The sequence below is a fragment of the Ammospiza nelsoni genome, chromosome 7 (genome assembly GCF_027579445.1).
Source record: "Ammospiza nelsoni isolate bAmmNel1 chromosome 7, bAmmNel1.pri, whole genome shotgun sequence".
Taxonomy (NCBI): domain Eukaryota; kingdom Metazoa; phylum Chordata; class Aves; order Passeriformes; family Passerellidae; genus Ammospiza; species Ammospiza nelsoni.
In genome coordinates this window covers 31,048,556-31,119,344 of record NC_080639.1, presented here as the reverse complement: position 1 = coordinate 31,119,344, position 70,789 = coordinate 31,048,556, and the positions used below count along the sequence as shown (strand labels likewise).

At 48.1% G+C, this 70,789-nt stretch overlaps 2 protein-coding genes across 2 annotated transcripts; one reads left to right on the top strand and one right to left on the bottom strand.

Annotated features, from left to right (window-relative positions):
- Positions 1-7,903: 7,903 nt before the first annotated feature.
- Positions 7,904-9,672, bottom strand: C1QL2 (complement C1q like 2). Its single transcript, XM_059476221.1, has 2 exons — positions 9,034-9,672; positions 7,904-8,643 (listed from the first exon to the last, which is right to left on the bottom strand). Exons 1-2 carry the CDS (start codon positions 9,670-9,672, stop codon positions 8,464-8,466), a joined length of 819 nt encoding a protein of 272 aa, XP_059332204.1. The 3' UTR covers positions 7,904-8,463.
- A 28,215-nt stretch (positions 9,673-37,887) lies between these two features.
- STEAP3 (STEAP3 metalloreductase) lies at positions 37,888-61,971 on the top strand. Its single transcript, XM_059476411.1, has 5 exons — positions 37,888-38,033; positions 52,578-53,064; positions 53,528-54,055; positions 55,583-55,747; positions 61,545-61,971. The coding sequence occupies exons 2-5, from the start codon at positions 52,579-52,581 to the stop codon at positions 61,833-61,835; spliced, it is 1,470 nt and encodes a 489-aa protein (XP_059332394.1). The 5' UTR covers positions 37,888-38,033; position 52,578; the 3' UTR covers positions 61,836-61,971.
- Positions 61,972-70,789: the final 8,818 nt, after the last annotated feature.

Here is a 70,789-nt window from a genome sequence, read left to right as displayed (position 1 = left end):
TTGTCCAAACTTCCCTTTGACAGCACAATTGATGGATTTTTTTAGGCCAGAGGGGGGTGTTATATTCACCTCATCTGACCTTCTCAAGCAATTCAGGCTTCCGTATTTCAGCTGGAGATTTCCAGAAGTGAATCAAGTGATAAAAACATACAGATACCTCAAAAAATCCCTGCCTACCTGACAAGTTTGCTTTTCTATTGCTTGGAGTAAGTAGTTTGAGAAATCTAGTATGAAGAGCTAGCTCCATTTTTCAATTTAAAGTCTGCTGAAGTACAGAGGTTTCCGGTGGCTACAAGCTGGCATAAATTGATTCCCCAAACATCTTTCTTCCATGAAACAAACTGCTTCCCATTTAAGACCCATCTAGAAAGTAAAGCTTGGCAATCCTATTAGTCCACTAATAGAAAAGAAAAAGGAAAAGGACAGCTTGTGGTTAGGTAGGTAGTTAGTGCACTAACTCAGAAGAAAATTAGCTTGGACAAGCTATCAAGAATTCTGCTTTATCGTTGTGCCTGAAATCAAACATGCTGTCTTAGAAATCAGAGATAGCATCCTGTATATTGCTCATCTTCCATTCTCTAAAGCTGTCATGCAGCCTCTGCATACATGGGGATCAAATGCATCTACAATTGCTTCAGTTTTACCCTGCCTTTTTTTTTCTTTTATTTGCCTTTAGAAGGATGGCAGTGGGAAGAGGAAGAGCAAATCTGAATTGCAGTTATCAGAAAACACCAACCACAAATTAATTCAACAACTGTGTATTTGATTTGTGCTGTTCTGAACTAAAAGCACATCCATACCATGCTCTGCTCCAGAGGCTTCACATATCAATACAGAGGTGTATTGATTATGCCAAGACCAAATCGAGTAATTTCCTGAGAAATGAAAATAGCAATAGAAAAGATCACCACCACAAAACCCCAGCCCAAGATTAAGCTTAACCTGGCTCCTGCTTCACCAAAGCATGGGGATGATGGGAATCAGAGCAATCCCATGAAGAATATCTACTCTAACAACCATATCCCTTCTCTTGAGCCCTTTCAGCTTGAGAGCAGAGCTGTCACAAACCTGGGGATGCAAAGGAGTCTCAATGTTAGAAAAAACAGCAACAAAGCCTCATATAGGCAGCCCTCTCAGTTAAATATTCTGAGACTAAGAGCCAATCATTCCTTGCAGTGTCCTCCTGATTTTGCTGCTTTAGGGAAGGATGCTGAAAAATATTTGGGCAGAACTTATTCTGATGCTGGAAAAGGCAGTTCTAGGCAGAGAGTCACCGCAGGGTTCAGTGGTCAAGGACTCTTGCTCTGTCCTAGGATGCCAAAACAATGTTCCCCTGGAAGAGAGAAAGTGTTCCATCTCTCAGAAGCCTTCCTGTCCTGTCTCCCCTCTCATAGCTTCGAACAAACCTTGAGGAAAGATTATTTAGACTGCCCCATGCAAATTAAAGCTAAGGCAGCTTTTAAGAACTGCCTTGCTTTGATCCAAGTACAAATTTCCTTTACGATCTGTTTCTATTTGCATCAGTTTCAACCTTTTTTTTCAAGATCAGCTGGAACATCTTTCCCTTTTTTTTTTCCACTGTAATTCTGAAGGCAATATAAAGTGCAAACAGCCCTTGAGACACAGCGTATGCTCTGCAGAGACACATTTCTGTGTGGTCTTCCTACCCCCTGCACTGACAGCCAAGCTTTTGGAAGAACCTGGTGGAGCACTGTGACTCACCCAGCCTGTAAGAGTTTAACTGGGAGCACAGTGGGATCCTTACTATGCACAGCAGTGTCTTTTGGATGTTTCACAGGGTACCACGTCAATATGTAATAACACTGCATCGTGAATTATGGAGTTGCTGGAATCAATGGGATTTTGCATATTAATTGCAAACACACCCAAAAAGACAAAGGAATTTATTGGCTTAATTAGTGTTTCAGCTCTAATAGTATTCAGGCTTCGCTCTCACACAAATTGATAAATAGCAGGAGTGTTACTCCTCAAGGATGCTTTGCCTTTTGAGAGGGGAGGCTGAAGTTTACAATCTGAGCTCTCTCAGCTGCAGCGATGCCCTCAGCAGGGGCTTGGAGAAGCTGAGCTTCAAAGGTATTTGACACCACTCTTTCCTCAGCAGGTTGCTACACTTCAGCAAAAGGAGCTGTCCTGCCCTCTCGGGATGTTTTTTTCTGTAAAGCATTTGCATAGTGACACTTACTGGGCAGGACAAAAAAAATGGACTTGAACCATTTCCACCCCTAGGGTGCAAAAATTGAGATTCATCTTACATCCCCAAATGCTATTTAATCAGTTGCCACACTGGCAATCTGAGGGAACATACATGTAATGCACTTAAGGATTGATTCTGACTCCAGTGTGAAGAAAACTAAGTGTGAAAAGAATCAGATAAGTGCACCTGGAAGCAAACTTTGGCCCTTGGGCTCCCAAGCAGCACAGCCCCCATGAAAAATAACGGGGGAAGAATGGGAAGCAAATGTCAAGAATTCAACTGTATAGCAAAACAACACAGAGAGATCCACCTGGATGTGATCTCCATCACCCCCAGCATTCACATGCTGCAGCACAGCATGACTGACACAAAGCTTCAGGAACAGCATTACAATAATGAGGGAAGAGCAAGACACCACCTGAAAAGCAGCTTCCTCCCCAAGGACTTAAAACATTTTCTGCATTATCATACCACCGAAACTGCACCTTAGAGCTAAGATCCGACAAAGAATCATCATTCATAAAGCCTGGGCTCACATCTTCAAACAAGTTATTCTCCTGAGCATTCCTCCCCCCCATTCTCAGCAGCAGATCTCTCCTCTTTGGGATGGGGATCACAAGACAACACTTAAGTGATAAGCAATTTGTTGACAAAGAGAAATGTCACCAAGAAGACATTTCGGCTGCATTCAAGACTGGGGCTGGATACTTTTTTGTTTGTTTGTTTTTCTAGACATGATCTGGCAGCTGCAAGCAAAACGGAGAGCCAGGATCATATGAATGTGCCCTCGCTGGGAGGAGCACAGTCAAAGGCTGCAGGCAAGCCACGCTCTCAGTGTCACCGTGCTCACAGAGCACTGGAGGAAATAATCCTGCATTAATAGGGCAGCAGATCATACAGATCAAGCAGGCCTTTTCTGTTTCTACCCTAGTTCGTGCCAAAAAAACCCAAAATGGGAGCAAATGCACAGAGAGGGATATGTCGTAAGCCCCTGCAAAGAAAATCTACTCCCATTTATCAGGATATAGAGAGAACAGTTAATTCAGGCTATTTTATAATTGCAAGGGCACAATTTGTGGACATTTGGGACTTTTTCTGCAAGGAAACGGGATCATCACTCATAGCTCCTTCTGAATTTTGCTCTGCAAAACCTTGGGAGCTCCTGCTGAGCACTCTGTGCCAGGGGCCAGGACACAACAGTGGCTTGGCACCCTTCACATTTTCACCTGAAACCACCAGCTCTCAAGGCTTCAGCCTGAAATGCAGGGGGAAAGAAGGGGAATTCCAATGTATATCCAAGCCTAGAACACCAAGTCCTACCCCAGCCTCAGCCTGACACCCAGGAGGGAATGCCCCTGTGCCCCTGGCTGATCCAGGGAACAAGCCTTGCCCTTTGCTGGCCTCTTTGTAACTCACCATTGAGGCAATTAACAAACTGGCCCTAAACAGAGAGGAACCAGCAGCTCAGCCCCTTTATTCTTTAATGCCCCTACTGCAATGCCCCCACGACCTTCAAAAACAAAGCTCATTCAAGAGCAAGTGGGCTCAAGAAATAGTGAAGTATCTCTTGCACTGCTGCTGTGGCTCCTGCTCTGTGACCAAGGGATTCACTCCTGAACTGGCACGGGCTTGGTCCAGAGAAATGGGTCCCATGTGCATTTTACCTGCAGTTATAGACAAGCTGAACCTCTTTCTGCCATTAAATGTGAAACCAGCTGAGAGCAGGCTCTCACCCAAAACTGACAGGGTCTGCACACGGTAACAATTTACCTCTCTTGTCTGTAATTAATCTTCCAGGTCTCTGCACCATGTAGGCTTTCACAGTAAAAAGGACCAAACTTCTTGTAGTCTCAAAGTCAGTGAAGATTCAGTTAGTCTTTATTTTATTCTGACAGGCTTCTTTATCCCAGAGACAATACTAAGACACATGATTTTACCAGGATTTTTTTCCCACAGTTCATTCCAATCAAAAGAGGAAAAAAAATAGCATGTTACAAAAAAAAAGTATTTAGCACAGATTTAAAATATATTTATATACTATTTTGCCTCGATTGTCATAGACAATATATAATTAGCCTGTTGCATAAACAGAAAAAGAACACAAGTATCCACCAAAACCCATCCTCCATACTTTTTGAGTTCACAAATTAAACCTGTCCAGGCACTGAAGAAGGGAAGCAAAGAGATAAACAAGCTTTAAATCACCAAGAAAAATGCCCAGAGTGAGTTTCAAAAGCAGCAAGACAAAGACCAATGCATGGCTTAATGCATGTGTGTAAAGACAGGAGGCACAAAAAGCAACACTTTGCTTTTCTTACAGCAAAAGGGAAAAAGGAGAACCCAACACGGGACTGTTGTTGCTGCTGCAGGACAGGGAGCCCCACTGACCCAGGCCTGCTCCAAAAGGGAATGAACATCAAGGAGGAAATGTGCAAGCTGAGATCCTGGAAAGCACAGAGGCACCAGACTTGGCACAGGACACCCGACACCAGCTGCTCTCACAGCATGGACTCCTCAGCTCTGTACTCTGGCTGGAGAAAACAGCACCAGCAGCTCACCCCCTTCACCCTAGACAGAGCAGGATTTCCTCACCCACCTCCCTACAGACTTGCCAGGAATTTCCTAAACTAGTGAAGGTTAAGAAGAAAACAAGTGGCCAGCCACAAATCCACTCGCCTGCGGTAGAGCAGAGTAAGCTGAACACCTTCCTCCAGGGGACAGTCACAGACATGGGGGGCTGGCAACCCCTCAGGGCTCTCAGCAGCATCCCCATTTCCCCTCTCATGATGTTTGTGTGGTTCAACTCTCCCTGCTCACCTTTCCTCCAGGGATCTCTTCCATAGCCAGTGCTGACCAGGCACAGGGTAAGGGTTAAGGTTTCACATTGGTCACAAAGATCAAGGATTTGCTGGTGCAGTATCTAAGCTACTTTGACAGCATGAACACCTGTCTTTTTTTTTTTCTTAATTTAAGTTTTGTATTATGATTTTAACTTAAGCACATGGCTGGGCTCAGAAACAGAGAGCACTTTTTGTTTAAAACTCCAATATTTCACTCCTTCCTGGAGGCTTTCCCTATTCACATCACACCTGATCACATCCTAACTCTTAAAAGCACATTTGCTTAACTCATCAAGTAAATAACACCTCTGAGGGGTCAGACCTCCAGAGCAGACACTAGCTAATGTGTGAGATGCAGTATCATTTGGGAAAGCCAGTCCCAGGGACAGCTGAAACCAGCCCCTTGAGCACCCTTTAATCTTTCTCTTCCCACCCAAACCAGGGGACCGGGGTATCCCCCTCAGAAACAAGCTCTTCTCTTTGTGACATGAAACATGCAGAACCCACACACCATTCCCAAGGGCAGGGAGACTCACTCGAAGCCCAAGTGCAAGCCCAGAGGGTTCCAAGGCCACCTCAGGCTGTTTGCTGTTTGTGTGTGACCCTGCTGTCACCCACAGCCACTGGCAGCACAGGACCTCCGTCCCCATCCACAGCACTCCTCTGCTTTTCTGGATAACTGCACCACTGAGCAAAACTGAAGTTTTCCATCTCCCAATTGCTTCTCCCTGGGTTACTTCAGAAAAAATAAAAAACCACAACCCACACACTGAGCTCCCACCAGGATGATGGGGACAGAGGAGCCCTGTGCAAACAGATGCTGGGTGAGAGCCATCAGCCCCCCACAGAGGCAATCTCGGAAGACCCTGCAATGAGGAGAGGAAACAAAAAAGCCTGTGAGCAGCTGAGGGAGACACTCATTCTATTGATTGTGTAAACTGTCAGTGGAGGGGCGATGAGCAATTTTTTTTTGTTTCTGTCCTGGGGAATAATCCAGCCTGATAATTAGTACATAAGAGATAAGTGGAAAATGAGACATCTAGCGAGGGTGGTTCAAGCCTCCTCATGACATTGATAATGTGCAGATACATAGATCACTGTCGGGGCAAACTGCCACTGTGAGCCTGTGTCTTCCCATTGCCTCATCAATCCATCATCCGCTTAGCTACTGACACCTTGGCAGGCACACACCACCAGCCCTGCATTTGAATTGAGAGGACCAGGCTCCACCAGGGAATACAGATTTAAAAATCTAAGATTCAAATTTGTTTAAGTATTGTGAACAGCAATTCCCTTGCAAGGCATCTTCATTGCCCTTTTGCCAAGGGGGAACAGTTGGGTCTTTGTTAGAAGTACAAATTGCTTCTTAATGCAAAGGATAAAGCAGAGCCCAGGCACCTCCTTAGAATTCCTCCTGGCTCCTGCTAATGCTGCTGCATGTCAATTTTAATTTTTTGAAATTTAAACCAAGGGCTTTGTGTCTAAGCTCCATTTCATTGAAGGAGGGAGGAGGAATAGTCAAAAAGGATTACGGATCCGGTGGGAATTGAGGATCCATAGCAATTATGCTTCATTTGGATGGTCTCAGACACTGGATTTAATCATATTCTAAATAGTACAAATCGACAAGACATAAGAGATTGATAAGTGTCTAACACGTGTACCTGGTTATGAACTCTGCTTCCCTCAGCAGGGGATGTTTGAGGACAGGATGGAGGAATTGCCTTCTCCCTTTGACCCTCCCCTTCCAACCAAGGAGAAGACAAAACCCACTGAGGACTGGGTAGGAAACAGGAGTGACTATGAGAACTTGGTCATCATGGGGCTGCCCCAGAGTGGGGCTGGAACAAGTCCATCTGACTGTGGCTCCCTTTCCTCCTGCAAGGGCAAAGCTCCAGCCTGGGCAGAGCTGTTTCAGACCAGCCCCTGTCTCTCTGGTCTGTGAAACTGCACTAACACTGGCAAGGGCAGAGAGCTGATATGGAGGTAAGACTTTCAGGAGGGAAAAATGAAATGACAAGACAGTACAATGAAAGTAAGTGCTTTTGTAAATCAATTTACCTCTCCTAGCTTCAGCAGAGCAGTCCCAATTTACCCAAACTGAGGAGTTACCCACTGGGGTGATGATGACAAATGCACCTCCTCCACCAAAGGCTCAGAACCACGTGCACTACTGAGGCATACCAATGCACCACACCTGCGCATTTTGAAAAAAGACCAAGGGTGGCTGGGATTTACACAGGACCACTAGGAGAAAACCCTTCTAAATGGTCTGAATCCATCAGTCCTGAGCGAATTGTGTCACCCAGCCCTTCTCAGGCACTGCCCAGTCAGGTGTGGTTTCCAACCCATACACATACTGCAAGTGCCAGGGTTTAGACAAACTCTTGAGTTTAGCCACTCCGTCCCCTGCTGCCTTCTTAACATTTGTCATCATGTTACAGAAACATGGCTTTCCATAATAACTGATTATTCTCCTTTTCCTGTACTTTGCTAACCTCTGGATCAGGTTTTAACCCAGTAAATCTGTTTAGAGGATTCACTCCACACCCCCACTTTCACCTCTAGATAACTGTGTGCCTTCTTTTCACAAAACGGCATAACTGTGAAGCTTTTTTCCTCTCTCTCTACTTCTTCCCAGCCCCCTTGAACCACATTCAAGACCTAGGCAAGGAACCCCATCCTAACTTTAAATATGACTATAAACATAAGGGACTGAAGTGACCCCCTCCTTTACTCCCCACCCTCCTGTGGCACCACCACAGTGCTGCTTTGTAGCACTGGAAGAGAGAAAAAGCAAGAAGGCATTGTCTAAAAACATAATTTAATGTGGTATTTGGGTGGCTGTGGTCAGTGACCAAATTCTTTTGCAGACAGAAACAGGTTTGACGTTAATGACACCATCATTCACACGAGCATTGCATTGCACAGAAAGAAAAGTTTACACTTGACCCCATACAAAGCAGCAGAGGAAAAAACAGTTATGATCCAGTCCCACTTTGTGAATTGTCGATCTGAAAATTCATCATTGTCATTAATACTTATTGATGAAAAATTGCGACCTGTTCAAATCCCGTGTGACACAGTCCAAACTCTGGGCTCTTTCAAACCCTCCTGGAACCATTCAGAGTTTCAAGCTGCCAAGTTCCTCATGTGACACACGAAACACTCAGGCAGACAAAGGGAGAGTGGGGGTCAGAAGAAACGGGGGAGAGTAAGGAAGGGGTTCACTTTGTTTCATTTCTATTTCGTTTCCACAAGGGTGAAAATAAAAACATACAAACTGATAATGAAGCTAAATGACCTGCGGAGACAGTGGACACCAGCAGGAACAGCAGCACGATGGGGTATGGAATTGCCAAACAGCCCCATGTGCACCAGTGGCGGGGCCGTCGTGTCACTTGTGTGTTAATCGGGGTATAAAAGAAAGCCAGAGAAAGTGCTGTACTTATTGTTGTTGCCTCCGTGTGCTTTGCCTCCATCCAGCTTGACATACACTTCGTCGCCGGAGTCCAGGTGCAGCACCACGCTGTTGCTGGCATAGTCGTAGTTCTGGTCTGCGTCCTGGGCGATGGCACTGGCCCGCACCTGCCAACACAGCCGCTGGGCACATCAGCCCCGCTGCCCCTCCGAGTCATTCTGCAGCCTCCCCATCAGTCCTCCACGTACCTCTTTTCCGGCCCCTCCATCAGCCCCCCAGCCCGCACCATCCAGCCCCGAGTCCCTCTTTCCCAACCCCTCCACTACACTGTGTGTTCCCTCCCGCCTCTGTCCTCGCTTCTCCTTCTCCCCAGCCCGGCAGAAAAGTTTGCAAGCCGGGAGTTCGGATTTCTTCGCGGCTCTAGAGGTGCACCCCGCCCCGACGGCGCGCAGGATGCTCCCGCCGGCTCTGTTCCCGGGATTGGCGGCGGCCGGTGCCGCGCCCGCGGGACGGGGACGACCGGGGAACCCCGGGCGGGGAGGACGCGCGGAACCCACCTGGCCGTTCTTGCAGAGGTCGGCCCACATGCTGGTGCCGTCGCCGCCGCGCATGAGGATGTGGTAGGTGAAGAAGTAGATGCCGCGCACCTGGCAGGTGAACTTGCCGCTGGCCGGGTCGTAGTGGTTGCCCAGGTTGGTCACCACGTCGTCGAACTTGAGGACCTCGTAGCCCTCGTGGGGGCTCTTGAGCCCCACGTAGAAGGCGATGCGCGGCCCGCTGAAGGCGGCGCTCAGCCCGCCCGCCGCCTCGCCGCCCGCCGCCGCCCCGCCGCCGCTCCCGCCGCCGCCCGCGCCCGCCAGCGCCAGCCCGGGCAGCCCCGGCTTCCCCGCGTCGCCCCGCTCCCCCGGCGGGCCCCGCGGCCCCGGCGGGCCCGGCTCCCCGGGCGGCCCGCGGGGGCCCGGCTTGCCCGGCCGGCCCGGCTCCCCCTTGGGTCCCTGCACGAAGGGCGGCGGGGGGTTGGCGCCCAGGTCCTGCAGGGCCTCCACGGCGGCGGTGCTGCCGGGCCCGGGCGGCCGCCCGCCGCTGTACGGGTCGCAGATCATGCGGCAGGTGCCCATCATCTCGTAGTGGGCGCCGGTGTCGGCGGGCGCTTGCAGCAGCAGCAGGGGCACGGCGACCAGCAGCGCGACGGCCATGGCCAGGGCGAGCCCGGCGGCGGCCAGCAGCCGCCTCCTCCGCTGCCAGAGCCGGGCGGCGGCGGCGAGCAGGTCCTCCTTGCCGTGCGAGGCAATGGTGGCGCGGGGGGCCGGCCGCTCCCTGCGGGGGACGGCAAGAAGAGGCGGTGAGACCCCGCCGCCGGCGCCTCCCCGCCCGGCCCCCGCCTCAGCCCGCCCGCCGGCCGGCCGGCAGCCCCGCCATGCCGAGAGGCGCCCCGCTCCGCTCCGAGGGGACGCGGCGCCCCGAGAGCCCGGCGGGGCTGGGCGGGCGCGGGGGGCGTCGCCTCGGCGAGCGGGCGCCCGGCTCCAGCCCTCGGTCCCGCCCCGACGTGGGGGGCGCGGGCAGGGCGGACCCACCTGCGGGGGGCCGGGGCGGAGCCGCCCGGGGGGCTCCGGGGCGCCGCCGTCGTTGCGGTCCGCGGGGCGCCCGTCTGGCACCGCCCGCCCGCCCGCTCGCTCGCCGCTCCGAGCGCCGGTGGCGGCGCGGCCCCCGGGCGGGGCGGGCGGAGGGAGGGGAGGGGAGAGGCGGCGGGGCGTCCCGCGCGGCCCCGGGCGCTCCGGCTGCGGGGGGAGAGCGCGCCCGCGCCGCCGTCACCGGCGAATCGCTGCGGTGCCGCCCAAAGTGCCCCCGCTGAGACCCGGACGGTCGGGGACGCGTCGCGTTGTCCCGTTCACCTGCCGCCTGGAGCGCTTCCTCCCTGCATCTCTCCATCCCTTTGTCCCTCCATCCCCCTGCCCGCGGCGGGGCGGCCCCTGCGCGATGCCCGGGCGGCGGAGCCCCGGTGCCGCCGCGGTGAGCGCCCTGCCGGCGCCGACACGCACAGCTTAGTGTGGCAGGGGGCCGGGGACAGCCCCCCAGGTCACCTCAGAGCGTTCCCCGCGGCTTCCTCAGGCTCCCCGCGTCCTGCCTCGGCGGCCCAGAGACGAGCGGGACAGCATCGCGGGTGCATCTTGCTCCTCAACACATCCAGGTGTAACCAGGGTCCGCTACACCCGTCCAGGTTTTCCTAAGGCAGGCAGCGCTTGCCAAGTGAAAAGGGAGCCCTAGGAAGAAACGCCTTTAGCAGAGTTCAGGTTAGGTTACAGCACGGTGTTCTGTAGTTTCCCTGCGTAATGACGGGTCCAAATCAAGTGGGTTTTCCCCCGGGAAAACTGTGATTAATTGCCTGTGATTTTCCGAGTAAACGCCGGTAGCACAGCGGGAGCTCAGGCATCGCAAACTGCCTGCGGAGATCTCCCCTGGAGGGAAAGTTGGGATCTCACCCACGTGTCCCGGAGCGGCGGGTTCAGCACCCGCCTGGCAGGAAAGGAAAGGGCGATGCAGGGATTACACAGATTGCCTCGGGGCGACATCCCGGTGCCGCACGCTCTCCGGTGCCTTGGAAGGGTGGATTCCCAGCGGGCTCGCCGAGCTGAAGGCAGTGCGTTCGCTCTTACAGCTGCAGGTCAGGGAGCGAGCCGCCCAGTCTGATCCAACGCCTGCTGGAGCGGATGGCCTGGAGGCATCCTATGCAAATAGGGACATGCAGGCTTCTTCCAAGAACTGAGGAAATGCCCCAAAAGGACTTGGGACTCTTTTGATAGTTCTTCTTGAAATTTAAGGAGGGGACATCAAGATTTTTCTGTCTGGAGTGCAGCACTTCAGGACCAGATCTCATCTCAGTTACATTCCTGCGTGCATCCAGAATTTTTCTTGGAGTTATTCGGTCTTTGCTCTGCTGTTGCTGAGATCAGGGTTCAGCCTTGTCCTTTCAATTGTCTCTGATTATTTTCATCCACACTTATATACTTGAAGCTGGAAGGAAAATTAATTTTATAAATGAAAATCTTTCCCTGAGAATTGTATGGATAGTCAGATTAAAGTAACTATGTCTATTTCTTAGCACAACAGAGCTAAATGTTTTAAGAGACGAGATTGTGAGGAAGATGTAAGTCCTTTTCCTCTCCTCTGAATTATGAGTTGCACCCCACAGAGTTATTTTAAGCTCCCACACGTGTCTAAAGCCTTGTAAAATGATTTCTAATAGTTATTTCTGTTTCAGCTTTAGTATAATTTTCCATATATTAACTGTGCTAAATACAAATAAATTCACAAATAAATTACACTGGTTTGCTGCTCATCCCTACTTAAGCTTCTGTTAATTTCCCTTTTGTACTGGTATTTGTCACTCGCTCTGTTCTTCCCGTGTATGTGAATCCTTCCTATTCCCCCGGAGCTCCGCAAACCCCCCTAAAGTGGCTTTTTAATCTCCTGTTTTCCAAAGGCAGCAAGCCATGCCGTAGCTTTTCTAAACCTTTTCTGAATAATTAAGTTCTTGCATCGTTTGGGCTCTTTTGCAACGTCCCTGTTTGTACCAACTCACTTCTCTAATGAGGTGACCGGGACTGGGAACTTTATTCCAAGTACAGGCTCACCAGCCCTTTCTGCAAAGCCAGAATAATTTTATGTGATGGGGTCTTTTATTCCCATAGATCAACATGGACAGATGAAGAAGAAGAAGAAATATATTCCAACTTTCTGCAGGACAAAATTGGCACTGATCTTAATAAGGAGGGTTGAGCATTTGAACAAGTAGGAAGAAAAGATTACAGAGATATCAGAAGTTAGATTAGGTGTCAAATTCTAGCAATTTTGTTTGGGAATAATTTAATTACTCCTCTGTGATGTGGTGAGATGGACTGATCACCTAGTTAATCCCTCGTCAGATTGCTTGAAGGTAAACACAATGTGACTTTAATGTATAATTCCAGTAAGATCTATATTCCTGCAGACCTGGAGTTATTGCCTGGCTGGTGCAATGCATCCTGTGCCCCAAGACGCAGCACTTGTGATCCTTGAGGCAGCTGGTGCCATTTACTGAACCTACACAAGTAATTTGGAATATAGGCACAAAAAGGTACCTGGGAACACTTAGATTACAGTTTGGTACAGGCTGCTGCTGCACTGCTGGGAGCCTGCTTTCCATGTGCAATGGGATGGACCACAGCATACAAGGAGCAGGGAATTACCAAATCAGCTCCTGAGGCAGTGTCTGAGGCACTGCCAGCCCTGCAGGGAGGTATCTGTCTGCAACTGGGGTGACAAGCACCAGGGCCCCTCTTAGACTCAGGCACTTCACTTCTTCCAGAAAGTGAGTCAGGCTGGTGCTCCCGTGCTGGCTGCTGAGGGCTGGCAAGACTCAGGAGCCTCTGGGTGAGCCCAGAGAGGGATAAAGCACCCACAGGGCATCCCTGGTGAAACACAAAGGCTGTCAGACCTCGGCATTAGACATTGGCTGAACAGCAGCTTTGGTGATTGCTGGTGTTGGTAAAAGCTTGTGTGGATCTAACTTGAAACTTCTTTTTCAGATCTTGTAAGGACATGGGAACCTGACTGATCAGGGAAGCACTTGGCAGTTCAGACACAGTTCCCAAATTTGGACAAGCAAAGAACACAGACACTGCATTGAAGCTTCAAAATTTCAGGAGCACAAGAATTTCCATTCTTTAATTTCTGCTTCAAGGGACAGTCACCCACCCACCTCAGGGCTGGTAACCTTCAGGAGATGTGCTCCATCAGATCCACTTTCCACAGTCATCCCAGGGTGTCTGCTGGATTGGGCATCTCAAATATTGCAAGCACTTACATCCATACAAGGCAGTGGTGAGGACACCAGCCTGGGAGGTTGGATGTTTCTTCCAGTGTTTCCCCATTTACCAGATTTGGAACATGTTTTTAAAACTCTTTCCCATCTTCCAGGAGAGCAGTCTCAGAATTCCAGATGCTGCATGTTGTGAGTTGGATTTTCTCCAGCTTGTTCTCTAGGATCTATTCTGCTGTAAAATGCCCTCTCCCAAGAGACAGGAAGAAAACGATGAGTGAAGGAGCTCAGGGATGAGCTTTCAAACCATGCCTGTCACTGGGGCTGAGCCACCTTTCAGGACACAGGCAGTCTGTCCCTCTGGAGGCAAACACAGCACACTCCTGCAGCCCCAGCTGGCCTTCTCATTTCTCAGGGAGGTTGTCAGCAGGGTGACAAGGAGGAGATCTGGGTTCAGCTTGATTGGCTGCCTGAGAAATACCAACCTGTGTTCCCTAGAGAGCTACAGAAATCTTCCAGGATGCAGGATATCCAGGGAAGATGGGGAGAGCGCAAGAGAGCGCTGTATGCCCTTATGCTGAACCTGTTCTTCTTTGCATAAAAAGAATTAAAGATTCATTGGGCTATAAGAAGAAGACCAAAGGTGAGTATAATTTTTAGTTCAGAGGTGAAAGCACCTACCTGATCTGGAGTTTCAGTCTTCCTCCAGAAGCTGATTGTGCATTCCTGCCAGGAGGACACAATTCCTGTCCCTGAAAGAGCAGTCCCAGCTGCTGAACTAAAGGCCTCTCTGCACTTGCTCTCTTTTCTCTCAGAAGGTTTACTTTTCTTTTTTCACCTTCTCAGCTGCACATCCTTAGCACAAACTGAGCTCATGAACTCAAGCCTGTGGTTTGTTCCAAGTCCAGCCAGAGCTGGATTCAGACCCAGAGAGGAGGAGAAGGTTCCAGGCACAGGTGCAAGGTGACTCTTGTACACTTGAAGTTCTTGGAGACTGAAGGTAGGTGCCTCCTGAGTTAGGTGCTTCTAGGATTGGACTGGAGCTGAGAGAGCCTTTTGATTTCAATGCTGGATTTAGATATTAATATTCTGCTTTAGTTCCTTCTTTTAGCAACATTTTGGATTTGGCCATTAACTTGAAAATGTAAGAGCCATACTAGCTCAGATACCCTATTTAGCAAAAATGTCAAGATCAAAGTAAGTCTATGCTCATAGTTTCCTGGTATTTTCTCTTAATCTCCATCAATCCATGGCTTAAGGACTTTGTGAGCCATGGTAAAATACTTTTAAGAAGCTGAAATCAAGATTACTTTGAGTAAAGGCACAGTACCCTTAGATCAGTACCTCATCCATACCAGTGTGTAGCTTTGTTTTGCTGTCTTTTGTCCTAATTGATGGAAGTTATGGATGACATTACATTTTGATCCTCTGAAATGCTTCATTCATTGCCTTTATCACATCATGAGCTATTTCTCATTTCCAAAATTAGCTATGTGGAACTTGGTGTATTCAACAGCTAGTAAAACATAATACATATAGTCCTTATATTAAAATGTTCACATTTCTTGCTAAAAGCACATTCAGATCTGTTATTGTTCAGAATTCATGTACTATTCTTTTCATTCACAAAATATAAAATGTAATGACACTGATTATTTTTGCTTAATGGAGGGAGAAGTTTAGAAATGGTTAGGTTTATTGTACTAGCAGCCATCATTCCCCACAAAAATTGTGCACTTCTTTATGACCTATGCCAGGGTTTCCAACAGGACTTGTCTTAAGAGCACAAAGCTCCATTTACTCCCATTTGATGGACCCCATGAGTACATGAGGTCCTGCAGAGCAGCAGAAGCATTTTATGGCACAGAACAAGGAGGGGAGCTGGCTCTTATCTGACTGCAAGGCAGAGTTGCAGTAGCCCACAGGCACTTGAGCTGCTGTAGCAATGCATAAATTTCTGTCCATACAGCCAGAATCACCCCCCTGTAGCAGCTCAGTGTCCATTAGAGATCCAGCTCAAGGAGAAGCCTGCACACCATCCAAACAGACCCTGCAGCTGCCTGGGCTGTGCTGGGGGTATCGATCCCTGTGAACTGCTGCTATTTGCATTTTGCCACATCCACTTGCTGTGCAGGGAAGCTGGCTCTCCCTCTGTTGGTCAAATACCTTGGAGTGTTTACAGGAGAGCAGCTTACAAACCCCAGAGCTGCCTTCAGGGCACTGCTTGGAGAAATACCAAAAGGTGTGGAGAGGATCAGTGAGAGCCAAATGCCTTCATAGCCAAAATAGGTACTGTTCACCAAACTCAGAAGAAATCACCCTGTATTTTCTGGAAAAAATAATCAATCTGAGCAACTGAACCTTGCTTCCCACTTTTGCCCCACTGGGACTTTTGCCCTTGCCTTCTGTCACTGCAGGGTCACACCCTGAAGTTAATGCATCAAAGATTAGATGAATTCTGTGAGAACAGAGCAACCTCAGGCAATAACTAAAGCTGGTGCTGAAGATGCCTGGTCCCAGGATCCATGGCTGCTCCTGTGCCCAGGAAATTGTTAGGAACTGTATTAGGAGCAGCAGCTGATACCTGGCCCCAGCAGCCAAAGTGGTGGAAGAAACACCAAAGGAGCTCCAAGGTGTTTGGGAGCTCCCTGCTCTCAGAGCAGGACTTCAGGTGGATGTAGAGAAGGTTTAGAGAGAAACAAAACTGACCTGAAGAAACAGCAGGATATGAGCATCACCACCTGTCAAACATCAGCTTTGAATGATGTCTTGCTTAGAAACAGTAAATTAAAATGAAGCTTGCCCTTAACCAGCTGCATTCAGGTCACAGCAAGAGCAAGTTCAACTCTCCTTTCCTAATTCTCTGCTTCTCAGCATGTGCTTACAAACTGCTTGAGGAGAAACAGGTTGGCCCTAGATTTGTCTTGTTCAATTTGTCTCCTTAGATAACTAATGCTTTTCCAGTGCGACTGCTGCAATAACTCTGCACTATCTATACAAATAAGCATCTGCTTTTTTAATTGAGCGAGGGCCTTCCACACAAAATACAAATCATTAAGTCACAGTTAAGCATATATTTTTAACTGGACTTGGGAGGTCTAGTAGAAGGAAGAAATCCTCCCCTTGCCTTCTGAGTACAAGGTGTGCACTTGGCTAAGATGCTCAGCAAAGTGTGTGTGCATAAAACCAAACCCCTGGCAGGTTCTCCAGCTGAAAATCACCCATCTCTGCTCCAAGCTCTCTGAAATTCCCAGCAGGATTCAGCTCTCAAGTCTTCATGACTTCCTTCAGAGGAGTTAAGAGGCAGGCTGGAAAGTCAGAGTACTAAATTCAGTCCATTTAAACAGACCCTTTGTCTCAAATCAGCAAAATTTCCATACCCAACCATGAGGCTGAATATTTCCATTCCATGAAAGGAAAAATTGCTGCAGGGAATTGATGTGCATGGACAGCTGGTTTCACCAGGATGAAAGGCACACATTAAAAATGCTTTTGAAATGCATTTGGGCTTCCCTCGGGGAGTTTGCTAAACCTGCAGTCAGGTACCAGAAAGAATTTGTCTCCTTAAGGCGAAGACAAGATTAAAATTAGTAAGAAATAATAGCCAAAGCCACAGGTGGGACAGATGGCATTGAATGGACATCTGTTGGAATAACATTGAGCTACCATGGTAGACTTTTACCCTGCATCCCCCAAAATTAAATGTGCTCCTCTGCTAATCGAGTAGCGTGAAGAGGAAGATGTGTGGGTTGGAAAGCCAAAGCTCAGGACGGCAGGAATTGGCTTTACATCTCCATCAGCTGTAGGAAACACACAGAGAGGGGGGTGTAAAAGCTGGAGAGGGCATATGGAGGAGGTGGGGCAGGTACTTTGGCTCTGTGATGCTCTGCTCTGGTTTACTGGTGCCCACGAGAGGAGTCACTGCTGCTCTGAGGAGCTGTGAGGTCTGTGCAGAGAGAAGGTGCTTTGCTGCTCTCAGGTGAAGAGTTTGACTGCCACCTCTGGAGTAAGGGCAATTTGGGGAGTTGAGAGAGGAGGCAGAGAGCTGGAGCTTGACAAAGGTCAAGGAGAAGCAGTCCAGTGGCATGGATCAGCCAGGAAACCTCCTGTACCTCTGAGACACCCAGGGAATTAATAAACAGGCTAACTATGACAAGTTAGCCAAGCTGAAAGAGTAACTGTGAGAGAAAAACATAAATTTCTATAAAAAATGAAGCTTTAAATAAGCACCAAACCAAAGTAGGCAAGATGACTTTCTGAAATTAAAAAAGTTTGATTAAAACACAGTGAAATTTTCTCAAAACTATGTAGCCATGTATAATGTCTTCAATATAAACCCAATTAAAAGCATGACAATAGGATTTATTTAGAAACATCCTGACCTTTCTCGTATGACTCTTGTCCTGCCTTCTCGTTACTTGTCATTCTCAGTCACTGTATCTTGCTTAAATGAAAAGTGTAAGCTCTTCAGGGCATAGGGCTACATCTCTGGGCTTTCTCATCCGCTGTGTACAACAATGCATGCAGCAGGGACATCCTTAAAACTGTTAAACAGAGCACAAATAAAACATTTCGTCTCCGATTTTGCAACTTTACTGAATTTCTTCACAAGAAAACAAAAATACCCTCCAGTGTGGATATCAGTAAGAAGCTATTTGCTCACATTAGGAATACTTAGGGTAAGTAATCAAAATGGAAAAGCAGTGCTCTCCTTGGTAATGATGTTTATTGAATCACAGAGCAGCTCCTGGGGAAGGGCAGCAGAATCCCATGGCTTGGGATTTTGAGAGCGAGGTTGGGCAAAGCCAGAAACTGCACTGCAGGGCTCGGTGCCCCACTGGCAGGAAGACGAATGAGGAGCCCTAAGAGTCTTCTCTGTTTGTTCTTCTATGATCCTTATAAGAGAGATTGATGCTGACAGCATCCAGGTGGTGTGTCCGTGACTCAGCTGTCACGTCACTGCTTACGGCTGAGAGCCAGTGAGTCAAGGAATGAAAAACAGGTGGAAGGAGGAGGAGAGCCCTCCCCAAGTGCTCACCTCCAGCCATCTCTTCCTGAGCAAGCAGGGCCAACTGCAGGCCACAGGGACACAGGAGAAGGAGAGGCAGTGACAGAAGGAGCGGCTGGTCACCTCCCAACAAGGGCAGCAGGGTTGCAAACCCTTCTGCACATCTCACATCGTGTGGAATAAAAGCCTGGGGTGAGGTAATGGACTTCTGCAAGCCAGAAGTGCCCACCCTGTGTGGTAGGTCTGAAGCCCACTGACCCTTGTAACTGTGTTGTGTAGACAAAGCTGTAGATGTAGGAAATATTCAATCCATCTGTTTTAGTTCCTGCTAGACAGAAAAGGGAATACCACAGATGTCTGGCCATGTACTGTCATCAATACGAAGTTTACTGTTATGGATCTGATTCCATGTGACACCCAAAATTCTGCTCTGAGAATGAATCCTCAATGGTGACCTCAAACAGTGACAACAGACACTAATTTCTCTGCAAATCTAAGAATTCCTAGAATACTGAAACAAGCCACCTTGAAAGCAGACTCCTAGGTTCAGATAGCTTCTGGCACACTACTGTCTCTCTGGGTAGGTTCACAAAAGCAACCTGCCACATCTGAGATCTAAACCTGAATGTTTATTTCTTTTTTTTTTCTTGCATTGCCTTGATTGCAAGGTCAGCTTCTTGCAATTCCCAGTAGCAGAAGGTTAGTGGCATCTCCAGAAGGTGGGTTGGGTACTCCACCACTTTCTCTGCCTTTGGGTATGATCAATGTTTAACACATGGAAATCTCTCCAGGGATAGAAACATCTAAACCTCCTCAAGAAATCTGTTGCAATTCTTCATTATCTCTCCTATACACAAAAAAATTTTCATAAGCATCTGACCTTAATTTCTCTGCTGCAGTTTAAGCCTCCAATTCCTTGTCTTATCCACCATGGACAGAGAAAGCAGGTGATTCCTTCTCTTTCTGTATTTCATACACTTGACATAGTTGCCACCTTGCTTCCCTGGTCTGTCCACACTCCAAATGCTCAGTCTATTCCACATTTCTTCATCACTTTTTATTCCTAGAGTTCTGTCCATTCCCACTGCTCCCCTGGACTTTCTCTGATGGTTCACATCTTTTCTGATCTGAAAGACATTCTAGTCTACTCATGCAATTCATGATTTGCCACTATTTGAACTTCTCAGCCTCTCCTCCAGCCTGCCAGCTGTCACCATGTGCTTGTAAGTTTAATAAGTGTTCCCTATCCCATCATCAGTGCCTTTATTAGTGGTGTAAGTAGTACCAGACCCAGATGCATATGCTGGCTGTCACTTACCCCTGTATCACATGAGTGTTGTATGGTTTGGTAGCTGCCAGGAAGCTTGTGATGCATGGGCACCCTTTTGTGCAGAGTGCTGGGCAAAATCAGAAATGAAAGATGGATCCTGTCCCAAGAAATTAACAATTTAATTTTATTTTTTTTTATCCCAAAAGGATATGCCAACTCCTTCCTTATCACACTTTGCTTCTGGGGAAACGAGACCATTCATTCTGCACGCCCGTTTTATCACAAAATGAGATGACCACTTCTTTCTAGAAGTCCCAAAAAGGTAGTTATTACCAGCATTATCAAGAGCCTCATCTAAGGCTTGGTTTTAACTGCATTAAGCCTTGCTTAAGTCTAAAAGACTTTGTCTGCATCCCTCTTGCTGTCTGCTCACTCACCGCCTGCTCCACCTCGGATGCAAGTCAGGCAGCTCGTGGCTTTCAAACCTGACTGCTCCCAGTCTGAGTGACACATCTTATGGTGACACAACTGCTGCAGGGTCTGCAGGAATTGTCTGAAAGCCAAGAGCTCTGGCCAAAGGAAGGGAAAATGGCAAGGAGATAGTTATGTGAAATGAATGAGTAAAATGCATCAACTCCAAGGCTGCAAGGCAAAGTAACTGAGAACGTGGCATTTTGCACCACTCTGGTTGTGCAGAGTAAAACAACTTTCAGAAGTGCTAAATCATGGCACTCGTTGTGGCGAGCAATGAAACTTCATCTTATTTGATGGAGTTTTGATCTGCACAGGCCATTAGCAAGGTAAAGTATTCCAGCCAGAAAATCTGAATTTGCAAAGCACCTGTGACAGCAAAATGGGGGCTCTGCTGTTGCTTGTGGAGCTGAGGAGTTAGTAACAACTCCTGTTGTTTGTACGTGCAAAACATTTGGAATTAAGCACAGATCTGTGCTCTATTTAAGTGTACTTTTAATTGCTTTTGATTAGGATAAAGAGGATAATTTTCTTTTACAAATTCTCAGGATATTCAGAACGTCTAGAAATTAAAACAATTCTTTGCATCCCAGGTTATTAGTGTCAACTTCAACAGAGAAAAGGGAAGGAGAAGAGAAGGAGAAGGAGAAGGAGAAGGAGAAGGAGAAGGAGAAGGAGAAGGAGAAGGAGAAGGAGAAGGAGAAGGAGAAGGAGAAGGAGAAGGAGAAGGAGAAGGAGAAGGAGAAGGAGAAGAGGAGAGGAGAGGAGAGGAGAGGAGAGGAGAGGAGAGGAGAGGAGAGGAGAGGAGAGGAGAGGAGAGGAGAGGAGAGGAGAGGAGAGAGGAGAGGAGAGGAGAGGAGAGGAGAGGAGAGGAGAGGAGAGGAGAGGAGAGGAGAGGAGAGGAGAGAGAGGAGAGGAGAGGAGAGGAGAGGAGAGGAGAGGAGAGGAGAGGAGAGGAGAGGAGAGAAGAGAAGAGAAGAGAAGAGAAGAGAAGAGAAGAGAGAAGAGAAGAGAAGAGAAGAGAAGAGAAGAGAAGAAGAGAAGAGAAGAGAAGAGAAGAGAAGAGAAGAGAAGAGAAGAGAAGAGAAGAGAAGAGAAGAGAAGAGAAGAGAAGAGAAGAGAAGAGAAGAGAAGAGAAGAAGAGAAGAGAAGAAGAGAAGAGAAGAGAAGAGAAGAGAAGAGAAGAGAAGAGAAGAGAAGAGAAGAGAAGAGAAGAGAAGAGAAGAGAAGAGAAGAGAATGGGCTTATCCTCTTTATCATGGGATCACAGCAAGGATCTCATCTTTTATCATGGAAGAGCCTCACTACAGCCAGGGATGTAGCCCAGACAGGCTGGTTTTGCAGCCCTGAGGCTCCATACAGGATCTCTCCCCACCACACTGCCCAAGAAGATCCATGCTGATGGAATAGGGAAGCGGGCATGGATGCTAGTAATTTACTGAGAGTGCAGGAGGCTGCTTGTTTTAATATATGGCACATATGGCATGAATGTGTTAATGGAATTTATACTGTAAAAAAATTATGTCCACACAAAGTATGGAATTACTTGGGTAGGATTTATGCAACAGGCATAAAATCCAATGGAAACAGTCTAACCTTTCTGAGGCTTATTAAGTTTCCTTATTTATGGAAATGTCTTAATATATGCAAGGTGAATGCCAGAAAAAAAATACTATAGATTTAGTCAAAACCCAGCTCTTGTTATTTATAAACTTTCACAGCTCTATTCTGCTCTTGTTTACATCAGGAGTAAAATTATTTCAAGTCACTGGACCCAATCCCAAATCATCTACATGACTTTGTTGAATGGGCACCAGCTCTGTGGTGGTATCAGCTGACCCCAAAGTGAAGCTAAAAATGTAATTAAGGGCATTAAAAAAATTGCAGTTTTCCTACTTACCCTTGTTGTGTGTGTTACATTAAAAATACATCAAAGTAACAGTCTTTGCAGGGCTCCCTGAGGCCTCCCTGAGCCCCCCCCCCCCCAGGACAAGGATGGTTTTAGTTTTAACTCCTTGGTGAGCAGGATATTTATCCAGGTTACTAAAAAAGAAATGACACTTGAGTAACCACACTGTCTCTCCATCAATGGGTAAGGCCCAAGGTTCCTACAAGTGTATGAAAATCAGAGAGGCACAAATCAGTGCTCTGGTGAGAGGAGACAATGTCCCCAAGGGTTACACCACCTGTGGCAGGACAGGCCAACCAAGGAGGCCACTTTCAGCCACCAGGAGTGTCACACACAGGGGAGGAAGTGGATGGGGGGAGAAAAGTGTGCAAATCCACTGGAAAACAGGCTTCTGTTCTTCATCAGTCTACACATCTTACTCAGTGTATCTAAATCCTGCACAAATTTCCTCCTGTACTTTTCCACAGCTGTAGCACTGAAGCATCTTAATTTCTTACAGACACTAATGAATGCAACCTCAAAACACCCCCTGAGGTCAGCTGGGGCTATGAACTGGAGGTGACAATAAATGAGCTCCAGCAAACCTTGCTCTGGTGTTTCCAGCAGCACCTCAATCTGCTTCAACATCTCCCCAAGGTCACTGCTGCAAGGCTGGCAGAGAAGAGATGGGGCTGGCTGAACTGCCCCTGGCATCCCAGCCTGCATCCCAAGACCAGGCAAAACAGCACCAACCAAGGCTGGCATCTTGGAAAAGAAACTTGTGCATCAGCCCAAATCCCAGCGTGTAATGCTAATGCAGGAGGAAATCAGATGGCACCAGGCAGAAAGTCTCTGGCCTTTGGAGACCTTGCCCCTGGAAATGAGTTTGAAGTGAAGCACTGTGTCTTTTCCTCTGGTTTTTAAAAGCCAAGGGTTTTTAAATCATCCTGATAAGGAACTGTCCTAGTTCCATGGGTCAGGGAGAGTTCAGGATGGGGGCAGATCACAGGCAGAGGAATTGGAGTTCTTGAGCCCAGAATTTGCCACTCTGGATGAGGATGAGATAAATGCAGTGAATCCTGCTGGAGAACCAGCCCTGGAGGAGCCTGGTTCAGGCTTTGTCAGTGCTTCTGCCTCTCTCTGAGGTCTGTCACCTACACCAATCTAACCCCCATCTCTGATTTAACACCTTAAAACTGTCACCTACACCAATCTAACCCCCATCTCTGATTTAACACCTTAAAACTGTCACCTACACCAATCTAACCCCCATCTCTGATTTAACACCTTAAAACTGTCACCTACACCAATCTAACCCCCATCTCAAATTTAACACCTTAAAATTGTCACCTACACCAATCTAACCCTCATCTCTCATTTATTCTCAAGAATAACTATATTCTCTGAGCTGAAAATTTGCATTGACGCCTATAAGCAAATATAAAATTACCATGTTTGTACCAACTCCAGGCTGAAAAACTTCCATTGAAAGGGCTAATGTTTAGTAAAGTTATAAAACTTAATCTTATCATGTTTAAACATTTTAACTAGACATCACAGTCTGTATTACTTAAAACAAGGTAAAGTTAATTTCTACATCACTCTGTAGAAATCACAGAAAAATCTGAAAACAATGTTCAATTTCATTTATTCTTCACTCCACTGAAACTCCCTTTCAAATCAAATCAATGTTAGCTGAAAATAGTGCTTTGCCACAAAAAAGGCACATTCATATTTGTTCTGCTTCCACCATTTCAGTTCTACTTTTCACAATTATTTTGAATGACGCCTTGCAAATCCTACCTTGTCCTACAAAACTGCATCAGCATCTCCCATCTCTCTGAACTCGCCTGTTCTCCCTTTGCCATTATCCCATCAAACTCTGCAACACGGTCATCTCTGCCTCTTCTGTAATGCACACTGACCCAGAATAAACAGAGGGAAAATATTAGCAAATGTGATTCTTTTAACTGGGATCTTACATGTACTCTCTAAATGGTGTCTGATGCAGTGCATATGCAGATCTGACTTTGAAAGTGTCATTTAGGGAAAATCCCTGGAGGATTCTCATCCTCTCTGTCTGCCAGCACTGGCAGAATTTCACTACAAACACATTTAAACAAATGAGAGGGCAGGATGGCTTTTAAAATTTTCCCTTTCAGGACTTCTGCAAAAGCTGTGTTTGCCTGCTCAAACAGACATAAGAAAATGGAAAAGAAAGAAGGTGGAAAATGTAATAAGTGATTTGTCTGCTTACTAAGCAGTTTTTAATTGCTTGTGGATTGCAGCTGGCACGGTGGTACCAGCCCCTACACAGGGATGGAAGGGGCTTTTTTGCTGCAGATGCAACATTGCTGAGCCTGCAGAGCCAGCCATGAAATCCCCCCTCAATTCCTCTCCCCATTAGCTGCAAAATATGTAGAAGCAAAGGTGCTGAAAGGATATAGTGGGCTTTTCTTGTTGATCTGACAGAGCAGTTGGTGTACAACACAGTGTAAAATTGAAGTTCAGCTGTTACAAGGGATGTGAGATCAGGTCCTCACATCAAGTCCATCTTGTCCCTGTTGCTCTGCTCCCAGACCAATTTCAAGTCTTGCTCACTTGCTGACACCCAGGTGGAGTGTGGAGACCTCTTGGCTGGTTTCTAGTACCATCCTTGTTATTCACCACACAGAGTTTGAGACTTAGGCAGTGTTTGGCAGGACACAAGCCAAGGCAGGCACCTGCCTCAGTTAAGGCAGGGGACTGTGACACTGTGACAGTGTTCACAGGGGTTTTCAGGTGAGGGAAGAGACGAGAATGTTGACTCCGTGTTCAGAAGGCTTGATTATATTATTTTATGATATATATTACATTAAAACTATACTAAAAAGAATAGAAGAAAAGTTTCATCTCATAAGGTTAGCTAAGCTACAGAATAGAAAAGAATGAAAACAAAGGTCTGTGGCTCAGACAGAGAGAGAGCCAGCTCTGCCGTGACTGGTCATTAATTCCAAACATCCACACAAGACTAATCAGGATCCACCTGTTGCATTCCAGAGCAGCAGATAAACCATTGTTTACTTTTTGCTTCTGAGGCCTCTCAGCTTCTCAGAAGGAAAAATCCTAAGAAAGGATTTTTTCATAAAAAGATGTCTGCGACAGTGACACTTCATTGGCCACTTCAGTTCCATGAGGTCAGGCTCAGCCCCACAGTCAGGCAGACACAAGACAGAGCTGGGACAAAACTGACAGGAGGACCCTCAGGAGGAAAGGTCCAGAAGTTTATGGTCCAAATTGATGATATTTTTGCCTCCTGGCACACTGGCTGTCAGTGAGGGGACAGAGGGGCAAGGAGCACACAAAACGCTGCCGCAGGTGGGAGGGAGCTGGGCACAGGTAAACACAATCCACCAGCAGTGCTTGCAAGATGCCACAGAAAGACAGAATCCTGCTGTGGAGCCGGCACTGGAGAAGCTCTGCTGGACTTGAAGAGGGTTTTAAGCAAGCCACAGCCTGTATGGCTGCTCAGGAGAGCGTGACGTGTCCGAAGGCTGGCAGCAGCACCGGCCGCGCGTCACTCCCAACACGGAGCCGCTCCAGGCTCCCTCTGAGCGACAGCTCTGCACTGAGAGCTGGGCTGCACAGCCCTCCTCAACACAGACACAAAAACAGAAACAAAACACTTCACATTTGTCATTGCCTTTTCTTCTTCTCTGCCTTGAACTTTGCTGTAGCACAGCAATATCCTCTGGGGTCTCCTGATAAATCTCCCTGGGGAGCTGTGCCTCCCGTCCCACCCCATGTCCCCAGTGCAGGGATCCTGGCCCCAAATCCTCCTCTCCTTCTCCCTAGTGCCCATAAGAGTTGTCAGCCTTAAATAAATGCTGACTTAAATGTTTTAATCACCCTTAGGGAGTTCCTGCTCCGAGTTTTATTAATTCATTACAATTTGGGACTCTTTGCATATTACCATCAGCGCTGCCTTACGCAGTGGCCATCGGAGGTTGAACTTGTCACAGATGCATCCCAGTGGCATACCAGTAATCCTTTTCCAAGTTAATTGGCCTGAGTGTGCTGCACACACCATTGCATAAAACTCTGGTTTTACCTCTCTGGCAGGGTCAGCCAGAAGCTGGCTTTGCTCCCAGGCTGACATCCCCCTGCACAGCACAGAGCCCCCCAGCCCGTGTCAGACACCCCATCACAGTGCCACCAACCCAGCCAGCACAGCAGGCAGCCTGCAGGGCTGGGTATCAGCATGAGTGCACACAACTAAAAATAGTCCAGAAACAGTGAAACCAGGGCATCCACCTGGATACCAAGGAAGCGACCTTCCTCCCTCCAGGGATCACATGCAACCAGTGTCTCTGCAGAGTGAGAGAGAAAAGGAGGATCATTCAGAGCACCCACAACACTGCTGTGATCTAGGGGAACAGCTTTCTCAGTCACTTGTAGAGAGACTCAGACACCAAGCCTTTAAATCAGGTGCTTAGCATCACACAGCATGAATATTCTGTAGGGTTTTATTTCCTGTGTCCTCTGCTTTGTTATCCAGTAAATAATTTTACTATGTAGCTCATAATAAAGAAAAAAAGTTTTACACAAAAATAGAGCCAGAACACATCTTTACACATCTCAGGCTATACTGCATGATAAATTTGGTTGGCTGAGCCTTCACCTCCACCTACAGAGACCCCAAACTTACTGCTGGGTCTCCTGGGGTTTGACCAGAGGAACTGCATCCCAGCTGGGGTGGGCTGACAGGGTTGTCACTCCCCAGTGAGACTCTCCTGGTATTACATGTGCTGAATACCATACTTTGGCATCACACCTCCACTTCCTCAGCATCCCCAAACCCATATAGTGCCAGGCAAGCTGATTTAAGCCTTTAAGTGTCTGACTGAAATGTTTCCTCCTCCCTCCCTGGAGGAGGAGGCAGCTTTGCTCTCCATATAAAGGCACAAAGTGGTATATTTGAAACACACTAAAGCACATCTATAGGTGAACTGCATATCACCCTATAAACTGGGAATTAAAGATTCCTAAATTCTAACCCAATAGCAAAAAGACAGCAAATCCATGAAGAGATGCATCCTCTTTTCTGTTTCTGAATATATTATGGAAATTACCCCAGCTGTGTTTCCAGTGGTTTCAGCATGTACAGTGCTCATGCAAACACACAGAGATGGGCTCCCAAGAGCTCCAGGTGTCTGCAGAAGGACTGACTCCCCTGCCACTTGTCCAAGCAGCAGCATGGCCTGGTGAGTTTGCCACAGCCATGAAGGGAAGGAAAGAGCTGTACAACAGCCCTGGATAGGGCTGCATTGCATCCCTTCCATTCCAAGCCCATGAGACCTCAAGTGAATCCCCTGCTCCCTGTCCGTGCTGTGAGACCCAGCACAGGGAGCAGAGAGCTGTAAGGGCTGCTTCAGTCACTCCCTGCTCCTGATGCTCAGCCACGGGGATCCTGAGTGGCACAGGTTAATGGGCTGCCCACATTTCCCAATCCTCACGAGCAAACACTGCCAGGAATGATTACTAGCCCCTGACAAAGGTCATGCTCTATCCGGGCTCTACGCTCATTGCATCGGGATGTGTTTTCTTTACACTTGCATGGAGCTGCTGAAGCTCCATTATTTTCACGTATTTTATTTCTGACACAGCTTTTTTGTTGGTAATACCCAGTGCTGGGTGGAGGAGAGGAGAGGAGAGGAGAGGAGAGGAGAGGAGAGGAGAGGAGAGGAGAGGAGAGGAGAGGAGAGGAGAGGAGAGGAGAGGAGAGGAGAGGAGAGGAGAGGAGAGGAGAGGAGAGGAGAGGAGAGGAGAGGAGAGGAGAGGAGAGGAGAGGAGAGGAGAGGAGAGGAGAGGAGAGGAGAGGAGAGGAGAGGAGAGGAGAGGAGAGGAGAGGAGAGGAGAGGAGAGGAGAGGAGAGGAGAGGAGAGGAGAGGAGAGGAGAGGAGAGGAGAGGAGAGGAGAGGAGAGGAGAGGAGAGGAGAGGAGAGGAGAGGAGAGGAGAGGAGAGGAGAGGAGAGGAGAGGAGAGGAGAGGAGAGGAGAGGAGAGGAGAGGAGAGGAGAGGAGAGGAGAGGAGAGGAGAGGAGAGGAGAGGAGAGGAGAGGAGAGGAGAGGAGAGGAGAGGAGAGGAGAGGAGGAATGGGAATTAGTGTACTGAGTAGTTTCAGTTTGCAACAGGCAAGGCTTAATACAACCAGGAGGAAAAACAATCCTTCAAAATGGAAAGCAAAGTTGAAGGAATGAGTGTTTTTAAGCCTGTAAACCCCAATGCTGAAGTGCCAGCATATCCCAGGGACCAGGACTCATGCACCTCCACCTAACCTGCTGCTGACCTCACCTTTCCTATGATTATTTTTCCAGGAATCTCCATTTTGTCCCTTATCACTTTCCTCTAAGATTCTCCCTGTCCTTTGGTGCTATTTTTCCCTCCCCTGGCTGCAGGATGTGATGTTTTCCCTCTGCCTGCTCTCCAGCAGCAGCAGAGCTGTTTGTGTGGAGTGCTGGTGACATATTGTGGCTGGGCTGGTTAATCACACATATTCCCAAGAGCTATCAAAGCTGGTTGGATTGGAGCTCTGAGCTAACACAAAATACTCACACTGCCCCCCAAAATCTACTTAAGCCAGGGGGTTGTGGTTATTCACGTGCTCTGGGCTCAGCCCTTCTGCCTGCTGTGGTTTAGAGTTGAAGTCTGAAGGGTTTTACATCACTGATATATAACTACATACGTGCATCGACTATTATTTAACGCACAATCTTGACTTCAAAAATATTGTGATTTAAGCCTGAACTTGATGATATTTGCATATAAATATAGATCCTGGCTTTGTGTTTAAACTGTGTGTCACTGAACAGAGTGGTGGAGCCAGGCTCTTAGGCACTACAAGTAAGATAATTGTTTAACTGACATCATTACACTGATTTAAGGCAAGAGGAATTCCTGCATGCTAAAGCATATGCAAAAATTGCAAGCTACTTATTTATTAATTGTTATAAATTGCTCAAGCCTGCATTTATAAATTTTACAAACCCAGAGCCTAAATATACCTCATGTCAGCAGGTGGAGGGCAGTGACAGCACCTGCAAGTGCTTCCAGCAGATCATATTCAGGTTACAGAATGGTGGTAGCCAGAAAATATTCAAATCCTTCCTTGTGCCCTCATGCCAAATGACGTTTCAGAACTGAGACACTGAGTAATTTAAATACTGTCAGTTTATGCAGCATCTCCATTATCCTTTAATAGTATAGTTACTCTTTTCTCAGAAGAGAGTGGTGTCTAATCACGTCAGGATTTTCTTAAGTAATTCTGCCTCAGGGTAAAGAATATTTTTTATACAGCAGCAGTGGATCTATATGGCTTTAAGAGGCAGATTCTTCTAACACTCAAGGCCTGGCTTAGAGGAGGCTCCTGAACTGATTCTGTCAAGAAGTGTTTGCATTTTCTTCAGGGCAAGTTAGAAAAGGGAAAAAACCTAAATGCGTTTTGACATTTGTATTTGGAGTGTTATCTGTCAAATATGCCAGGACCAGATCACAAATTTCCTCAAGATTGTCGTGGCTCTCCCACCTATCAATAGCAATCTGGAGTTCACACAGGATGCAGGCAGAAAGGCACCCTGATAGAGTGCAATGACAGATTTCACATTAGGATGGAGGAGGAACAGGGAGCAGCCAACAGCATCTTAAAAACTGCACATGGGGCTTCCCAGTAAGTGAGGTCTGACAGGGCAGTTTGCAAAAAGCAGGGAGGAAACAGAAACCAGAAGGCTGCCCAGGGCCAGGGCTGTGCTACCTGGCATTGATCAGTGGCTGATCACCACATGAGTCCTCATCCCTTCTCATCCCTTGTGTTTTCTGATGCTCTGAGCAAAATTACTCTGTGGGAAGTCTTGACCTCTCACTTCCTATTTATATGTTATTCTGGAGCAACTCTTCCAGTCCCCTCTGTTCTGAAAGCAGCTCGGGGCATAGGGGCTATGCAGAGAAAGTCAAGCAATGCCACCAGGGCTGAGGGATGCTGAGGGATGCTGAGGGATGCTGAGGAGCAGAGAGGCCCCAGGATGGGCATCCCCACCTCCTTCAGAGCACAGTCCTGGGCAGGGCTGCAGCACTGGCCTGGGCACCTGCTCCAGCAGGACAAACAGCACTTATGCAGGACATCCAAGAGCAGCCTTGCATGTGCCCGTCCAACATCAGTGGCAGCAGAGGACAGATTTTACACTGCTTCACCTGTTCAGTCCTGCAGGTTATATGTGACAGTGGAGTGCATTTTTCCAGGGTTTGAGATGTTGCAATGCAGCATTGCAGGAGGCACCATGACCCCCTGTGCCATGTGATAGGAGCCTTTTGCATCTCCCTTCTCCCAAGGTTTCTGGGGAAGGTGCTCTACAAAGCACCAATTCTTAGAAGTAGTTGACGCCGAGCACCATCCTTTCCTTTCCTCCCATTTTCATTCCAATCTGGTCCCGGTTGTCCCTGTCCCCACAGCTTCTAACTGCACACAAACACTAAGTTTTTATAATTCCTCCTCTCCAATGGGCAAATATATTAATCACTGACTCTGTGAACAGGGATCATTGGCCATCACAAGATTGATGGAGTCTACAGAGGCCAGGTGGGACAGCGGGTGGCAAGCAGAATGATTCCTAACATAGCTGCCATCTATTTCACAGCTTTTGTAGATTATAATATGCTACATACCTGAATAATTTACTAAATTTAAGGGAGTTTTAATACCCATGTTTTAGCTGTAATTCCACTATCCTATCAAAACCTAATGCCTTCTGAATCCTATATCACTGCTGACATGAACAGCTCCTGTTTCTCCATTCAAAAGAGGAAAAAATAATGGCCAATTATATAGCCAATATAATAATAGCCAATTATATAGCCAATATAATAATAGCCAATAATAGCAAATATAAAAGGTAAATTTATTTTTTAGCATGATCAGGATTTCAGAGCCAGGATATAGAAACAGATGCAAATTCTCTGGCATGGCCCCATCACCTGTGCTTTTGGGGAAGCATCACTGGAGAGCAGAATAGCAACACTTCCTTATTTTATTTATTTTGGAATCAGAGGGGTTGACAGGCACATTAAAGCCCAGGAATAAAATACACATGGCAGTAAGTAAGTAAGTTTAGCAGGAGCAGCTCTGGAGAGGAGCAGGGACACTCACTGAAGCAATAAGCCAGCCTGCCCTGGGCAGGAGCAGCTCAAGCTCTGGAACTCACACAAAGTCACTCAAATAAACTAAACTGCTCCACAAAGGCTCTCAGCTCAGCCCAGCACAGCCAGAAGCCCCCAGCCAGCCCTGCACCTCCCAGGACTGCCCCAACACCAGCCCAGCACTGGCCTCCCACTCACCCAAACAGACCTGGGAGATGTGTGCAGGCCTCCAGAGATGTGTCAGGGGTGGGGAGTGCACTACAGCCTAAAAGAAAAATCAGGGCCAGGGCTGCACATTTTAGGGCTCCTCACTGTCACTGAACCCAAATACCATCTTCTCCCAGCTCCATGCCCAAGATCCCAGGAGCACAACTCATCCTGTAACTTCAGGAACTCCTTTCCACAGAGCATCAGCCAGGCTGAAAACTATTCTGACCACCATGAATGCTCCACATGTTCTTCTGTCCACCTGCAAATAAACACAGTGCAAGTTTAAATATGAAATAATGCAAATAACACAACTCCAAAAAACCTCAGCAAGATCATCCCAGGACATGCCATAACTACCTCTGGTGCCTTACTAATGGGTCAGAAAAATATTTAAATCATGTGTTAGATTTCTCACTAGCTACTTGCAAAGCATCCAGATCAGTGGGAAACCTGTGGTCTGCAGCCATCAGGGAGATACCAAAAAGCAGAGAGCTTTTTCCTGATAATGAAGAGGAGGAAGAGACACCATAGGGGATGTCTCCACTGAGCTGAGCTGGGGGCTCACAGAGGTACTTCAGCATCTGCTTGAAAATACATTAAAGCCCTTCCTCTTGATGGACACATTTGCAGTATAAATAGTTGTGTCCTCTTTATTTCACTCTGAGGTTTAATTAATATATAAATCAAACACTTATAAAACTCACAAATGCTTGGGAAGATGTAAAATTTAATTAGTTTGCCCACACAACTCCATATGTCAACTGTTAGCTCAATTACTCTTTGCCATGAAATACTGACTGCACTTTCCCATATTACTAATTTCCCTCTATCTCAAGTCATGCTTAATCAACACCCTGAACTCAACATGCACACACTTGTGCTAAATTAAATATTCAGCGCAAGGAGCAGGAGCCTCTCTAATGAAACCACAGCTGGATTTTGCTCAGAAATGAGATCCTCACACAATATTAGGGCAGAGGATATCTGGGGTAATCCCTGGGGTGTGGGGCAGGTTATCACCTGCTCTGGGATGTGCTACCAGACCAGCCTGCAGGATGTGCACGACCCTGCTCATGTTCTTCCATGGAGCACTGGAGGAATTAAATCCCTGTCAGTGTTTCCTTGGCATGGAGCAGATGCTGCGGGGCAGGACTGGGGGAGGTGAGGGAGGCTGGGAATGAGAGGAAGGGCAGGCAGTGGGTGCACTCTGATGGGCTCAGGTGTGTGGTGTCAAAGTGCAGGTGTGCAGCAGCCAAAGATGGGGCCAAGAGACCACTGTACCCATTAAATATGCATTAAAAGCACGCTCAGGTCAGCCCCCAGTCTGGCAGTGACAGTCAGTACAAATGAGCACTGACGCTGCATTTATTCCTACTTCAATATCCTCAAGAGACAACAAAATGTCAAAATTATCATCTGGAAAGAGTCCAACAAATTCTCCACCCTCCTGAATCCCCTCCCTGTCTCCCATCCCCATGCCCACCCCCAGGATGAGGGCTCTGTTAGCCCCCTGGCCGGGCTCTGTGCCAGCCAGCGTGCCCGCAGCTCTGTCCTGGCCAGCCGTGCCACAGGGTGACAGGGGAGTGACCTTTGCTGGCTCATCCACAGCGCCCAGCACGCCCAGCTGCTCCCAGCACAGAGCCAGGCAGGAGGCAGGGGCCTCCCAAGGGCTCCCAGATGCCTCATCCCACAGAGGACAGACCCTGCCTGCCTGTGGGCACAAGGGGGACACGGCCATAGCGGTGTCACCGTGGCCAGTGGCACTGCTCAGCGAGGAGGAGGATGCTGGTGGCTGGAAATGCTGTGGCAGAGGGTGCAGCAGCCAAGTGGAAATTAAAAAAGCTGCAGGGGGATGCACTAAACCATTTTGCTGCTTTGAGGAGAACTCCCTTGGAATAAAGATGCTTATAACACAAAATTACTGTAAATTAAGCTCTTATTTTTCCCATTTGTGCTACTTGCTGGTATATAATTTTCCTGTTTGTGCTGTGAATACAGACTATTTATTTTCCCTAAAACTATTTTCTTGCTGATTTTGCTTCCAGGAGTTGGTGTGGGAGCAGAGCCTGGACATGAGCAGTGAGAATGAGCTGCCAGCACTGCCTGCCCCTGGGGCTTCTGCTCAGAGCCACTTGCACCAGGCTTTGACAGTCCTGGAAATGTTCCTCCCACTGCCCTTCCTGAGGAAAGGGTGCACCTGTCACTGGCCCCTGGTTTGCTCCCAGGGTTTGTGTTTTGTTCCCCTCCCTGTAAGGAGGGAGCTGTAAGCCTTGCTACCAGACCTGAGATGATGCTGGCAAGCTCTAAGCCTTGGATCAAAATTTACCATCCATAGCTCAAATCTCCCCTAAGCCCATGAGATCAAGTAAGAGCCCCATTTCCCTATGACCATCTCAAAAACACCCCTGTAATTTTGATGGTAAAACCACTTTGAGGGTGGAGTTGGGGATTTTTTTATGAGCTATCCTATATGAGCAGTACTGAAACCCATTATACTGGAACCCATATTATACAAAATAATTTTAATCCTCCAACTTTTTTCTTCAGGCAATCAGCTTGTTTCTTTAATTCAAATTAGATCTTCATATTCAAGTCTCATTCTAGTTAATCATATTTTTCAATTAAATTCAACTGTCTGTGATCTCCCTAACTTCCAATGCTTCCCTGCATCTCTAATACAGGCAAATTTTGCATTTGTTCCTTTTACTTTCCTTTTTTTTTTTTTTTTTTTTTTTCCCAAGCTGGTAACATTTTGCTTAACAAAACCAATTTCCAGCAATGGGATCAGAGCAGAGCCATGGTTTGGTCTGACCACGTTTGCATTGCCCATACACAAGTGATGGGAGGGAAAACACATTTTTTACAGGTCACCTGCCTCTGCTGGATGTCAGGATTTTTGTGCTCCCTATGGTCAGGGAGGAAACTCAGAGTAACAGGGTGGCAAGCCTGGGACAGGCTCCTGCATCAACAGATGGAGGTGGAAAACCTTGTGGTTAGAGGTCCAGGAACATCCCTCTGTTATCTTAAGTATGCCTTCAAACACAGCCTTTATGCACTTACCCCTTCCAAAGGGAGAAGAGGAAGTGTTCCATGGAAAGCATGGTGTTAAACACAGGTTACAAGTACCTGGGAGAGCTCAGAGCAAGCCAGACTGCTGACTTCATGTCTGATATTCAGGGCATTGCAGCTCAGCACCCCAGACACCCAGCACAGCTCACTGCCCTGATGCTGGAGCCAAACCCACCCCTCCTGCAAGCCATGCACCAGCTCTGCAGTCCCATGAGGATTCTGCAGTCAGGCAGCACCTCCTGGGCAGGATGGGGAGACCTGGGCAAAACCAGGGCCATTCAACAGACAGGGAATGCAGCTGACAAAAGGAAGGAGAATTTTTAGGACAGTTTCATGCACATCTGTGAAACACCCAGGGAGCAGGAGAATCACCCTGGGGGTGAAGCTGACACTCATTGAGAAAACTGTTGGCAGTGGGCAGACTTCAGACAACACTTAGTGAAGAGGTGATAGAATAGAAAAATCACAGAATGGTTTGGGTTGGATGAGACTTTAAAAATCATATTGTTCCAACCCCCCTGCCATGGGCAGGGGCACTTTCCACTAGACCAGCTGGCTCAGAGCCCCATCCAGCCTGCCTTGAACACTCCCAGTGATGGAGCACCTACAGCTTCTCCAGGCAATCTGTTCCAGTGCCTCAACAACCTCACAGAAAAGAATTTCTTCCTAATATCTAATCCAAACCTACCCCATTTCAGGATAAATACAGGAAAGCTGCAGCAGCCCAAGGATAAACCTCTGCACATGGAGGTGATGTGTATTATCAGCTACATCTTTACCTGGCCAGTTCTCTGCCTTCTCTGGCAAGAAGGCAAAAGGCACTCCTGTCCTGCCCAGCAGCACAGGATCTGGCATTTGCAGGGAAAATGCTCCTGTGGGATTTACTCAGTTATTGCTTTAGGGATGTTTTGCTGCTTTCATGCTATAGCAAAGTCTGGCTGTTTCACCATCAATATCATCATGATGCTTTCAGTGCTTCTGGAAAGGTTACAGGAACCAGAGGACCAGAGATCAGGTGAGAAATTCAGTTTCCACTGCCTTTTTTAAATATTAATAAAATACTAATAAATGCTGGTTATGGTAAAAAAGCCAGAAACAGCCCCCAGGTGTATTTTGAAAACAGAAAGACAGCAGGCAAAGAAAAAAAGGCCCCCAGTTTTATTATTTCGTATAATCAGACTATAATTGGAGAGCAGACACTGTCTGTAACACAGTGCCTTTGGGGACTCTGGTTTTCTAATAAGAAATCCATGAGGGAATTAGATGCTGTTTCAGTGGTGTTCTGGCTGATTTAAGGGATGCACCTGGAGCCAGAATTCATGCCTTCAGTTGCTGTACTCCACCAAAAGCAAAAAAATGTAGGTGCCACTTGTAAATCCCTGCAAAAATTGGGTCTGCAGTGGCACCAGCGAGAGCCCCTTAATTATAGCAGTGCTTTTGGGAGCCGTGATAATTAGGAGTTTCCGGTGTTCTGGAAATCAAAGTGCTTTCTATTCTCTTCTTTAATTAATCCAGGCTTTTATCTGTGGAAGTGGAGATGAATTAAGGTTGTGCTCTAGGCAAAGGGCAATGATGCTTGTGCAGTCCCTGGCAGGGTGAACCCCCAGGACCTGGGTGACACTGCAGCATCTCTGGCCTCTGGTTCTTGATATTTTGGGGGATGAAGGGGAAAGACCAGAGGGTGATATCCCTCAAGCAGGACTCACCACAGCATGCACATATCAGGAGAGAGCTGCTGCACAGGGCTGTGCAGCTGTGTATCCCTGGCAGGGGACACACTGCCTGCCTGCAGGAATTCAGCAGATAACAGACACCAGCATTTATCACCTCCCCACATGGGACAGGGGGAGTCAAGCTGCGCAAAAATCGCAAGATTGGTACAAAATCATTATTTTAATTTTTTTTCTCTACAAAGGAAATTATTGTTATAGGTCCCTTTTATTCCACCCTAGGAAGAGTTGATTTTGGGAGGTTTTCTAGGGCTGGGAAATCACACTGAAAATCCATGTGACTCTTAGAAGATGACAGCAGTAGAATGGGATTTGTGGTAAAACCATGAATGCCTCCATGAATGTGAACTGTACATGCAGGGATGGCAGAGAGAGGTTTCCAGCTGTAAGTAAAGCCTCCAGCTGATGGGATGACCTCAGTGCTCAAAACAGGAGCATCTGTCACCCACCAGAGCAGAAGGCAGCATAATGCAATTAACCCATACAGCTAATTAATCAAATCCAGCCCCAACAATGTTATCAAGGAGCTGCCTGGAAATTATTCTATATGTCAAAGTCTATTTTTAGATCAAATAAATCCAGACCCATGCTGGACAAGCTGTGCTCCAGTTTGGGGCATTTCCACACTTCATCATTTCCTGGCAGTGAATTCTGCTGCAAGTACCCAAACCACAGGCTCAGCCCTAGAGCCGAGCCCCAGAGCATCTTTGTGTTGGATGAAACAGTTTTCCCAGAGAGAAACTGAATTTCTACATCCAACATCCACGACTTTCGGTCCGTTTTCTCCTTTTCCTACTAGGTGGCGCCTGCATGACAGGCGGAGACGAGCCCCAGCGGGGAGCATCTCTAACAGGTTTCCTGCGTGAAGGGCCGATAAATGACACTTTTCCCCGAAAAGCCAGGCAGTTGAGAAGGCGAGAACCTGCCGGGAGCTGATTAGTAGCAGGAAGCTGTTTTCTGGTAGCGCCACGTTAACTGGGCTCCCCCAGGGGCGCTGCCAGACCCCAGGAGGGAGGGGGATAACGGGGCCATCCAGGAGCTGCATCCAGCGTAGCCCAGGTGTGCACCAGCCCTGGATGGGCACTCCCAGCCCAGACATCCCGCTGAGCACCGGGGCAGGGAGGATGCTGGGCTGAAGTGTGTGCCACGGCTGTGCAGTCACCCACACTTGGCCACAGCTCATCTCAAAAGCCCAGTCCAAAAAACCCCAGGCATTTAATTGGCATTTCTGGATATCCAGCAGGAGACATGCAACTGATGGTGTTACTGGTGTGCTACAGACCAGACTCAGCACCAGATTTGCCCCCACACAGCTCTCAGCTAGGAGAATGGGCTGTGGGGGTCCAGCCCATCCCTCCCTACTCTGGGAGGGACACACAGTGCCTGAAAACTGTCCCCAGGCTGCTTCCCTCTGCCTGCTCCCTCCTGGCACTTCCCGGAGGATTCAGCCAGAGCTGTCAGGTGTCAGCATCACTCCCAGTCCTTCTGGGTAACCCCACAGAGGTCGAGTGACAGCATGAGCTACCACTTCTTCACCCAACAAAGACACTGTGTGCCCAGCTCTGACTTCACAGAGCCATCACAGCTGCCCACATGCCACCTTTGCAGCCCCCAGATCATTCCCCTACACGAGCTCTCTGTTTCCCAACCGTGCCAAACTCACTCTCTGGCAATAATTAACCATGTTATCTCCACACTGCCCCTCTGCTGTACATGTACACTGCACGTGTTCCAGCCTCTCTGCTCCTTTCTGAGCTTGGCATTTTGGGCACCCTGGGCCATGTGCCAGTCCAGAGCAGACAGAACCCTGTTGTGCCGATAACCCAATTTCCCAACCCAAACGGTACCGGGACAGCAGATTCCAGCCCAAACCACAGCTTTGGGACAGCCAGAGGAGGAGCCACGTGTACTGACTGCCCCACCAAATAGGTCTGGTTTTCCAGGGGTAAGTTTGCCATTTTTGCTTCTGGATTTCAGGGGGAGGCTGAGCCATTCCCTGGCTATGACATTGCGAGTGGCAGGTGAGGTGGTGTCCTCAAACTCTGCTTTTGTCACAGCACCTGCTCAGGTGCAGCCGCTGCTGCCCAGCACTGCTGCATCCCTGTGGCCTCCGGGTGCACAGCAGCCCTTGGGCTGGCACATGATGAACCCAAAGGAGCTGGCAGGGGACAAGGGGCACAGGAGGGAGGCTCAGGGACCACTGCCTTTGTGTCTTACTGCAGTAAAGCCTTGGGTCACCCCCTTATTGATTGGGTGTGGGCAGGAGCTGAGCTGGCCTGTGCACCCCTCCACACTGTCCCCTTGGATGGCTCCAGCCCCCCAAAACAGTGCGGGAGGTGGGGACTCCCCATGGCTCCCTGGCTGGGCAGCCAGAAGCTGTCGAGGTTCGTCTGCTCACCGGTGCCATGCTGTGCCAGCACACGGGCACTGGGGGAGCCTGGCAGCCCCAGCCCTGAGCAGATCCAAGGGTGCAGGTGGCATCAGGGCTAAGGGGACAGCAGGACACAGCCAGATGGGCACAGGGACACAGATGGTGCTGCCAGAGAGCTGCAGCTCTGACCAGCGAGTGATGGGCCAGGAAAAGAGGATTGCTGGGAGAAGAACAGTCCAGATGACAGAGAAAAGTCCTTGCTCAGGACCAGCAAGGAAAAAGAGGAAAGAACCCAGAAATACACCCAGAAACACTGACCAAGTTCAGCACAATCCTGACACACTGGATCTCTCTGGGTAGAAGAGAAATTAAGCCAACTTGCAAGCCCACATCAGATCTCTCATGAGAAACATGGATACCAAGGAAATCTTTTGAGCAACCAACAAAGCCAGTCAGGGTCTGGGAGCTGGGAGGCCTTAGCTGCCTACTGAGATGGCTGCAGAAAAAATGGGGTGCAGGACTCAAACCATCCAGAAAACAGGTGGACAGGACTAGCCAGAGGCTTGAGAAGATGAAAACAGGTATAAAATTGGTATTCATTCTTCTCTGTGACATAAAGGTGGGAAAGCAGAGGCTGTTACAGTGAAAAGTTTGCTAATTTACAAAAAAGGAAGTGCAATCTAAAAAAAGGAGAAGCAGATTTCAGCACTTCCAGAGGGTTGGTCAGTTGATCATTACTCAGGGAACTGATCACACTGCCCTGGCAGCAGCCTTGCCCCATGCAGGGAAACAGAAACAGGGGGAGACCCACATAGTTTCTGTCCTTCAGTCTTCACAAAGAGCTGATCGTGGCATATAAATTATCACCATGATAGGCATGAGGAGGCAGGGGCCATACACGCAGGAAGGGGCTAAGGAGCAATCTCATTCTACCAGATGCACTTAGTCACAGATGGCCTTTGCAGAGGGGTGATGAAGTACAGCTATCCCAATGATCCTCCTTCTCCTAACCATGCCAATAGGTTTTCACACCTCTCCAGTATTGTCCAGCACCCAGGGAACTCACAGCATCTCTAAGTTTGCTGCTTGAGCATCCCGAGCCTCTGGAGTTCTGTCTTATCCAGCATCCAGTCACTGGGAGTCACCAACGGGAACTCTCCCCAGCAATCCCACATCTTTGCTGCAGCCTCTCCATATCTGCAGGTTTCTGTATCTCCCATCCCATGGATGTAAGAGGTGGTGAGTGCCCTTGCAAGCTGGGGCAGTCCTGGCTGGTATCTGGGCTTGTTTGCAGGCAGCACAGAGACTGGAGAGGGGGAACATCTGCACAGGACAGCAGTGAGAATGGGCTGAGATAGTTAAAATCACAGCCTGCCCGGGAGAGAGGAAAAAATGGGACTTGTTTCATCCCAGGAAGATATATCCTATGTGCAAAGAGGACACAGAGGGGATGGCCGTCGGCAAAGATTAAACCCTCCTGACTGCAAGGGCGGTGAAACACTTCAGGCTCGGTTCAGAGGGGCGGCACATCCTCTGCCCGGGCCGCAAACACACACTGCAATCAGCTCCCCACGGCTGGGGCGGATGAGACAACCCCTTCAGGTCCCTTCCCCGCTCTCCTTTACTGAGTGAGCAAACCAAAGCTCCAGAGGGATTTGTTTTCAAGTCCCCGTGGGTTTGCCCCAGTGCTTTTGCCTGCAGACTCTCCATGGGAGCGGGGCCGTGCGGCAGTGTTGGGGTGTTCGCAGCAGGACAGCTCTTAGGGTGCAGAACCTTTCATTATCTGCTCCACGCCTGCCGGCACAGCTTTCCAGAACAAGTGCGCGGCCCCTGATAGCAGGGGCAGAGGCGCAACAAGCCGCACCCACCCATTAAAATGAGACAGCGGCCGGCTCTGAAATGCGTTTATAAATAGAGAATTCAGGTCTGCCTTCGACTCCTGTCTGTAATGGACACCGCGGGCCGGCTGCCCCGGCAGCGATGCCCTCCTACCCGCGTGTGATTAACCCGGGCACGGCAGTGACGGCCGGGCAGCGCTGCGGGGACGGGGCTGGGGGCTGGGGGCCCCTCACCCTGAGCAGGCTGTGCTGGGCTGGGCGCTGACCCGAGCCGGGCCGAGCCGGGCCGTGCCGAGCCGTGCTGGGCCGGGCTGTGCCGAGCGGAGCCGCGCGGTGCCCGCGGCCCCGGCGGGCACATGGGCAGAGGGCGGAGCCCGCGGCCTGACATCACGGCTCGGCTCCGCGCTGCCGGACGGCGCCGCTCGCCCTCCCGCCGCCGCGCTGAGGTGAGGAGCGCGGGGGGACGGGCACAGCGGGGCTCGGGCACCGCCAGCGCGGCGAGCAGCCGGAGCGGGGCTCGAACCGCCCGCGCCGGGCGGGCAGGGCGGGGGAGGCTCGGCTCGGCTCGGCTGGGCTCGGCGCCGCCGGGGTTGCTTTATCGAGGGGAATGTCCCGGGTTAGCGAGGGCTCCCCCGCCGCCGAGCGCTGGTGCCGGCCCCGTTGCGCCGCACTCCCGCCCGGGATCCAGCGGCGGAGCTGGCAGCGGGGCTGCCCGCGGCCCGCTCCGCCCCGGGCTCGGGCAGGGTCCCAGGGCGCTCTCGGACCCCTCGGTGCGAGGGCTGGTGTTGGGGCTGGGGCCGGTCCCGGGCGGAGATGTCTGCGGGGCCGGGGTGTCCCGGTGCGGGCGGTCACCCATGGCTCGGGGGGCTGCAGGTCCGCGGACCTGCGGTGCGGGCTGCCCGCGGGAAGCGCTGTCCTTCCCGGGCTGCTGGACACATCCGTGCGGCTGCGGGAAACTCGCTGTCCCTGGCACAAACCGGGCACAGAGCCCCGGGAACGGGTCGGGGCACAGAGCCCCCGGAACGGGTCGGGTTCCTGGTTCCGAGTGGTGCGGTCCTCGTGAGCGCAGTGGGGATGGATGGATGGATGGATGGATGGATGGATGGATGGATGGATGGATGGATGGATGGATGGATGGATGGATGGATGGATGGGCGGAGAACCTTCACGCTGTTCTCCTCAGGGAGCAGCACTTGGCACTTAGATTTCACTTTTCATTCTCAGCTCGCTTTGAGGAGATGAGAGGCTCTTTCCAGCCGTGGAGAAATCAGCACTGAGATATAAAAAAAAAACTTGGGGACAATCTTGGCCAGGGCCCAGGATCCTTCAGAGGCGAGCAGGGAGCGGCTGTGGGGTTTCTGAACCGCTGTAGGGACTTGTAAAAGCTGCAAAGGTTGGATGCTTTTTGAGGGGGACTTCAGCATTTGATCCATGTAAGAGTAAAGAGGGATGAGAGCTGTGAAGGAATTGTAGAAGTGACTTTGTAGTAGGAACATCCCACAGGTGATGGCAGCTGGGGTGGACTGTCCCTGTCCCGTGGCCCTGTCCAGGGTTGACATCTGCCCATGACAGATGGACACCAGGGAGCTTGGGGCAGTGTTTGTGTTCCTAATGCCTGAGCTGGGCAGAGGGGTACAGAGAACCCCAGATCATTTCAATCAGAGCATTCTAAATAAAACTAACACAGAGAATTGCTTGCTGTGGCAAGAAACCAAAACTGAGAGACAGCAGGAGAGGAAGGCTGTCGCCTACAGCATCAATACTCCTGTGGGCTGAGGAGATGCAGGACTAATAAGATTTAAATACTGCATCAAGCTTTCGTTTTCTTCTAAAATCACATTTGCTATGAAGCAAATGTACAGTAATATAAGATGCCGCAGTCACTGCACATATTTGATTTCCTCTGTGATTGTAAAGGAGAAAATTATGATGACTCTACAAGTCTGTGTTTAACAAAACCACATCAAACCCCAGGAAAACATGCTCTTTGACAGCATAATAATTTTTTGTTGTTTATTTTGCTTTTTATTTTTGTTTTGGATTGTTTTGCTTTTTATTGTTAGGAACTATGCTTTGACTATGACCTTGTAACATCACACCCATAAATAGAAGCAGGTTTAGATTCTGGGGAAACACATTTTTTCCGATGATGGAAGAAGTAGGCCAGCCATGCCAGCTCTCTTGAGAGGTGGGAAAGGCAGTGGCAGCTGTGATAAGAAATGTCACACACCAGGAATTAAAACACACCAATTTGTTATCTGTAAGTTTACCGTCACTGATTAGAGTTACCTTTTGTCAACATTGTTATGGAAGAAAATGCTATTTTCAAATTTGAATTTACTGCTTAGGTACTGCATAGGTTTCATATGCAGACCTACAGTGAATTAAGCAGCTTCCCATCTTCATCTAAGTTTAAGTGAACTGTCACTGAACTAAAAGTAAAAAGCTTCTGAAAGTATGTCAGTGACGTGGGAGCTTCCAACACATTTCTAAAGGTCTTTACATACTCTGGGGCCTAAACATTTTGAAATTTTTCCTGGCATTTAAGGTACTGACACAGAAATTCCTCCCATCCTTTTTCCAGGTTCTCAGATTTTCAGTGAGTCTAAAGCCTTGGTTGTGGCAACACGTGCATTTCCTTTAGTATGAATACATCCCTGTAGTCATTGGAAAAAATATCCTAAGAGCTCCCCATAGGATGTCAGCTGCAAGAATCAGGGTCTGTAGATAACATGTCCACCACTGAAGGAGCCTGATACCAACGGCTGATCATGTGCAAGCACTAATAGCTCATAGAGCTACAGAGTGCTTTGTGTTGGAAGGGACCTCAAAGATCATCTCATTCCAACTCCCACCATGGTCAGGGGCACCTTCCACTAGACCACGTTGCTCTAAACCTGGTCCAACCTGATCCTGAGCACTTCCAGGGATGGATCATGCACAGGGTTGCTGGGCAATCTATGCCAGTGCCTCACCACCCTCATAGTGAAGAATTTCCTCCTTATATCTGATATAAACCTGCCCTCTGTCACTGTAAGGACAATTCCTCATGGTCCTACCACTACAGTCCTTCTAAAAAGTTCTTTTAGAAGTACTTTTCATGTACTGGAAGTTGCTCTAAGATCTTCCCAGTGCCTTCTCCAGGCTGAGCAACCCCAACACTCTCAGCCTGGATGGAGCCTCTCAACAGGAGAGGGGCTCCATCCTTCTGAGCATCTCTGTGACCCTTCTTTGGACTCACTGCAGCAGGTCCACATCCTTCTTATGTAGGGGTTAGATAGAGGACAGAACCTGTGCCAGTGCAGCTTGGCACTGTGGTGAAATACATGCTGTTTGTACCTGTCCAGCACAGGTGGGTCTCACTAAGGATTGGGGTCCTGGGGGGAGGCATATTGTTCACACTGCATGTATTTGTCTCTCTGGGCTCACCTGACCAGGGCAAGACCCCTGCCAGTGCAGGGTGAAGGTGAAGCAAGCTGGATCTGCTGTGCAGGATGCTGGACTGAAGGCAAACGGTGTGAGAGGAAGGGGAAGGCAGGGCAGTGAGTTGACTTCCAGCAAGGAGCATCTCTCTCCCACCCATCTGGATCCCCAAAGATAACGACCTGGTCAGCCAGTTGTGTTTGCCTCTCCCAGGAGCTGTTGGGAAAATCAGAAGAGGCAGTACATGGCCCTGCATTGGCTACCTTTCCTGTGTTCACTACTGTGCTTATTCAGGGCTGGCTCAGAGCTACCTCTGCTCTGTGTGTCATGCCTGTGCTCCGTGGAGGGGAAAAAACAGATCGGCAGGAGATGGGCTGGCCCTCTGCCATGGGTTGTGTCTTCCTTCCAGCCCACACTGCCTCCCAGGCATCTTCTCCCCGTGTGGTCCTGTGCATCTTCTGAGTGACTGGGTGAAGCAAAGTCAGAAAGGCAGGAGAGTGCTGATCTTGGAGACCCTTCTGACAGGTGCTGTGGCACGGAAACAGCCAATACAAATATTTCCCTGCATGCTCAGCACAATTCCTCCATGCTTTTCCTGGAAAGAAACAAAGAGATTTTGAAGAGGGAGCTGGAGCCTGCCAGCTCCCTGTGGTGACTGCTGAAGTCAGGTCCTGCCTGATCTTTGTAGGCCTGGAGAAGGGTGGAAGCCCCAGGTTATTTTAGGCAGGAGCACCTCCACCCATCGTGTCTGTCTGCAGGGAGTTACTAGATCTACCTGAGAAGCTTTCACCTTTGGGTTGCTTTCTTGCTCTTCTCACATTTGGGGACGGGATGGCTCAGAAATGGGTGAGTCACTGAGTTGCCAACTTGAGAATGAAAACCCCCAAAAAAAGCAAGAGAAGCCATACAAGACTTAAGTACAGTACCAAAAGTTGTTATAAATCACCCTTTTATGTCACTTAAGAACTGTGAGATGCTAAGCTGAGGAAATAACCTTCTCATTCAGAGTCACATCAGCCAGATAAGCTCCTGCGTGCTGTGTCAGCATCAGCACTGCTCTAGCAAACTCTGTCTTGCTTTAGGTCTCTGCCTTCCACAGTCTTACAGTGAAACCTCAGGATTTCCCAGACTTTCACATTCCCATTTCATGATGTTTTATCACAGGGTAGGTCTTTCTCAGGCTTCTCATTACTCTATCAACACCATGGGCACAGACAGCAAGATGTTCTTGCAGAAGAGCAGAGGAAGTTCTTCAGACAAGGACTTTGCTGCAGAGAAGTGGCTCTGCAAATGGAGGCAAATTTGGGGGAGAGTTTGAACATCTCTATGGCAGAACCTGTTGGTAACTGCTTTAAAGTACATCATTTTTATGAAACCAGGGCAAAGGGTTTTTTTCCAGTTGTTTATCATAGATAGGCAGTTTTCCTGCTCAGCATTGAAATGAAGGTTTATCCTTGGAGAGAGAAGCTGTCCCTGCCAAGTGATCACAAGCTGGTGTAGTTCTATAGGAAAACTGTAGACAAGATGTCTGGGCTTGTGAGGGAAAAAGGTTATTTTGTCCCTGTGGGAAATTCTGCTAGCCCTTTCTCCTCTACTTTCCCCTGTTCTGAAAGCTATTTTTGAATTTTGGTCCTGGTGAAGAACATCTTGTGGTTAGGGGCATGGACATGCCTTAGGCTTCACTGCTGGCTTCCAAAAACAACACTCTAATTTTTTTTTTCAGTGTATAAACCAGAGGGTGTATGGAGTTGGGAGGGTCAGTGCCTGTCAGCCTGTGTTTTCATTAGTGTGTGATGGAGTAGGGAGGCAGATACTGAATTTGTAGGTGACACTGAGCTAGGGGGGACTGGAAACATTTTAGAGGAGAGACTTAGAATTGAAGATTGTGACAAGCTGGAGAGCTGGTTTCAAAAAAAACAGCACACGTTCTGTCCTGTGTGGTAGGACTGACTGACCTCCTGGACACCAGGTGAGCGACCAGCCAGGCAGTGGTCACAGGAGCCAGAGGACAGGGACACTGTGCCCCATGGGTTCACAGGGACACACAGTTGTGCAAAAGCAAACAGTCCTCTTGGGATGGATAAAGAGAAATGGTGCATTGGGGAAGCAGCGTCTCTGCTCCAGGTGGTGCCTTTTAGGGGCTCAGTTGGAAAATGCAGTTCTGGGCATCCTCCAGGAAAAATGAGAGCGAGGAATAGAGGCTGAGTTGTTGGACATTCGGTAAATAACAGCTCTGATGAAAGAGTTGGGTTTCACTTGTGCAGGAAAAACCGAAGGAAGATATGGAACCTGTTCTCCAAATACGGAATGTGTCTGTCTGCAGAGGAGAAGGCAAATCATTTGCCATGTCCTTTGGGGGTAAAAGAGGAAGGGATAAGGTTAACTGGACTGAGAGATAAAGAGGAGAGAAAGTGGGGCTCTGCAGGAGCTTATGGAAGTGGTTTTAGCAGATAAATACCTGATAATGAGATAATCAGATAAAGCTGCCCTGGGGCAGGAGGAGGGATGAGGACCAGTGAATGCAACGTGCATTGGGGTGGAGAACAATTGCAGGGGGACTTGTGGCGAATCCTGGAGCCCCCCAGCAGGCCTGGGGTCATCGCAGTCCTTGAAGCCCACTGCGGGTGTGGGGTCACAGCAGCCCTTGAGTGTCCCACAGCATGTGTGGGGTCACAGCAGTCCCTGAGCCCACAGCAGGTGTGGGATCACAGCAGTCCCTGATGTGGGGTCACAGCAGCCCCTGAGCCCACAGCAAGTGTGGGGTCACAGCAGTCCCTGAGCCCACAGCAGTCCCTGGGTGTCCCAGAGCAGCCCCTGAGCCCACAGCAGGCCTGGGCTCACAGCAGCCCCTGAGCCCACAGCAGGCCTGGGGTCATAGCAGTCCCTGAGCCCACAGCAGTCCCTGAGCTTACAGCAGTCCCTGAGCTTACAGCAGTCCCTGGAGCCCACAGCAGTCCCTGAGCTCACAGCAGGTGTGGGGTCATAGCAGTCCCTGAGCCCACAGCAGCCCCTGAGCCCACAGCAGGTCTGAGCCCACAGCAGCCCCTGAGCCCACTGCAGGCCTGGGGTCACAGCAGTCTGTCCCCCTGCCCCTCGGTGCCATGCTCAGCACACCGTGATGCCAGCTCGGGGCCGCACCAGCTGCCCTGCCGCAGGTCCCTGTCCCTCCTCCCCACCCCAGCAGCAGGGGCACAGGGAGCAGAGCCCCCATCCCTGTCCCATGTGCCCCTGGGCTGAAGGACAGCAGCGGGGACAGCCCAGCTCCCAGCATTTCCTCATTCTCATGTCTTGGCTGGCAGCCCGGCTGGGTTTGCAGTATGGCTTTTCTGGAAGGGCTATTTACATCCCTTGCCAGTTCCTGGTTTGCACCATTAGGGAGGTAACTCTGCTTTGGAAGGAGAAAGAAGAAAAGAGACAAGCAAAAAGGCAGCAGGCTTGGTTTCCCTGTCTCTTTCTCTTGTAGGCAGAGCTGGGGAAGGCATTTCCAGTCAGCCTGGGCAGGACTGCAAGCTCTCCAGAAATGTGCACCAGAGCTGAGATTAAAGCAGCTTTGGATAAGCTCTTTTATTACTTAAATCTGTTCCAGTTCCAACAGGTTCAGGTTCATGGCACTTGCTTCTGGGAGGGATGCTCTGTGTGTGGGAAAGAGACTTAAACATTTGATTTTCCCTGGAAATAAAATGGTGGTAGCAATAAAATTAAAAAAAAAAAAAAGTATTTCTGCTCAGAGCAAGACCTGAGTGGAACACTTCAGGTCTGAATGCTCCTCTCCAGCTGGGGCTTTTGGAGGGTTAACTCAGCAAGAAATGCTCTGCAAACAGAGGCTGGAGGGCTTTGGCTTCATGGTTCAAAGGTCTCTCCATGCAGACTGGAAGTCCCCTGGGGGCAGAGATCACGCCTGTCCCTGGAGTGTGTGTTTGTGGGACCGAGCTGGTGCCAGCCATGGCTGGCAGGGCCCAAAGGGACCTTCCCAGTGCAGAAATTGTGACACTCCCCTGCAGAGACCTGACCAAAGGCTCTGCTGCATCCTTTGATTCCTCATGAGCCTTGCTGGTCTTTCAACCCATGTGCTCATAAAGGAATGTGTGTAATAATCATGTGCTTTATCTCGCGTGGCACCCAAGCAGAAGCTGAAGCACTGAGCAGACTCTTTGATGACCTGCACGGGTTGAATCCACAGCTTATGGAAACTCTGTTGTGGTCAGTCTAAACAAACACTGACTTTGGGGGAAGACACAAAAGCAGTGGTTTTAGCCAAGGTGGTGCAGACTGAGTATGTGAGGCTGAGCTCAAAGATGAGTTTCTGTGCAAACAGGAGCCAGTTTGGTTTCACTGGACAGGACATTTTTTTGGAGCTCTGTATGAGATTGCTGCCATATTCTTCAGCACAGTTTGATATGTTTAAAACACTGCCTTTTTATTAGAGTTAGGGTAAAACTAACTTGTCTTTTATCTGATAAATCTGAATACCAGGGCATTGAAATGAATCTTGATTTTTTTTGTCCAGAACTGAAGCAAAGCCTTGCCACCACAGGTCCCTCCTTCTTCAGGGTGTACAACTCAAACACCTCTGAACTGCAAATTACAGGAACCAGCTAGGCTATCCTCCTGCACCAGAGGATGTGAAAGGGGCCCCAAAAGATGGTCTCATTGTTAAAGACATGGTGAAAGATATCTGGGTCAGCCCAGACAAACTTGCTGGAGTCCCATCATTGTTAGTATCTCCTTCCCCGCGTCTGTTGAAAGAGGATAACAAGTGTGCCTGCTCCCCAGTGGCTGTGGGGGATGATCTGCTCAGCAGATTGACTCTGCTGTGAGCCCAGGGACACCTGAGTGGGCTCCTGCAGCCCAGCTCCATCCAGGATAGCTGTCCTGCTGCAAAACCTGAGTGAGGCCTCTCAGTGTGGGCAGAGAGGCAGAAAAACCTTGTTTGCCTGGCACTGAGCCTAAGCTAACAGCCTCTGCCAAGCCTCAGGTGCAAAATATGTAGCATTATTCCTGTGTTTCTTCTGTGAGAACCCCTCCCTCCCTTCCTCTGCCTGGGCAACAGAGATTTGACTGCTTTGTTTCTTGCAGCTGCTGTCTGTCTGGTCCCACTCCTTGGGACAGAAGTTCCTTTTTGGACAGTTCTTGTAGAGTGCCCAGCAGTCAAAATATTACCCCAAAATAAAGAAATACATCTTGCTCACTGCCCATCACTGCCATTGCCCTGCAGTTAACAGTGCAGCGACAGTGCAGTCATTGAACTGCACATGGGAGCAAGTGTGCTGCAGTGGACACAGCACTGATGTGAGGGTGTCATTAGCAGCTGAGCTGAAGGGCAGCTGTACATTGCATTCAGTATTTTAGTTAAGGAACTGCTGCCCAGTTAGAACTGGAGCTTGTTTATCCCCACCGGGCTGTGCTTTAAATCATCTTGTAGCTTCCCTGGTAAGGAACTGATCTCTTGAATTGCATGTGCTATAACTCAGCAGGGATGCACTTTGCTTGACAAGGAAGATCAATAAATGGGGTTTATCTAAGTCTGGAGGTGCTAAAGATGTCTAAGCACCATGATATTCACTCCTGGCCTCCTCTGCAGCATCCTGGCCATGGTGCTGTGCACCCACTCTGGATGGGTTGGCCTTGCTGTGGTGAATTAGCTTTGGGAGGGAGAGTTTCAAGCAGGTAACCTGTCCATAGGTGCAGAAAAAGCAGTGTGGTCATGGTAAGTCAGGGTGGTGGCAGGAGGGGGGTCTGTGTGCTCCCCAGAGATACAGAAGTGAAGAAAAGCTGTTGCCTAATCAGACAGTCCATTGCCAGGCATCTGCTAGGCAGAGACCACAGTGTTTGTCTCAATGAAATGTGTTCATGGTGAAAGAGGGATGTTCCCCTCCTTCCTCAGGAGGATTTCAGTGCATGGCAATGACAGCAGTGCAACCCACAGGCAGCAGCCAGCACCAGGCACCTTGCCACCATGGGCTGGCAGCAGGGATGAGTGCTGCTCCAAAGCCCCACCAGCCAGAGCATGACTGAAATAATCACACCAAAATTCACAGAAAACGTTTTGAGTCTTCTTACTTTGTAACTCTCCTGCTGACTTCAAAGGCTGTTTAATGCTGTCATCCCTTTTAATCAAAATAACTGGAGACAGCAAAGATGTTTATCTCCAAACATTGCCAACATCTCTCTACATGTTCAGTGGCAGCTGCAGGACAGAGGAAACACAGTATAAAAAAAATTGCTTGCAGCAACATTTACATCCCAGTGGGACCACAGAGAGAACTTTTGAGGTGCCTTCAATTGATTATGAAATGAGTCTGTGGATAACAATCACTTTGTCACCCTGAATGCTAATTTCTCCCCCCATGGCTGTGAGCCAGAGATGTGTTTCTTTATTTTGGGGTAATATTTTGTGTGCACAGGTGGTAGAAAAGAGGAGGGGGGTTAGCAAGATAATTATTCTGAACAATAGTGTTGGCCCTAGAACAAATAGTTCTGGACATGAATACATTAAGGTGAAGCAAGGCTTCTAAAAAGTAAAGCAGTGAGTGTGTGATAAAGCTTCAGATAAGGGACCAGGAAAACAAAAAAACAGTATCTTTGCAGACAGAGATCTGAAAGTCATCCCTGTGGCCCTTTTCTATGGTTATTCCCCCCCCCCCCTTTTTTTTTTCAATGGAGTAAGCAGAACTGCAGTGGGCTGTTTGATCTCTGTATTTATACAGTGGACGTGTTTTGAAGGGGAAGAAGTCACCATGCACTTCTTTGGCACTTATTTTCCCATGCTGGCACTTCTTCCATGAGCATTTTTGGGTCTCTGGGATAAGGTAGTGCTTGGTGAGGGGCAAGGAGAGCAGACAGGCCTCTGCCATAGAAACAGCATTGTCACTGAAACCATGATGGTTTATACCCAGGAGAGTGAACTTGAGTTTCAAAGTCCATCTGCTGAAGGTGTTTTGCAGGTTTTCAGTGAGGAGCAGGATTGAGGTCCTGGCTGCTGTGTGAGAGATCTCCTCCAGTAACTTGTCTGTGCTTGATGTTTGTCTGCCAGGGACCACCAAGTTGGTGTTTTCATAGTAATGTGACCCTTTGATAATTTTTCTGAACAGTTTAACAAATTTACAGCTCTTTAAAGTATATATATGGTTAGGGGAGCTTATGCCCACAGGCAGCTCTTGCCATGTCTCTCTAGTGTCTGTAGTGAATTTTGGTGCTCAGACACTTTGATTGGGGAGATCCTTTTGCAGATTCTTCACAAGAAAGATTGACTGTCCTAAATGATTTTGAGTAGATATTAGGAAGAAAATATTTAGTATAAGGGTGGTGAAGCATGGGAACAGGTTGCAAAGAAATCTGGTGGATGCCCCATCCTGGGAGGTGTTCAGGACCAGGCTGGATGGGGCTTTCAGCAGCCTGCTCGAGTAGAAGGTGTCCCTGCCCATGGCAAGGGGTTGGAAGTAGATGATGTTTAAGTCCCTTCCAGCCTGAACCATTCTGTGATTCTGTGATCACTATGCATGAGTTCCATCTTGTCAATATTCACTCCCTTTCCCAAATCACTTATGAGCATGTTGAACAGCATAAATCCTCAGGGAAATCCCTTGGCAACCTATTCCCATTATGAAAATAATTTATTTCTTCTCACCCTTTGTTTCCCATTGGTAACTATTCATGCAGAAGTGCCCTTCCCCTTTGCACCACTGCTGTGCCAATCCCAGAAGAGCCTTGGATGAAGGACATTTCCAAAAGCCTATGAAAAACACACCTGTGCCAAGGACTAGGTCACCCCATCCAAATGGTCACCTTCACTTTGAAAGAACTTGACCAGCTTCAAGGCAAGACTGCACTCCACCAAAACCAATTTTCTCCATTCCCAGTATATCACAAGTCTGTAAATTACAGTCTTTATTATGCTCTCTAGCAGTGTGCCAATACAAAAGCCGGATGTCCTTGTGTGGAAGTTCCATGGGCTGCCTTCTGAGCCCTCTTAAAATCTCACCCTCAGGAATTTTTAGGGTAAATTTGCTGTTCCTTAAGTTGGGAGGCACATTTGAGCCCCTAACACAGCCCATGAGCAGTCTGGCAGTTCCCTGCCCAAGTTTCTTCTGACCTCCAGGTTCAGCTGCTGTGCTGCCTGTGAATTCATTGATCTGCTTAAAACCTCTCCGTGCCCTCAATATCTAATCTGTTACAGGGCAAAATTCATTAATGTTTGCAAAGCTCATCAAGATCTTTCATGAGCAAATCCCATCATGTTTTAATATATTTTTTAAATGTCACGAGTAAGTTCTCATTACTCATTAAAGAGCTGAAGCAAACAGTGCTTGCCAGACCCAAATATTGAGACAGGCAAGGGCTGAAACTCTCTTGATTTACCACTTTTAGGACACTTTCATTTCAGTTTGACTTTCTGCCTTGATTCTGCTCTGGCAAATCAGAAGCACCCCTCCAGCTTTTCCAGATGTAGTCTCAGGGATCTTCATGGACCCCTTCTTTAGGAGGTGTCTGGTAGCTCCATGGGAATCTCAGAGTTTCTGGTCCTGATTACTGTCAGTGTTGGCCTGGCTTTGCAGTGTGAGATGCCAGCATGAAGGACAGCAGAGGATGAATGAGTGCATCCAGCAGGTGTTGGACCACACATCTCTGAGAAAACTCCATAAAAGCTTCACCTTCCAACCCAGCCTGGTGTTTTGTGCCCCTCCAGTGGTGCCTGTGCATTACTGCACATTTCCTGATGGGTTTGGCAAATAGATCCTGGGACCAAAACCATGTTTGAGCAGCCTAAGTGACATTTTTCCCCGTGACCCCAGACATGGTCTGGGTCTCTGCAAGATCTCCACGTTGAATTTGCATTTCTCCTTGTTTTTCCTGCCAGGATGTCCAGAGGAGACATGGCCAAGCCTCTGCTGGGCCAGGGGAGCGCGGCGGGCGAGCGCAGCCCCCCGGCGGCACCGGCCGGGCGCACGGTGGGCGTGCTGGGCAGCGGGGACTTCGCGCGCTCCTTGGCCGTGCGCCTGGTGCGCTCTGGATTCAGGGTGGTGGTGGGCAGCCGCAACCCCAAGCGCAAAGCCAGCCTGTTCCCTGCTGCAGCAGAGGTCACCTTCCAGGCCGAGGCCGCGAAGAAGGCCGACATCATCTTCGTGGCCATTTTCAGGGAGCATTACTCCACGCTCTGTGACCTGGCTGATGTGCTGGTGGGCAAGATCCTGGTGGATGTCAGCAACAACACGGAGATCAACCATCACAAGGAATCCAACGCCGAGTACTTGGCCTCCCTGTTCCCGGCCTGCACCGTGGTAAAGGCCTTTAATGTGGTTTCTGCGTGGACGCTGCAGTCGGGTGCCAGGGATGGAAATAAGCAGGTATTGTTTTCTTCCAGCAAGGGATAAATCCCAACTGTTTCAGCAGCTCAGCTCTGGCAGCATCAGTAAATGGCCTTAGGTCCAGGAGAAGGAGTCTTGAGTGCTGGCTGGGCATCCAGAGATCACCCCTTAGCTTCTGCATTTCTTTGTTCAGAAATTAAATACCTTCACTCAGTTCACACTGTGTAATCCTTGGATCATCCGCCTGAGTGAAAAGTATTATTCAGTTTTCTGTTTATCTAAACAGAGCCAGTGAGACAAACTAGCAGTACATGCATGAAAGGAAACCTGCCCAGGAGAGAGGTCTGTGGCAGCCATGGTAAATCCCTGTCAAAAAGCCTGCCAGGAATTATGATGCTCAGTGGAATAACATAGGCTCCCTGTGACACAGAATCCCTCTGGATGCACTCAATCCCAGCAGCCTGATTTCTTTGCCCCATGTGTGTATTTCTGTTCGTTGCAGGTTCTGATCTGCTCAAATAACCAAGAAGCCAAGCGCACCATAGCAGAAATTGCTCAGGTCATGGGATTCACCCCCGTGGACATGGGCTGCATGTCATCAGCCTGTGAGATCGAGAACATTCCCCTGCGCCTCCTGCCAGCCTGGAAAATCCCCATCTTTTTGGCTCTGGGGCTTTTTCTTTGCTTCTTCACCTACAACCTGATCCGACAGGTCATCCACCCTTACATCAGGGAGCAGAAGAACAAGCTGTACAAGATCCCCATCGAGGTGGTCAACACCACGCTGCCGTGCGTCTCCTACGTCATGCTGTCCCTGGTCTACCTGCCCGGCGTGCTGGCAGCCTGCTCCCAGCTCTACTACGGCACCAAGTACAGGCGTTTCCCAGATTGGCTGGACCAGTGGCTGCAGCACAGGAAGCAGATTGGTCTCCTCAGCTTCTTCTGTGCAGCCCTGCACGCCGTGTACAGCCTGTGCCTGCCCATGCGCCGCTCCCACCGTTACCTGTTAATCGAGACAGCTGTCAAGCAGGTAACGGGGGTGCTCCTCAGGTAGCACCTGCAGGGATCTGCTGAACTCATGCACATCTTGGGTGGTGGGCCGAATATCTTGCATTTTTCATTCATTTTCCAGAGGTGTGGGGTAGTGGGAAAAAGCTCTCTAGGAGTGCTTGCCCCACAGGTCAGCCGCATGGCACGGACTGAGCACTCGCCTGTCTGTGCTGAGGAGCTGCCATCTCCCTGGATACACAGCTCCCTCTGCATTGTTAGCCAGGGCTAGGGTCAACACCCCATGCCACTGCTCCCCAGAAACACTGACTTTGAAACCAGCCTTGCCTGGCACTGGTGTCTCTGAGGCAGGAAAAATGCTAGGCAAGGGGAAATCCAATGGTAGGAGGAGTAGAGTTCCCTTCAGCTTCCAAAATCTTGGGAGATCCCTGTTTGTTCACACTGATGTTCATAATTGTGCCTGCTGGAGTAACCAAGTCATATCCCAGAGAGGGTTGTGTGTCCTCATCACCCTGTGCCTGTAGGAGTTTAACAAAATGGTGGTGAAGAGCCAGTTATATAAGAACAAGGAAATGGAAAAGGACTTTATTGCTTTATGGACACTCTCAGCAGTGTTTATCCAGTGTGAGATTGCTGCCTTCAGGCAGGTCAGCCAGCTCTGTAGTACCATGGGAAGATGGGATTTGCTCTTTCCTGCCCCTGGCTTGCCTCTGCTCCTCACTGCTCCTTCCTGGGATGGCACAGGCTTTGTGCAGCTGAGGGGAAATGTGATCAAGGGATTACCTCACAACCCCTCTGCTTTCTGTGCTGGGGTATTTGGCTGAGTGATTCCAAATATTTGTCCCAAAAAGGAGGGAAGGAGCTGTTGGGGGCAGAGGGGAGCAGGATGGCTGGTTTGGGCAGCAGTGGCTGTTCAGAGCATCCATCAAACACCATTCCCAGCCTCTCAGCTCCAGCCTTGAGCAGGTTCTTCTCAAGTGCCACAGTTGCACATTAATCTCAGGCAAGCATCCTGTGTTCATTTCCCCTCTACCTCCTGTTTTCTAGCAACATCTTTGTTTAGTAAATTAAACCCATTTAATGGGCTAAAGAGGACGGTTCTAAATGTTCCTCTTTGCCATGCAGTATAAAACCCATCTTCCCTTCCATTAGCATGAACAATTTCCCCCCTAAATGCACTTAAAACAAAGGTTATTAGGAGACTACTGCATATTCAAGCATCTGTATTTGTTTTCATGGCTTGAAACTGAGTTCTCATTGTAATTATCTTTCCAAATGTGACTTTGGGGCTTGCTGCTGTGGTTACAGGCATGGGAGCTGAGAGCATTCAGCAGTTCTTCCCAGCAGGCTTCAAATCAGGTATAGCTTTGGCCGAATGGCTTTGGGATAAGAGAGCATTTCCACATCTCCCAAACAGGCAAATGGTGCTGGAGGTGTGAACAGGATCCAGTGCTCATCCAGGAAACCTGCTTCCAAAACCAGAACAGATAAAACTCAGTTCCTCTGTCCCTAAGTGCCCCATTTTAACAAACCTTCATTGTCATGCCAGGCTATGGAGAAGAAGATGACAGTCTGGGTAGAGGAGGAAGTCTGGAGGATGGAGATTTATATCTCTGTTGGAATAATTGCCCTGGGCTTGCTGTCGTTACTTGCCATCACTTCACTTCCATCCATCGCAAACTCTCTCAACTGGAGGGAATTCAGTTTCATTCAGGTAAAGTTGATATTTGCTGATGCCAGAGGGTGATTCTGCAGAATCAGAGTCAGGCCCTCACACAGACAGGGCAGGGCTTGACCTGCTTTCCCAGCAGGGCAGCTGTGTATTGGAGTCAGCAGCAAAACCTCCCCCTGCACCCCAGAGCCACAGATCCCTCATCCAGGGGCTGAGACCCAGAGCAGGAGAGGGGCAGAGGGCTGTGGTGTGTCCTGGGGCTGTGCTGCTCTCACACAGGGCTTGTCCTGTCTAGGGAGGGTGCTTTTCTCAGGACAAGGGAGAATACAGCACCAGGCTGTGGAGGGCAGGCAGGAACTCACTGTGAGCACAGCTGGCTACAGCACACAGATCTGCCCTTGCTGTTCAGAGAGAGTGAGCTGCTCAAGAGGAGAGAGCCTGGGAGGACAGTGCAGGGGAAGGACAGGTTTGGCAGAGCTTGCATGCACCCAGGTGTTCAATATACAAGTTCAAAAAGGCTTAGAGTGGTCTGTAACCTGCCAGAGCCCACACAGCACAGAGAACTGGGTGTGATTTCAATGAAAAGGCCATGGCTGATTCTAAAACCTGCAGAAAACTTTAGTTTTTCCCCAGTGTTTTAGGAACCTTCCTCCACTTGCAGTGATGGCCAAGCTCCTAAGGGCCAAATTCCCTTGGTGACCTGAGTCTACCCCCTGGGATTTTCACAGACACAGTATTCACTGGCTGTAGCTTTTTCAGGGATGCATTTGGAGCCAGGCTTGGGGCTCATTAATGGAGATAGCAGAGAATGAACCTTTCAAGTATCCCCTGCACATTAAAGCTGATTTTGAGGCCAGATTCCACTCACTGTGCCACAGTCATACCCCAGAGCCCTAAAATTCCTTTTCACTTGTGCCTCCTGCAGCAGAGCTGCTTAGCATGCAGCAGGCTTTGTAACCCCTGTGGCACCCAAGGTGTGTGAGCCCCCCCAGGACTCCCTTCCCCTGCATCTCCCCTGTGGAGCCTCCCTTTGCACCACCTAACCCTTCCAAAGGGGAGGGCAGAGCTCAGGGATGCAGAGGTGAATATCTATCATCCAGCCTCTGTTAAGCTCTGCTGAAGCTCTTCAGGAGTATATAAATAATTCAATATTCATTAGAGCAGGAGTTTGAAGTCTGCTCCCCTGCTTCTCCCACGAGTGCCCCGATCACCACACGAGCAATCCAGTTTGTCTTCTTTCCCCTCTTGCTGTGGGCTAGCCAGTAATTATTTACACTGAGTAGAAGAGCTGCACCAGGAGAGCTTGACCCCAAGAGATCATCCCTCAAGGAGAAGGGAGACTGGCTCTAAACCTCTGTTTCAGACTGGACAATGGGAGCATATTAATTCTCACCACTGTGTCTCAGGGGAGGGCTGCAGCTGCTGGGACACCGGATAAATCAATCCTGACTTGCACATCTCGCACCAGGAATCCCAAACGAAGGGAAGTATCTCCTTGCAGCCTGGAAGGAGGCTCTGAACCCCCCTGCATTTGCCTTTGGCTCCCCAGGCAGCCTGGCAGCTGTCCTGGAGGGTGCTGGCCTTGTGTCATGTAACACAAACATTGTCGTGGCAGGTCGTGCGTGTAACACCACTGTCCCATCTGCCCTTTGGGACCCCTTCCCAGCCTTTCCAAGGCTATATCAGCACTGGGACCAGACAAATTCGTGATGGTCAGTTCCAAAATAGCTCTTGGCTGTCCCACATGGGAACTGGCTGGCTTAGTTCATGGAAAGATACACCTATTTCTGTCTGCATGGAATGAAGCGTGACAGTGTGACACGAGCTCCCAGCTGATCACGGGCAAGAGAGACATAGCTGGTATTGTGCCTCTTTGTGGAAATACCATGTAAAAAGAGCAGGATACAGATCTCCTGGCATGTTAGCTTCCATATTACTTTTTTTTTTTTAATTAGGATCTTTTAAATTATTTACTCCTCAATAAGTTGGTGGTGCCTTTCTTGAGGAAATTAAAGGAGCAGCTACAGCTACTGCTTCCAGGCTCCTGAGGTTGTATTCACATAGCTCAGAGTGAGCCTCCCTGAATTAATGCACAGTGGCACTGTGCAAATACAACGGGTGAAGCATGAGGCTGCTTTCTCAAATATTTGGGATTTCTAGCACTTCTGCAGCATAAAAGAGGTGAAATGCAGATGCCCCAGCCAGATGCCTTCCAGAAAATGCAGCAATTTGTTCCCATCTCAGTTGAACTGGATGATGTTTGAGGGATGCTGTACCAAAAGCCACATGTGAGGCAAATTCAGGAGTCACTTTAGTCCCTTCCTTACCCAGAACTTCCCAAGTCTGACATTTTCCAGCAGCCAGTGTGTAATACACCTGTATTAGTGGCATATACTGCCACAGTATTAAAATACACATCTGTTGCCTGACAGGTCAGAAATCCCATTTGTATTGTTGCCAGAGTTATAGGAAAAAAGCTTAATTTTCACAGTAGCTCTTGTACATACTCAAATTTCAATTAAATATAGTTAAATTGGATACACAGTTCCCCTGTGTGTCCAGTTTTAACAGAAAATGTACAGGATTGAAACACTGGCTAACAGGAATGATTTGTATGTAATTCAGCTTATAGGAGACATTTTTAACATTCCCCAGTGATTTACAAATCAACTCTAATTGCCTGAGAAATAAAAATGTGTATGATTGCCTTTACCTTCCTATCCTGAGGAGCCCTCCTGGAATTTGAAGGTTGAATTGACCTGGTTTCTTTCATAGTTCATGTAGCATAAGATGTAAAGAATCTGTAATCAGACCTTTTCTAACCCTCCTGTTGAGGCAGTGTGAGGGGCCAGAGCTGCTCCATTGAGCTGATAATTCCATAGTACTGATGGCTGCACAAGTGTGAAGCTTATCTGGGTCAGGAAGGGGCTCTTTGCTTTCAGTGCTGCCCAAGCATTTCTAAATGAGCCACAGGTAGCTGGATCACCTTTGCTGAGGTGTTACAGGGAGCCTGCAGGCACCAAGGCAGTGGCAGAGGTGGAAGAGTTAATGCAGAATAGAAAATAAATGCAAAACCTGCATCAGGAAGATACTGCCTTCATACAGGACCTTTCAGAGAGCTTTAACACCCTACAGGGCTGCTGGCCCCACACTCCCCATGTTGTGACAGTACAAAAAAAGCCTCTGCCACTGTTGAAAACAAAACCCAGAAAGATTTTGTAGCCAGGAACTGCATAGAGGATCAATGAGAGCTCAAGAGTGGTATCAGGGCTGAGCACTTTGGCAAATCAGCCCCCTGGGCTGCTCAGCAGGCTCTGCATTGTGCTGCACTGAGTGTACATTGAGCTGTAAGCACTGAGCCAGGCTGCAATCAGCAAAGCTTTGGGTTCTGTGCACTTACAGACCTGCTGTATCCAGCTGTCTGGGGGGTGCAGCCGTGCATCAGCACTGGGAGCCCCTGTGCTCACCCCAGTCAGCTCCTCATCTGGGCTAAATGGATCAGCCCATTGCTGCTGCCAGAGGAGCTGCCAGCCCTGCTGCAGCCACAGCACCTTAGCTATGTGTTTGTTGCCATGTGTTTGTAGCCAGTTAGCCTTTTTGTTTCATCCCCACCATCCACACACAAAGGTGGGTCAGTCACAGAGTGCCTGTGATGGTTTGTCACCTTTTGTCCTATCAAGTTCCTTTCCTGCTCTCCCCCAGTACCTGCAGCTGTTTAAAGAGAAACTGTAGAGGCACAGGGTAATTATCTCCAGCTCTGACATCTCTGCCATGCACAGAGTCCTGCTTGGGCTGACTGGATGCACCCCCTGCCCAGGGCAGAAAGCTTCTGCTCTTGGGTTCCCTCTGTCCCCTTTTCCCTGCCCTGCTTTGCCAGGTGAGTCCTGATCTGGTACTTCAAACCTTTTGCCACCCTGGGTTTTTTTGCCTGTTGGAGAGAATCTTGAACTATAAATGATGGATGATCTGTGGGTCAGGTCCTGCTGTTAGGTTCAACTGGGACCACAGCATATTTCAGCAAACTCCTCCTTAATTTTCCAAATGCAATTAGTCTTGACCCTGTTGGGTTTGCTGCTTGTTACCACTTTGGTTTAGGACATGGACACAGCTTCTGGTAAGAAGGACATGAAAGAAAGGGTGAGTGTGGGCTTGCACACAGGACTAAGGCTCAGATCCCAGCTCTGTTCCCTCTTCCTGGCATGACCTTGAGAAATGCTCAGCTGTAACACAGAGAGGAGTCCTACCCTGCCTTGGCAGGACTCAGTGACACCCACATGACTGCCAGATAGATACTGTAAAAGTGAAGTACCTAGATCTGGTAGCACATTTTAGAGCTCTCCTTCCCTCCCTTGTCCAGTCCCCTCAGCTGCTTAAAATATTAGCTCTGAAGTTTAGAGGAGTCTTGGTTTGGTTTTTTTGGTAATAACGTGCTACATTTTTTAAAGTTGTCTGGGTTTTTTAATTGTTTCTCAGTAATCAAAAATAGAAGGGGAATCTATGATTTGAGTAGTTCTTTGGATGAAACTGTATTTTCAAAAGATGATGAATCCTTCCTCCCATCTTGCCCTGGTTCCTTATTTCCCTGCCATGTCCTCTTTCCTGGACATATCTTCAGGAAGACTGGGTTTCTTGCTGATCTCTGCACCAAGACAGATATTTTGGCTTTGAAAGGCTTTCTTCCCTAAGTTAGGGACTAACTAAAATTAGCAAAATTTTCCCTCTCTAGGCATCTTGAAATTTGTTATTTCAGGCTTAGATAGACCAAGCATTCAAAGTAGGACAGCAGAGCAAGATGCTCCACCTGCACTTTTCCCTGAAAATACAGCAGCAAAGGCCTGCACAGAGGAGAACACAGCAAGTGCCCAGGGCTGCTGAGTGCCAGCAGGCAGTGGGAGCTGGCAGGCTCAGGAGCCACCACCTCTCATGCTGGCAGGAAGCCCTCAGTGAGGGAAAGAGTTTAAAACCTGTCTTTGAGAGCAACCCTCAGAGGGAGCTGGAATTACTCAGGAGGAGGAGTTGTCCCTGTAGGTGCTTGGGAGCATGATCTCAGCTGAAAATGGGGGAAGTTCTTGCCTGTAGAACAGGGGCTGTGTTCTTGCTGCCTCACTGAGTGGATAAAGGGCTCTTCACAGCCTTTGAACCAACACAGATCTCTAAGACAGAGGAGGAAAGCCTTGAGGGCTGGTGCTCACCTCAGAACAGAGCACTTGTGCACAATCTCATTTTCCTGTAGGTGACACCACTCACCTGAAGATGTCTGCTCTGTGTGGAGCTGTGGCATCACCCACTTCCAGCAGTGCCAGCTGTGGTCCAGAGCCACATCACTGCTGCCTCATGCTGCTGGTCAGAAGGGACTGGCTCAGCCAGCCAGGGACTGGCAGGGCAGAGCTGGCAGGGCAGGGCTGGCAGGGCAGGGCTGGCAGGGCAGAGCTGGCAAGGCAGGGCTGGCAGGCTGGCAGGGCAGGGCAGAGCTGGCAGGGCAGAGCTGGCAGCTGCAGCTCAGGAGGAGCCCTTGGGAGCTGCCTGTGCCCCCCTGCCCAGCTGGGGCTGGGGGCTGCTGCTTCACAGGGTGCAGAAGCCCTCTTCTCTGCTGAGCTGGCAGCACCTTCTGGGAAATTCCTGCTGAGCTTCCAATGTCACACCTAACCTCTGATTAGACAAAGAAAAGCCCAGTCTGGCACACTCCCCAGGAAAGGGTTCCAGCCATGTTTTATTGAAACACAGGAATACCCATTGCTCCCTCTCTGTCGTGTACACTTAGAAAATGATATCAGAAATACAGGGAGACAGCCAGGCACAAGGCACTCTGCTAACTGGTGTGTGTTTCTTTTCCTTTCAGTCCTCCCTTGGATTTCTTGCCTTGGTGATCAGCACCCTGCACACGCTCACGTACGGCTGGTCGAGGGCCTTCGATGAGAACCAGTACAAATTCTACCTGCCCCCAACCTACACCCTCACCCTGCTGGTCCCATGCACTGTGATCATAGCCAGAGTCATCTTCAGTTTGCCCTGCATCCAGCACAGACTTCTGAGGATCAGGAGGGGCTGGGAGAAGGGCAGATACGTCAAATTTGTGCTGCCCAGTGCAACGGGGGAATTCTCGAGTGGGGAGACCTCCAGTAATGTCTAACAGCCCCAGCTTTCAGGATTTCGAAGCACTATCAACATTTCTAGGTTCAAAGGTGTTTCTTTTTCTTAAATATATGTATGTTTTGGTATAATGGTATTGTTGATAAAAGAATAAAATTTGTTGACTTTAGAAAATGGACGGCCATCAAACTTAGGTTAGACAGTTGCAGTTAAATTATATTGCTGATTTGCTAGGACAATTATTGCCTTAAAAGTGACTGTGAGAGCCAAGCTAGCAGCACTAATATACATGGAAACTGATGGACTCTCTTAGTCAGATCAGTCACTGGAGGTGCTACCTGGCAGCTCCCCAAACCAGTATTTCTCAGTTGCTTTCCTAGCTGCTCTCATAAATTTCAATGCCTTTATTTTTTAATACAAGGTTGCACAGATTTTCTGGAGTTTATGACAGCAAAAATACCCTGCCTCTTGAGTGTATGGATCAATCAGGGCAGTGAGGTTTAGAAAGATCAATTGCCTCTAGTTTTGTTCTCCTCGGTGAACTCTGTGGACAAGTCAGTACAGCTATATTCATGTTACTGTGACGGCAGATTTTACTAAAATCATCAAATCTGACAGCAAGCCCAGTATCCCTGTTCTCTCAGATACAGACAGCACTTCTGCTCCTGGAAGCAGTGCCTGATGCATGTTTATAAGCTGAGGAAATAAAGCACCTTTTCCAGGAGTATAAAAGCATTTGAGAGAAAGACATCCCCAATTCCAGACGTCTGGTCTGCAGTGCTGCCTCTGAGAGGACAGCTACTGCTGCATGTTCTCTGTTACACTGAGCCAAAGTTTCAAGCAGTATTTGATTGAAATAGAGCGAGGATAATTATTGGAAAGGCCTGCTGCTTCACAAAATTACATGCAGAAAACCAAGGCCTTCCAGCTGGCCTTACATCAAATAATAGGGTGAAGCTTTTAGAAATGGCTGTCACCTGAACATTCCCATTTAAGCAAACAAAACAGCAGTTCTAAACCCACTGGTTTCAGTAGCAATAATAAGATCTTTGAACAGTCCTGCAAAGGGATCATCAAGTCTTGACCACAAGATGAAAACATGTTGTACATTTGGGCACAGTCCTTCATTGCCTTACACCTTAAAAAGTCCCTTTCATACAAAGCAGGTGTGAAATGCTCTTCTGACTTCACACCCACTGTGGACAGGGCACAGGGCAAAGATTTCTGTCCTAATTTCATGTTTCACCTGTTGCTTTCTATGAAGTTCTTACTCTTTATCAGAATAATTTTTTAGGTTTTGGACATGCAAATCACCAAGCAGTGAATGGACAGCCATTCACTAAAGCTCATTTAGAAGCAAGCAATTGGGATGACACAAGAAGACTACCTCAGTAAGGTCAGGTACAAGGACATGCCTGGAATGGCCTCATTTTCCTACAGTTAAGGAAAAGACACTCAGTGTTCAGTGTTGCTTTGAGAAACAAGAGCTGTCAGCACCAAAATGAGGTAGAGCTTGTGGGACAGGGAAGTACTTGTTCCCCCAGCTTTGGGGCACATAAACCCTTCTGCAAGTCAACATTGCTCCCATTACCTGGAAGAGTTCTACACAGACAGAGACTCATAAGAATTCCCTGTTTAGCCTCAAGCAACTGCAGTGAGTAATATTCCCCAGATATTGCTCATGTGGCCAGTGATGATATTGACTGTTTGTTCTTGCCTAACACTTACAGTAAAATCTCCAAGTGCTGCTTCTGAGGGGAAAGCTCAGATTTCATAATAAGGTGACTTTTTTGTTGTTGTCTTCATGGGGTTTGGACAATATGGTGAAAGTACCATTCTTTACCACTGCCCCCTCAGCAAGCTGAGTTTGTTAGGTTCCCCCATCCAGAACTTAGCCCAGATTGGCACCTGACTAAATCACTCTTCAAGCAGACTGATGACCCAACAATATTTATTTCTGGTTAGGTGATAAGTTTCCACATGGAATTGAGACAGTTTCACCTGAATATAAGTCAACCCACTCTAATTTAACTCATCCTTGAGGGAAGACTGGATTGAGCAAGCCTGGTTTTTAGTCATCTTTTCCATTTCATCATCAGGCAAAGACAACATAAAAGCACCAGTTTACACAGTTTATGGTGTATTTCAATGCCTTTTTCCCCCCATCTAGGTTTCTTTTCACATCTTTAGGTCAGGCAAGACTACTTTCTGGTGGCCAAAAAAGATCAGGAGGCAGAAAAAGAGCATTACACAGGCTGGCAGGCATTGTTTTCAAAGAGAAAAGAATGGTTTATTTTGAGTCACTGCAAGGTTAAAGACTCACCTTTCTGCCCAGCAGAAGGTTTGCACCCTCGCTTTGTTTACAAGACTTCCATGCCTACAAACCCTTTCCCATGGCAAAGGGACAGTTCCCAAGAGCAGAGGGGCAGTCAGTGAGTCAGCATGGTGCTTTTCAGATGGACACAAGCCCAAAGGGACAGACAAGCCAGCTCAAAATCCCCACAGCTACTGCAGCTCTACAGCATCTAAAGAACAAAGCTGGTCAAGGGTCCCCAGGTAATGCCTGTGCCAACAGACTGGCCAGCCACCATCCCTTTTGAAAACCAAAACCAATCCTTAAAGACACTGAATAGCATTTCACATCATGCCCTCTGTATGCATCTGGTCCTGAAAACATGGCACACAACAGTTTGAGTCGTTTCTTCTGATTCTGGAATGCTGGAAATGAAAGTAAGGGATTTTTCAGTTATCTTTTCCCTAAGCATTTTTGATGTGCATAGGACATTCAGTGAGATTAGCTTAAAATTCACCATTTAACTGGTTTTGTACTTGAAGTTTTTCTCTCTGTATATATGTACACACACACACATAAATATATGTATCTTATTGCAGAATATTTAGCTTGAATGTAAAAATCTTTGTATTTTTATTTTCTGTACTGCCTACTATGTGCCTCTGGGATATGTAAGAACCAAATGAAGAGCTGTAAGAGTGAGGCCAATTTTAATCTCTGGCCTCTGTAGTTATATAAAGATATTCTGAACAGATCTGCATAATTATATCAGAGCTCGTGTGAGTCTTTTTTCCTGCCTCTCCCCAAACAAAACCATTACTTTAATGGCAGTAGTAGAGTAGTGTGATTATCTAGAATTTAACCACTAAGAAATAAAACCCACTACAGCCAGCAGCTTGTAGAATCTCATTATCAAGGTAATAAAATGATCGTTGCTGTGACCCATGGTGCCAGGGCTCAATTACAGAGTTCCTGTGAGTGTGAGAGGGCACAAGTGTGTGCAGACATATATTTCATTACAGGGGGTTACTGATATTATACAGCACTTGTAGCATAGGATCAAACAAGCTTAATTCACTAAATAGAAAGTGCTGTTGATACAGAGTCCAAGGAAGAAGGAGTTCCAAAGAAAGATGGAGTTTTGGTACTATAAATTTGTTCTCTGCTTCTTAAGTCACTTTTTCATACAAGTGGCATGCCAGATCAACCAACTTCTGGATCTGCAGCGTTGCATTTTAATGAGCTAATTTGTAAGTTGATTTTAATGAGTTCATTTAAATTCCTGAGCTGAAGATTAACCTCTGCAGGTACAGTTCTCTCACTCCTTCAGATTTATAATACAAAGTTTTAAACAGTGCAATTGGTTTCTTGCTCTTAAGGGATTTACTCACAAAGTGATGTATCAAACTATAGTTGAATCTTCAGGGGGATGCACGTGCTTCAGCACCTCTGTGCAATATATTTCCTGTATTTCAGTCTCTCCAACATGACCAGCACAGCTACAATCAGCAACAAAACCTGGTGTTATTCTTGAGCTCTAAATTTCCCACACTGAGCTAGCAGGATTTGCAGACTGTGCCTTGGGTTTGAGGAATGAGATTTGTTACACTAGGACAGGTTTTTTTAATCTATTTATTGTGCCTCAATAAGCAGCATCAGTTATGCAGAATTTCTGCACAAGTTGGGGGTTTTTTGGGTTTGTGAGAACCATATACATTTTAAAGCTGAGCACAGAATACACAGATACCATCTATGATCAGGGACAGCTCTTGTTAGCAGAGCATGTACAGGACCTTCATAATCAAAGACTAAAAATAAGCATTGTCTGGAGCCACTCAGGAGGATCACATACCACAAGCCATAGTATTACTGAAACCTTTCAAAGACTTAAAGTGGCACGAGTGCATCCTCCTAGAAAAATAATCTGCTTTAGATTTAGAAATCTCAGCACCAGAGGATGCACTACAGCTGCTGTTCAGCTGGGTAGTTACTCTTGTTACCTGTTTCCATATCTGATCTGCAATTAGCTACCTTCAGCTGCTGCCTTAAAGAGCTGTCTGCAGCCAGATGCCTGCTTTCAAGTAGCTGTCTTGTTCAGAACTCTAGAAAACAAAGTTGCTGTGCAAGATTCAAGTCTCTGTTCTGCAAAACCAGTTGTATTTGATTTGGGAGGCCTGGGGCAGGGGAGTAGTTGTGAAGAAATGGCCATGATGGTGGCTGCTGGGATATAAAGCTATCATGGCCAGATTTCTCTTTGACTCTAAAGCCAGCTGATGCCCTCTAACTGGATGGGCATAACCACAGAAGCACAGAAAAACACCTGTAACATCTTTGACTCCAACTGTTATCCCAGCAGTGCCAAGCCCATCCCTCATGTCCCCAAGTGCCACACCTACAAGTCCTGTAAATCCCTCCAGAGCTGGTGACTCCATTTCCCAGGACAGCCTGTTCCAACGCTTCACAACCCTTTTGGTGAATAAATCTCTCCAAATATCCAATCTAAACCTCCTCTGGCACAACCTGAGGACATTTCCTCTTGTCCTGTCACTGGTAATTTGAAAGAAGAGACCAACACCCAAACACAAGCAAAAGGACAAAAATGTGACTTCAAAGTAGTGTTGAAATCAGAACAACACCATGCCTTCCATTTTAAAAATCAAGCCCCTTTAAAAAGGGGCTTCCCAAACTGTTCTTAAAGAATATGTTCCATTGGCTTTAGGTTAGAAAGCAGAATTAAACCTTCTCAGGTGTGGAATGAGGGCAGACAGCAGCAGTTCTTACAGTTCTCACTGACATTGCTGGTGCACAACACTGTAAGTCACCTGCCAGAGAGCAGGAATGGACAGACAAAGGTAAATTCTTACATTAATCTGCCACACTGAGCCCTTTAATGTATTCACTACCAGCTGGAAGTCCCTCTCTACTGGCTAGCTGCTCCTGTCCCACTACAAAGGAATTAATCTATTGAGAGAATGATAACAAACAGAAGTCACAATCCATATCTGATCAAAAATGCCACATCTACAGGGACATAAAACACCTAAACACCCAGCTCTCCTCTGCCTTGTGTGCCAAGCTTCCAGACCAGGTCCTGGTCCCCAGCAAAGCAGAACTCAGTGCTGTGCAGAAGGGACAGAAGCAAGAATAACACCTCCCAGACAGGCTGCACACCACAGGCTTCCCCTGCACACAGCCCCAGACTGCACAGCTGCAATTTCTCTTGCATCACCTCCAGAATGTGAGCAGTGTTTGAGGGTCCTAGTGGTAGTTTGGAATTGAGAAGCAGCTGTGGCAAACCCCCTAACATGACACCAGTGTGTGAGGCTAGAAGAAGGGAACTAAACAAGCAGCCCAAAACAGGAGGAAGGAATTTTTACATCACCCAGGCTCTAGCTGCCACTTTAACTCCCCTCTCTTTGACACCTCCCTGGCACCTGCAAGGTGCTGCAGGAAGAGTGATGGGAATCTGAGCAGAAAGCTCTGTCACACCTTGTCCCTCTGCAAAAATTCAAATTTAACCTTTTAACCAGGCAGCATCTATGCATGCTCTAATCACTGACACATAAAGCTGTGCACAGAGCTGGGATTTGGGCTCCAAAACTCACATCCCACCTCAGCTCATGGCAGCTCAGGAGGCACAGCCTGGAGAGTGCAGTACCAGCTTCTCCCCAGCCCTTGCACCACAAGGAGGAAATAGTGGGAGCTTAGGGCCAGAAGCATGGAGGATACATTTGTTGTGTGTTTAAGCTGTGTTGCCGAAGATGTTTTGCTCTGCTTTGCATGTGTGCCTGTTCCAGATGGTTTTCCTTGTGTTTAAAAGAAATAGGCATACTTAAAATCTACTTTACAAAACCTCGGCAAATTAACACTGATCTTTTCCAGACAATTCTTCAAATGAATGTTCTGCAAATGCCTCTTCACAGCATGCAAAGATTTAGATACGCTGGGAACCGGCTCTGCAAAGGATGCTCTCTAACAAGAGGAATTTAAGCACTGAAACCAGTTCAATTTGCCGCTTTTTGATTTTAATATGAAAAGAAATACTTTCTGCAAGGAAAGACTCAGCTTTCATCCCCAGAACCCTAGCACAGACTTCACAGGCTAAACCAGTTCACAGATAAGCACTTTTCATAAACATGACACTTCTCTTGGCTTGCAGAGGTTTTAGAGAAGCAAAGAACAGGCTGTGCTGACATCTGGTGGCTTTCTCTGCAGGCGGAGTTCGTGGCAATAGGTCTTGGCTTTTCACTGCCCTTTTTTTTTCTTTTTTTTTTTCCTTCCTGATGTAACTCCTTCATTTCCTTACAAGATTCAAACCGTTATGATAAACACATTTTTGTTTCCACTGACAGTGAGGGGACAGTGCTGTCCTGCAGTGCAAGCCTTGCTGCAAAGCAAGAAAAGAGCCTTTGTTGTGCACTATTAGCTACAGTGTAGAAAAAGTCTCCATGTCAAAGCATATTTTTTCATGAACAAATTTTAAAAAGTGTACCTTGGCTGCCACAGGAAACGCTGCTATTGCATATCAGATGAGGTGCCAACCTCACAATTAAGGCACTGCAAACCAGAAGTGGCAGCAAGAAGCAAAGGGAAGTGGCTGGGGAAACCTTTGAAGCTGTGTCTGTGTCTCTGACTCAATAGGAAATGGGGAGCAAAGTCAATATCCTGAAAAAATGAAAAGCAACGAAAGTTGTCTACTGGGCGTTCCTTGGCTCATTAATCACTTGCAAATCTGTGCCAAGCACTTCTATGGAAAGGAAGCAATGGAAGGGGGATCAGTTGCCAGCCAGGAAGCCTGAGCTCAGTCCAAGCTGTTCAATAAACAAAAATGTGCATTTGCCTCAGGCTTTTGTGATGCTTCCAGTCATCTGCCCACTCTGTATCTGGGATCCCATCAGTCACAGGAGACCGAGAATGAGCATCCTATGCTCTGGTTTTATCTTCCTGATCTTTGGACACTCTGGATTTCTGTGGCTGTTATTTTCCAAGGACAGGCCATGGATGTCCCATCATGGATGTGGGAACTCTTGGACTGCTACTTGCAGGCTCATTTTTTAGCAAGTGGTCTGTCAGGGATGTTAAAACTGCCAGGGAGTGAAAGAGAAACACCACAGCTTACAATGTATTTCTGGATCACCTTTAAGTCACAATGTTTACATCAGATAAAGCAGCTAACTGTAAAAGTGGTGCTTATCAGATCTTTGAGTTTTCCTTTATGCCATTGGTCAACTCAACTGTCCATGTCAGCAGATTTTTCTTAACCCTTGCTTCTTCAAAAGGCAACAGGACTACCTCTGGGCAGAAAAAATCATTAAAACTGTTGGATGTAGAAAGTTTAATGTGACAAAGCCAGAAAAAACAAGATGCCTATTGGAGCTGTTCATGAAGTCAGTTCCAAAATTATGAAAAAGCACCATTTTTATACCTTTAGTTCTACAGAAAGCAGCACTGCTCTGGTATCTCTGCACCAAGAGTGTTGCACATGCAAATTTTGCTGTTTATTTACTTACACTGTTATGTCTTCTTCCTATTCATGGTAACTTCTTTCAAAATTTCCTCTGTTCTTCTTCAGCTTTCACACCTCCTAATCAAAACTCCAGTCTCTCTGAAGTGATTCTTTTCTCCTAGAAACAGCCAAGCCTGACACAGCACCCCAGGGTTCCAGTTTGACTGCCTTTCCCTACTGCAGTGTAAATACCCAGGATAAATTTTATCAAACTTCAGACTCCTCTCTGGATATTGCTCTTTTGTTTAACAAAAAAGTGGTGAATGGTTCCAGGAACATCCCACTGTAACAGGAATCCTCATTAACCCCACAATGCCTAAGACCACTGGCAAAGCAGTATGACTTACCCCACTGCAGCTCTGATTTAAAGCATCTGAAAACCAATGCAGTTCATGATTTCTGCCAGGATAACAAACCACAGTACTGGCTCTGTGATTTCCTTCAACAGAAAGAGGATTTCAAAACAACATGGGCAAAGACATCTCAGTCTTTACTGATTTATTAGCCAGTGTTCAGAGATTTCATTCAGTACTCAATCCTGGAACCAAACATACTTTGACACAAGGCTGTACCATAGCCCACCAAAGAAAAAAGTTGGAACAGCATCTTTCCTAACAAGTTTTCAATTATTATCTGTGGTTTTGTGGGATTTACTAGAAAGAAGTATTACTGAAAGTCACAAAAAAAAAAATTCTAAAATAAATAAATAAATAAATAAACGCAGGAGAGAAACACTTCAGGAAGAAACCAATTTACAAATATGGCCATTGAGAGCATTACAAAAGGCTCCACTGTGCTGCTGGAGAAAGACGCCAATGAAGTGCCATTGCCAGAGTGAACTGAGCTCACAAAGCAGTAGTTTAACTCTTCCCTTGGACAGAGAAATTAATCTGGAGTGCCAGTCACATCCATTCTTGACTATTTGCAGTAGAACATTTACAGTTTTCCTCCCTGATGCTGTGGAATTGCTCTTCCACTGTACCACACTTGATGTGACACTGCAGGTTTGGAACTGTGCAAGCCCAGAAAGGACAATTGTTAAAATGTGGTGACTCTTTCAAACACAAATGCTTTAAAGAAAAGGGATCACAAAACTAATCCAAATCTGTCTGGAAGGGCTGGAGACCAAACTCAGTCATGCTCAGTGTGAGAGCCTGCATGTGCTGACCGACACCATTTAGAGGCCTTGGCAGGC

Bases quoted from the DNA above. Each gene is read 5' to 3' on its own strand.
- C1QL2 (XM_059476221.1), bottom strand. From the start codon at position 9,672: ATGGCCGTCGCGCTGCTGGTCGCCGTGCCCCTGCTGCTGCTGCAAGCG. The intron at 8,644-9,033 runs GTGGGTTCCGCG...CTGTGTTGGCAG, and splicing joins ACCTCTGCAAGAACGGCCAG to GTGCGGGCCAGTGCCATCGC.
- STEAP3 (XM_059476411.1), top strand. From the start codon at position 52,579: ATGTCCAGAGGAGACATGGCCAAGCCTCTGCTGGGCCAGGGGAGCGCG. The intron at 54,056-55,582 runs GTAACGGGGGTG...TTGTCATGCCAG, and splicing joins TCGAGACAGCTGTCAAGCAG to GCTATGGAGAAGAAGATGAC. The intron at 55,748-61,544 runs GTAAAGTTGATA...TTTTCCTTTCAG, and splicing joins GGGAATTCAGTTTCATTCAG to TCCTCCCTTGGATTTCTTGC.